The sequence below is a fragment of the Sabethes cyaneus genome, chromosome 3 (assembly GCF_943734655.1).
Source record: "Sabethes cyaneus chromosome 3, idSabCyanKW18_F2, whole genome shotgun sequence".
NCBI lineage: Eukaryota > Metazoa > Arthropoda > Insecta > Diptera > Culicidae > Sabethes > Sabethes cyaneus.
In genome coordinates, this window is record NC_071355.1 from 94,925,344 (window position 1) to 94,996,131 (window position 70,788).

The 70,788-nt window shown below is 39.4% G+C and overlaps 2 protein-coding genes across 3 annotated transcripts; both read right to left on the reverse strand.

Annotated features, from left to right (window-relative positions):
* Nucleotides 1-33,529: 33,529 nt before the first annotated feature.
* Nucleotides 33,530-48,194, reverse strand: LOC128742742 (epoxide hydrolase 4-like). Of its 2 annotated transcripts, none has more exons than XM_053839192.1 (5): nt 47,872-48,194; nt 34,709-34,807; nt 34,330-34,650; nt 33,867-34,275; nt 33,530-33,809 (listed from the first exon to the last, which is right to left on the reverse strand). In XM_053839192.1, the coding sequence occupies exons 1-5, from the start codon at nt 47,902-47,904 to the stop codon at nt 33,622-33,624; spliced, it is 1,050 nt and encodes a 349-aa protein (XP_053695167.1). In that variant the 5' UTR covers nt 47,905-48,194; the 3' UTR covers nt 33,530-33,621. The 2 variants fall into 2 exon arrangements, with proteins under 2 accessions (XP_053695167.1, XP_053695166.1); XM_053839191.1 differs by having other exon boundaries at nt 47,094-48,194.
* Nucleotides 48,195-56,435: 8,241 nt separating this feature from the next.
* On the reverse strand, nt 56,436-59,769 carry LOC128741912 (histone acetyltransferase KAT2A). Its single transcript, XM_053838033.1, has 7 exons — nt 59,150-59,769; nt 58,177-59,093; nt 57,833-58,113; nt 57,481-57,659; nt 57,148-57,419; nt 56,966-57,058; nt 56,436-56,903 (listed from the first exon to the last, which is right to left on the reverse strand). The coding sequence occupies exons 1-7, from the start codon at nt 59,621-59,623 to the stop codon at nt 56,837-56,839; spliced, it is 2,283 nt and encodes a 760-aa protein (XP_053694008.1). The 5' UTR covers nt 59,624-59,769; the 3' UTR covers nt 56,436-56,836.
* Nucleotides 59,770-70,788: the final 11,019 nt, after the last annotated feature.

The following is a 70,788-nucleotide window of genomic DNA, read 5'->3' on the forward strand; positions in this document are numbered from 1 at the left end:
TAAATTGGTTGTGAAAATCTGGTGAATACTTAAATTACATAGTGGATCGTAAAACAATGTTCAAACTATCTCTGCTCTATTTACTCTATTTACTGCTAAATTGCTATGGAATAGTAGGGAAGTGAACTGCTTGTATCCTCACCAATACAAAATATTTTTCAAATATCAAAGAACTGCACCGATTTTATTGTCCAGTCCCAGATAAACCTGGCTGAGCTTCTATCAAGCAGTTATAAATAATTGTGTAAGACAGATTATCTAGTTTGACATATTATTTAGTATCAATGGCAAGTTCATTCTTACTGCACTATTGGAAGCCATTTGTTCTGTTAACAAATACTAAAACTTAGAAAGTTTTGTAAGTTTCGCATCCTACTTTTTATTTCAGTCATATATTTCAACAGTGGTCATTCGCCTTTACAGATGCCAACAATCGCTCCCGATGAACCCTTTTCGATTGGCAACTAAATTTATTTTATCACGATTTAGTGTTTCTTGATAACCGAGCCACGGTTTTGAACTCGCGATTTTGGGGTCATTTGTGATGGCATTGAATACTTTAGATTAATCTTTTGTAAGTATCAAATCTGTTAGCAATCATCAAATGTTAATCATAGTCACATAATGCTATGTTCCACATCGTTGACGCTTATATTGAAATCGATTTTCTATCGATTCATCCCTTTGCTGGCATTCTTTAACAGTTTACTCCTACAATCGGTCCCCGAACAACTCATAAATTGCTTATCTTAAATTTAAGCAATAAATAAGTATTGTATTTTTATATATCTTATTTCTTATATTTTTTGATAAAACTAATCCATTTCTACTTTACAGTGATTTGGTATTTCCTATCACTCCTGTATTAGCGAGCAACCATCATCCTAGAGTCTAAAGGACCGAATAGCGACATCCATCTATATATTGGCAACAGTAATTATAGTACTGATTTTTAAGATGTGCTATCAGCTCAAACTTAGTTCTTTTCAGGGCCACCAAACAATTTCAAACGGTTTTTTGCAAAACCACCATTGATTCAATGAAGAATTAAATCAGAATATGTTGCTCTTCTTTTACAAATAAATACTCAAACAATGATACTCACAAATACTCAAATATGCATATGCCAGAAATGCAGTTTACATTAGTCTTTGATTTAATGATCAGACATAAAGTTATACTTCGTCGATTAAAACATGTTATCAATATAATGAGTATTATATGACACAGTCCTACGTCACCCTGTCGTACAACCCTTAGGGCTGTATACCTTGTAGTTTTTCACGATTAAGTTCCACTACCTATTAATTTTCTCTTCTTCTCCTGTGTTGGGTACTCTTACCACTGCGTCCATTATTTTGAACTATTGTGGTATGCCCCGTTTTATTATTATACTATACGCTTCAAGCTTACCTATCACTTATTGAGGAAGTGACAGGCTGGTAGCTGGAGCGAGACATGTGCCAATCAGGGATGACTAGGATGACTTATGAACCTAGTATCCTGATCGGCGACGCCAACCAGATCTCCCCTTTTTGAGATACTGCAGTCTGCGTACTATTTGTGCTCCACGATAGCAGAGCAAGTGTTCCGAAGCTAAATATAATCTTGTACGAAACTGAGATTCCGAAGATGATATTTACTCGGATAATGTCCTGTCACAAGACCGGTAAGCTTGCTGAGATCTCTCTTATTGAGACTCAGCAACTTTTGAGTAACCTAGGGGTTGATACTCGACGTTATATATTCTTTTATAGATTGTTAGAGCGATTGTACAGCCATCCTACTAGCCATAACTGTTCGGCTCTCCTTTTGTTTCAGCCCACCCTCCAGCACACAGTCAAAGATCAGGCAGAGTGAATCTCGACCTGTGACTAGAGACTTGGAGCCACATCTTCGTTTGTCGACTCACAACGAGTCGACGTGTTGAGGATAGACGAGGATCAGGACTGAACCTCTGCTAGCGCATCGTTCAAGTCCTGCTCCTCCACTACTCTCCTCTCCACCTCATTTGTTTCTTTGTTTTTCGGCAGACAGAGCTTGCACGGTAAGAAATCGTCCACTGCATCAGTGACCGGCTTGATGCAGCAAGGGCAAATTTGCTGTGGAGGGAGCCCTGGTACTCCACAGGCTCCGTTGCGGCGAGAGAATTTATAGAACCCCCTCCACCATTCATCCCTCGGCACGGGTCGCGTCACACCTTGGATTAGGGGTTTATCCATTCAAATTTTTACATAATAGCGATGGATAACAGTTATTACAACCATCTTCTTTAGGGGCTTTGGACCCTCTGCTTTGGTTCCTGGGAGTCAAGAGAACCGTCCTGCAGGCGGAAAGTTTCCATTTCAGCCTTCGCATGAGTGCCCCCTTCTCTGTCCGCATGCGACCCTAGTTTCCACCGGTTGTCCGATTTCCACTAAGGAACATATCCCGGATGGTACCACGAGGAGGTCGAGATCGGAGTTGCTGAATAAGAGGCTGCGGTGGTTCTGGAACGCATGATTCAGCCATTTACCATCCACCTATTGATTTTATATACGACAAACACGCATTGCACCTACGACTTGCAAGTTTCATCAGTGTCTGTTTTAGAACTCGAACTTAGAAAAAAATTATGATACCTATTCTGTTATAGATTTGTGCCGAAAAAATATATATTTTTTAGCTGTTTATATTATTGAAATTTTATCATAACATTAATTACGCATTGATTCTCGAATAATATAATACATATTACATATTACAGGTGTTGAAGCTAAAGTTCCCGGTAAAGGTGGTGATTGTCGGCTTTGCGGACGACATCACCTTGGAAGTCTACGGTGAATCTATCAGAGAGGTTGAGTTGACGGCTGCCCACTCTATAAGCATTGTTGAAGATTGGATGCTCTCTAGGAAACTGGACCTAGCGCATCATAAAACGAAGGTTATCGTGCTGAACAACCGCAAGTCGGTGCAGCAAGCAAATATGAGCGTTGGGGACTGCACTATTTCGTCAACACGGTCCTTAAAACTCCTGGGAGTCATGGTCGACGACAAGCTCAAGTTCGAGAGCCACGTCGACTATGCCTGTAAGAAGGCTTCCACAGCTATTTCGGCATTGTCTCGTATGATGTCTAATAGCTCTGCGGTATATGGCAGCAATGGAAGGCTATTATCCAACGTGGTCCAGTCCATACTCAGGTATGGCGGGCCGGTGTGGTCATCGGCGCACTATGGGGCAGAACCCGAAAAAGCTCGGACAAAACCTCAAAATTTTTATTTGAGATATCCTGTCAAACTTAATATTCTACGTATAGTAGACATGTAATCTATAAGAAATATGCATAAATTGTTTTAATAAATGTTTTTTCAATAGGCATTAAAGAAGCTGAAACAGAGTGTAAAAAAAAATTGGAAAATGAAAAAATAAATATCGTTTAATCATTTAGCATCTAGCTACATGCTGCTTAAAATTCTATACTTTTAAAAGACAATTCACATTAAAAGGATTATAAACTAATAGTTTAGGTGATATTAAGACAGATTTTTTACTAGTAGATTTTGTTCTGACGAAGTGTTTTAGAACAAAAAATTTGTTATTTTTGTCAATTTTCAATAGTGTGTAGAAAAAGATTTCCACTGATTTCCGCTCTGACACTACCATCAAATCAACATTCAAGGTGTTAACTAGTAATAAGCAAAAAATTAGCTGCTACTAGTTGCGATGTTCGGAGATATTCAAGTTTTGCGAATGCATGTTTCTCGACATTTTCGGCTACAAATTGGCAAATGCGCGCGCCAGTGCGAAGTTCATTCCTGCTGTACGTTGAATAGTCATGCTTGTGTATGTAAGACACAACATTATTATCGTTATCAGATACATTGGAGTCGATAAGGGGAATTTAGGACATTTTAAAGGCGATCACTTAACAGCTTTATCCCAATTAGCTCTATTCAAAGTCAAATTGACAGTAGAATATGTGCGGTTAGACTTTCAACTCAATTGAACTAGCGTCCATTTTGTTTATTTTGAGTCGTATATGTTGATACGTGTTTGCAGGATAAACAGATTGCTACTCTGTCAGTTACGTGTTATTTTTTGTGCCTTCTACCAGGCTTTGGCTGAGGCCGATGACGGCCTATCTCGCCACTCGTTTCCTTCTGCTGCGTATGACCAAACTAATTAACACCCCTATTCTGTATTTCGAACGGATGGAATTTTCGAACGAAGCTGGATGGTATTCTACAACCCGCCAGCAAAATCTAATAGGCAAAACAACTCGTTCGAAACAAACCGAACGAAATAAAAACCCGTTCGAAATACAGAATAAGAGTGTAAATAAAAAATTTCAAATATAACGGGTATCGTACTACGGAAACTTAGTATTATAAATGATCGAGAGGCATACCATAAAATATGGAAAGATGTCCGTAATTTATCTTTTGAAAATCAAAACAAATGCTAACAGAGTAAAAGAAATTTTTATCTTTGCAATGAGAAATGACTTCTAAAATCGGTTAGAACTGTTAATCCATCAAAAACACATGAATACACTAAACTAGATAGTAGGGTAAGTTAACCTATATATAACCCTCTACCTGTAATAGACCCTCGGATAAAATTTCGGCATTTATTAGCTTATCTTAGCGGACCCTCAAAATACACTAGAATTCCTTTAATTGACTCGGTTGTTATTCTATTGTAAACCACAAGGGTCCATAAAAGAAAAATGGACATTTCAATCTGTTTTATGTAAAATTTAAAGATTTGCAGCATAAATTGTTATATTTAGGCTTATTCGAAAGTTGCTAATATTGTAAGTGCCATCGGTTGGGTGTTTAGCGTTACGAGTTCAAAATAATTTATAGAAAGGTCCACAAATGGTTGATTTACCCTATACCAGAATAATATTATTAAATCCATGGTCCAAGGTCCCCAACAAGGAAAAAAAATATTATTAAATTACTCTTGATATACAGATTGTGATAATTCATACAGGAGGTCGTGCGACTACCAATTTTGACTGCGCACTGAAAAAAAGGTTTTTGGGTATTTAAAATATGTATAGCTTGATTCCAGTAAGTCCTACAATTTTAGTATGTTCAGTAACTTTACGTAACTTTACAGGACAAACAACTTTTCTGAAGTCACAATATTTCTAAAGTAATTATTTAAAAAGTTAGACTTCAACGCCATCTATAGGAATAAAAATACAACTACTTAGAATTTACAAAAAGATGTGAAATTTTATAACAAACAATATTGTTGAAGACAATAAAGCTCTACGAAGCATATGAAAGAAGTTATGAGGTTTTGTCCGAGCGTCGGGTCAATCTGCCCCACTGTGCGGCGTTAGGTACCAAAACTGTAGAGGAAACTGTAGAACATACTTTCTTCATATGCCCTCGTTTTGCGGGCGCGAGAAGCTACCTGATGGCAGTGAGCGAACAGCATACTACTCCGGATAACTTAGTATGAAGGTAGGGCGAGTAGGGTTTTAGTGGGTCGGGATCCTCACGCCCCATTAGGGGGGTCGGGATAACCAACCCCACACCCTGAGTTGTCTTCTCCGGTGTCTGATAGTACCGTATCTTCTCAGGTATATTACATATTACATTTTACATACGACATATTACATTTTATATATTACATATTACATATTACCTACATACAATTCACACTCTCCTTTTTCTGGGAGTAATCTACAGCGTGAAAATTGATAGCAGTTAGCACAACTGTGTATGTATAAATTATTAAGATATATATAAGTCTAAATGAAATCGAGCCTGACATGTTTGAAATTCAAATTCATCTTGCTCATTCACCTATCGTTTTTACCAAACTCTTCCTGCAAATCACACAAGAGACATGTTTCACCTAATTGAAATAATTTCATCCCATGGGTAGTTTCATTCCGAAGCGAGCTAGGTTATTCACAAATAGATGCTTTCAGATCCATATCTCTCAGACCGTGTGTCGCTGTTGACGCCCTGGTTGGTACAGGCCGTATAACGACAGGGAACTCAGGGCGAAGCCATCACATTTCAGCTTCACAGAATAGCACCGAGGACCGACCGTGGTTGGGTGCTGCGGCGACTGGCTGCTGGCGGGCTGTAAAGAATAATGGTCCAAAAGGGAAAGGAAGCGAGCATGAACCTTTCCATCCAAAATTAAAACATTTTCAATTTGCGTCCCATCAGTTTCCGCATCGAGCTGTGAATAAGAAAAACTTTTTCGTTATATTATTGCAGTAACGCCCAAATGCGATAACGTTTTATTTCAATTTGAACAACATTCACCGCGTCGTCGTCTCCGTACCGTATGCTCCCTTCCGATCTCGAGAAACGGCTGGTTGATAGCGAAGGAAAACGTGAACCCATTGTAGGGGTTTTAAACGAGGGGCTTTTTCATTATGTTTATTCATCGAAAATGAATTTGTATAGATTTTTTTTTTTTTGCCACCATTTTCATTCGCCACTCGTGATTGAAACCGTGACAAAAAGGAGTCAACAACAATGCCCTCTGTGAGATGCCTGGTGTGGAATACTGATATCGGATGAGGGTGAAAGTACACATTTTATTCTCGTCATGATGGAGATACTGCTGCTTTTTGTCCCGCTGCGTTAGAAACGATATTTGAAATAACATTCTTGGTCTATATCTATTTATCGTCAAATAAATGTGTTGCTTGATAGAAAAATTTAATAAACATTTAAATATTAGTATGAAATCAATAGGTATTCGATCTATGCACATTTCTATCAATTCTTTTATGTAAAGTTTTCAACTTTGTTTTACAAGTAGAATTAACCTTCCGAACATAAACATGTATGATTTCATGTAGACTTATTAACCTTATGTTCATAGCGAGTATAGGCAATTTCCTTTACTTTAAAACACATAATTCCTGAAGGGATGTCAAAAAGCTATTTATTCTTTATCTTTATTTTAAAGCCAAAACAAAGGTAAAGTCCATTGGATTTCGGATTTTGCCGCTTATCCAACTTTTCCATGAAGAAATAAACTACAAACTTTAAACAAGTTACAAAAATATATTTAGAGTGTTTTTTTATTTAGATTAAAGGAAAAAATAAAAAGAATTCAATTTCCGCTCGACAATTGTCCAATATTTATCGTTAGGACGAAAATCAACCATATTTTTTTCAAAAAAATAATAAAGTAAGAAGGGGCAAAAGTGCGATAGGGGTAAAAGTGCGATTCAATGGTTTATCAGTGCAAATTCCGAGCAAATTGATTACATTGGCATGGATGGGTGACTACTTTGATAGCTTGAATCTATCGTAAACATTTGTTGTTTACGAAGCATAGTTGGAGCGTTATGTGTAAATGTTATTTTAGAGTGGTTTTGATGTAATATTTCGTTATACGGCAAATATGATATCAACAGGAGGGTATTGTTGAAAAATTTTAGCAGCGCTTTACATCACCCACATACGTCTTTTGAAAACGCGGTGAATAGAATTTACAAAAAAAATATATTTCTCTTTTCCATAATTTAACCAAACCCCGTCAAGCGCCTAGCGGGGTAAAAACGCGATTCACGAACGGAGTAAAAGTGCGGTTCATGGACGAGGTAAAAAATGCATTGGTAATTATATACAGTTTTAGGCACTATATTGCAGATACTAGAAATGGAAGATCTGCAGAAAACTGTGTGCTCTACAGATACTGGCCGTAAGAAAACAGTGTGTTGTGACGAACTTCGACTAACTTTATTTTAATATTATAGAGAACTTATGAGGATAACTTTATTATTACGTCTGCTCGCGTCAGCAATCAGTAATGGAATGACTTTATGACTTACATGCTACAAATTAGCTAAATCTAACCGCACCTAACCACTCAGTCACACTGAGTGTGAACTTGCGTTATTGACCTGCCTCATCGACCAAAATTATATTGTAGTAAAATTATCAATGAGTTTATATCCACCACTGTTACAACGTAACACAGTGTTATCCGTTGGTGGAACAAAAAAAAACATTTGGTAAAGTTTCGATCTGACGAAGGCTGCAGTACACAAGCGGAAAATAGGAAAGTTGCAAATTATGAATATTCCTTACCGATAGAGCCGGCGTTTGAACCGGCAAAGCTGTGCGGTCGCAAGGAGCATCGCGCTTGATGTTGACTAGAGAAAAATGTTAAAAAAATTTGTGGACAATCCCTAACTGTATACAACACAATAGTGTAAAGTGTTAAAAAAATCGATGAAATTAGGCTTCGCTGCTTTGGATGGATCGTTAGATAATATGCCCAACGACTCAGCTCAGTTTGTTAGCCGATTGTTTACGAAAGCTTGGATGACAAATGGGCACTTAGCACTTTCGTGCCAATGAAACCTCCAGATCCGGATGGTATTCTACCCATTTTCTTATAGAAAATGAACGGCGCTATAATGGCCGAGCTTATCAACCTTTTTCGAGCCAGTTTCACTTTATGATATATCCCAAAGAATTGGTGCGAAATAGAGGGGTTAAAATCATGCATAAAGCTTTCAGATCAATAAATCAGACGTCAACGCTTCTTGAGTTGGTAAAGAAAACCTCAGATAACTATATCCGCGGTGACCTTTTAAAGAGCTCTCATGGGAATTAACATAGATACCAACACGGTAAATTGTTAATTGAGAAATGGCTCAAATATCAGGAAACGGCACTTTGTGTTTCCCTTGATATTGAAGGAGCTTTCGATTACACGTCGTTCGTTTCAATTATTACTGTTCTCTTTCAAAACAGAATCGATCACACTGCAATGCACTGGATGCAATCAATGCTTTCGAGCAGAGAAATCACATCATCATTGGCAAATACGTCGGTCACGATTTGGGTGGTCAAAGGAGGAGTTCCCTCCCCCTTACTTTGGTCATCTGTAGACTATTTGCAACGAAATTATCTAGCGTCTTCTATACTGAAACACTTACTTCAAGTCAAATCAACACTGCTGCTAACAATGTTATTCCTACCGGTCGCGCAATCTCATCTATTGATTTCGACGACCGTGTCGTACTCTCTGCAACTGCCAAAATGAAGCATTCGATTTCTCCCGGCCCCGACGGAATCCCTGCAACACTTATAAAACATTGTATAACCGGTTTGCGTGCACCCATCTCACATCTGTTTCGCCTATCTCTGGCCAGCGGACGTTTTCCTGAAGCATGGAAACAAGCCTATATGTTCCCAGTTTTCAAAAAGGGAGATCGAACAAAAGTCGATAACTACAGGGGAATATCAGCCTTATGTTGTATCGAAGCTGTTCGAGTTAGTAATCATCGAGCCAATCTTCTCCCATTGCCAACAAACGTTAGCCTACGAGTAGCATGGTTTCCTCCCAAAGCGATCCTGCGCTACGAATTTGCTTTGTTTCACTAGTTACGTGACTGATAGCTTCACTGAACGTTCGCAAACTGACGCAATATATACTGATCTCTCCGCTGCCTTCGACAAAGTCAACCATCGTATTACCGTCGCCAAGCTGGACCGCCTCGTATTCTGTGGGAGCTTGCTGACCTGGTTTACATCCTATCTAACAGGATGAACTCTCCGAGTAAGAATCGGCGAGGAGATCTCGGATCCATTCTCCGCCTCGTCTGAGATTGCACAAGGCAGCCATTTGGGTCCGCTGGTATTCTTGCTCTATTTTAATGATGTACATAACTTGCTTGATTGCCCGCGACTGGTGTTTGCAGACGACCTGAAGTTATTCTCGAAAATCAACAGCATCGGCGATGCTCATCTCCTCCAGAAACAATTGGACATTTTAGCGCACTGGTGTGAACTAAACCGCATGCTACTCAACCCATCAAAATGCTCAGTAGTGACGTTTACCAGGAAACTGCAGCCGCTGAACTTTGATTACAGCCTTGATTCAACCCCGATCCTACGAGTCGATCACCTGAAGGACCTTGGCGTAATACTGGACTGCCATCTCACCTATAAAAAGCACATGTCATTCATTGTGTCTAGAGCCTCTAGAATGCTCGGTCTAATTATTCGCATGACAAGAAAATTCCGAAACGTACAATGCCTTACCGCCTTATACTGCTCATAAGTGCGATCTCCTCTCGAATACTGCTCGTCGGTGTGGAATCCACATTACAACAACGCTGTATTATGGATCGAAAATATCCAACGTAGATTCGTTCGCTATGCTCTACGCCTTCTACCTTGGAGACAACCTATGCAGGTCACTCCTTATGAGGAACATTGTCAACTTCTTCAACTCTACACACTCCAGCTTCGCCGCGATACCTCTCGTGCAATGACTGTCGCAGACGTTTTAACAGCCCGTATCGACTGCCCAGACATCCTCCAGTTGATAAACGTAAACGCCCCCTCCAGAACTTCCAACACTACGTCTACCGCTCCGACGAACCAACTATGGTGCCAACAGTGCGATTATAGTTAGGCTTGCAAAAAGTTTTCAACAGAGTGTCAGCCGCTTTCGACTATCATTTGTCCCGTAACGTAATTATTTTAATATTAAGACGACTCTTTTATCATTAGGGCAACTGTGTCTGTTGATATATAGTAAATAAATAAACTGGTGGCCGACGCACAGAAAAGGATCACAAGCTAGTAGACTAAACAGTTAAACAGTGTATCTACCCAAATCCTAGAGTAGTTGAAAAAACTCAACTTAGTACGTAATGAATTAGGCACAATCACGAGACTCCTAACTGGACACTGTTCTTTATCATTTAAATATCGGCTTCTTCAGAAGTTTCCTTTGACCTCCATACCAGTATAGAGCCCAAGTCCCAAAAGGTCATTGATTGTACCAACCATGTAGGATAATTACAACAGACCGCTGTATTTTTATTGAACGTTATAGCTTATTAGTCTCCGATTTCATACGAAAACGTTATTAGCCGCTTTAGGCTGACATTTCGAGGATTCGAGGATCTATGTCTTCATTCTCGGAGCATAACGTTAACCCTCTAACGGGTAAGGCCGTCTGTAGACGGCCTTCGCTTTTGGAGCACCAGAGCCGCATACGAAATTTGTTTTGAGTTGACAATATGCAAAATGTCTTCAGAACAGATTTCTTGACATTTTGATATTAATATCATAACATTCTGACTATGCATTCGAAAGTTATCATTTTTCAAAAACAAAAATTCCGAAAAATTTCGAAAATAATTATTGCGCGAATATTTCCTTTTTTACTTTTGATGAAAAAGCACATCTAGAAGAAAATGATTGACCTTTAAATTTTTTTATGAGTAAATTTCATGCTTTATATCAATTTTGTAATGTATTTGAATTGAAAAAATATCTGAGTAGAGCGTTAGACATGAAAAACGAAAAAGAGAAATTGGACTTTTTCTAACCTGGCGCTCCTCCAGATAATTATTTTTGCGTGACAATCAAAACTTAAGGTTCTTTTGAGCGTACTCTCATGATAAAACAGTCATTATCTTGATCGCATCGTTTTTACGATGTTGCCCGTTAGAGGGTTAACAATTGTTTTCTTAGATGTTAGGTTGTAAACGTGAAAATGGTAATTTTGTTTGACCCTTTTCCACGCACATCACAACCAGATCTTCGAAACGTCAAATAAAGTTATCAGAAGAAATCCGAGACCGAAACGCCACAGCTTTTAATATCAACCTTGTAGTACATATAGTACTGAAATAGGACTCAGGATTACAACCATCTAGCTCAGTGATGGCCAACTGCGACCCGCGTGCCACATGCGGCCCTTCGAGGTAATCCGTGCGGCCCGTGGATTGATTTGAGGGGAAGTTTTTAATAATGAAATGGGCATCAATATACAGTTTAGACGTGACTCCTTTTACGCGGTGGGACGTTAAATGCTTGAGTCCGTAAACTTTGTAGAACAATTGGAGCATGCCTCCAAAGACGATCATTAAGACTGTCACAGTGGCCGTTTAACCCTACACCCATCAAATTTCTAACCGTGCAGTGGGGTAAAACTGCGCTTGATCAGAAAAACGAAGAATTTATGTTGCATAACACTATTACCACGGACTAATAGACGTAACACTTCGAACAAATTTTCTAACAAAACATCGTTTCAATGACAATCCCTTAAACTTGGAAAAAAACATTAGCATCACCTGGTGCAGTCTTCGCGCTACGCCAGAGTAAGTTGCTATAAATTTAGCAATGCTATAAATTTACTTGTATATTGTCTGACAACAGCGCCAGCGCAGGCGAGCTGCGTTCTCGCGCAGCGACTGTTGTTTGAGTCTTGGCTTAGGCCAAAACTTGAAATGATCGTTTTTATTGACGATGGAATGAAGCTTCAATGTTACGTCTGTTAGTCTGTGCTATTACTCCTATTATTCTGCTTATATCGTTCTACGACATTCTACGCCTGTAAAGGCAACTGGCTAAGTCGGGCCAGAACTTCACTGGACTTTCATATCAATGAATGAATGGCAAAATTATCTTCCGAAGACACTTCTTCTTGTAAAGTTTTCCATTCATAGTTACTCCAATGATGAAAATCTTTGTTTTTCCACAACTACAGATGCCTTGGTAAATCATCAACACACTTATTTACTTATGTGTCCATGTCCGTCGGTCCGGCAGAACAAAGGGATGAAATGCCAGATCTCCACTACCGACGGTGACCCACCATGGCTTTTATACCTGTCGCCAGGACAGCTTCTCGTCTACAGCCCAGATGCCGTTAGCTAAGCTGCGTCGCCATGAGCCTCTGGGTCTGCCTTGCGGATTCCAGTCGAGTGCTTCTCTGCAGATCCCGTTCGCTCCTTTCCTCAAGCTGTGTCCGATCCGCTTCCACCTACGGTCACGAATTTCTTTTGCTATTGGTCGTTGATGACTTTTCGACCATGAAGTTCCTCGTTGGATATCCATATGTCAGACCACCAGGCACAAACGATATAACGCAGGCTGCAATTAATAAATATCTGCAGTTTCTGCGATGTTTTGAGTTTTGAGCTGAAAATATGGGTTTTAGTATGTAAAATGACCTGGTTTGAGCGCCTGCAAAAGCAGCCCTGGCCTTCTTGATTCATGTTGCTATATCAGTCTTGGTACCACCTTTGGGTGCTGTCTGGCTACCAAGATATCGAAAAACGTCCACTTGCTAAACTTGTTTTCCCGCTACTGTGAAGTTAGTGCGATTGTTAGTGTTCACTACCATAGACTTAGTTTTTGGTCCACTACCTGTGAGATTTGCTGCTCGGGAGCTCTCGGAGAAGCCATTCAATTTGCTCTGCACATCGTTTCGACGTTGTGTGCCCAAAACAATTTCGTCGGCTAAGTTAAGGTCGCTAGGTAAGGTCCATCATTAGAGTATTCCAAGGCAATCCTCGACTTGGTCTACTGTCAATTATTCTAACTAATGTCTCGTCCATAACATGAGAAACTGCTGCGGTGATAAAATGCAGCCCTATCTCACGCTAGCAATAACTGTTATAGGGTCGGACAAGACCGAAATTCTGGGCAATAACCTCATTATAATAATCCGCTTAGAATAACACATTTAATCACATTAAGGCGAAATGAATTGATTCTGTAAATTTCAAAAACTGTTTAAAACTAAAATTTTGTTTATAAAAATATAATCTCTGTGTTCCGATTGGCAAGAAGAATGCAGTGAATACCTACATTTCTGAAAACAGAGCCTTTGTTTTGGGCCCAAAAACTGCTCCGAAATTGGGCTTTCCAACGAAAAGTTAATAAAACCGCTCATTTTCCCGAAATCAAATCGTAGCAGCATCGGATAAATCACAAAATAAATGTATATATTATATTTGATATATTTAATTACCTACACCTCAATCGCGGATTATGATTTGGCATATGACCGTTCTACACAGTAAATACTACTTTACACAATGTGGATATTTTCTTTATGTTGAGGAGATTAATATATTATTATACAAGCCAAATAAATGTATAACCGAAATCAGAAATCTTAGTCAAGCTTTATCTTGCATACAATACTGGAAAAACGGTCTTCATCATTTCACTAATTTGAATTTATTCCACTAGTAGGACTAGATAAGTGCAGCATAAAGTGTATACTTAAACATGTCTGTCACATTGTCAAGAGGTCCTCAACATGCCTCGTATAGGTGTAGATGTTCTACTTGATGCCGGTGCTAAATTCGCTCTTGAGGGTTGCTCATCTTCGGCCTACGAATGATAATGATGATGCAGGGTGCTTGTGTGCAGTGAAATTGTTCTTTTCTCGTGCTTGGTAGTGACTGTAACTATGGTATAAAATGAGAAAATCTCGGTTGGCACAATACGATGGACTCATCATTTTCGCCTTGTTTTCCCGTCACTGCACTGGAAGGGGGCGTACGAGGAGATAAAACTCAAGCAGGCAACCGAAAAGAACCGTCGCGTGCGAAAGAAAACTATGACAAAGGCTTGGCTGTCGATAGAATCCTGAACGATGCCTGAGCAGTATAGTTCAGTAAAGGTAACGACGAACGTCAAGTAATGATTCACTTAAGTGGCAGCAATTAGTGAAATTTGTTGGAACTGAAAACGATTGATTTCGCTAATAATGGCTAGTTGGTGCGATTCGCACAGATTAACATCACTATATCAATCAAAGGCGGTACTCAGACGACAGTTGAACTGATTTCACATTCTATTTCCCGTCGATTGAAATAAACAAGAGACTCGAAAATGCGACTACTAGTATATGGTTTTTACTTAATTATCTACAAAACTTCTAATTAATAAACGTAAAGAGTTTGATCTTTTTAACAAAGAAAATCAAGAGAGGTATATCTCTTGTACAATAGGTCAATCGCTTAAGGGAACATGAACTATCAAAAATTTAAAAAAAAAATCATATTTTTATTTCATATTTTGATTCTGCTTTCTTTTCCGTTTATTTTGATACCAAATTTGTAGTGATCCGACCACGGAAAGTGGCCGAAAAATGATCATACACGTAAGCGTTCCAGTGCGGCGTGGAACAACCTCGACGGAATAAAACGACGCTCCTAAAAAACCACGATTTTCAAACTTTATGTACCTTTTTCTCAGAAACTACACAACGTATTGGAAAAAACTTTTTTTGTTTTATTGGTTGTAGCTTGGCAAAGACTTTTATAACTTTTGAGGTTTGTAAACGTAGCACAGCCAGAGAAAAAAGAAAAAGAAGACAGAATTTTATTTTTTCAGCTATCTTTTCTTCTTCTTCTTCGTTTGTTCCAATACGTTGTGTAGTTTCTGAGAATAAGGTACATAAAGTTTGAAAATCGTGGTTTTTCAGGAGCGGCGTTTTATTCCGTCGAGGTTGTCTGCAGAACCAAAATCTAAAATTAAAAAAAATTGATTTCTTCAAAATTTTCAGTCATTTATGTCCCCTTAAAAAAAGCGCGTTATTAACCCTCTAACGGGTAAGACCGTCTGTAGACGGCCTTCGCTTTTGGAGCTCCAGAGGCGCATACAAAATTTGTTTTTAATTGGCAATACGCAAAATGTGTTCAGAACAGATTTCTTGACATTTTGATACTAATATCATAACATTGTGACCATGCATTCAAAAGTTATCATCTTTCAAAAACAAAAATTCCGAAAAATTCGACAGTCAATCCCAAGTAACAATTTGGGTTTTATTACACTCTTCTGATGGTATTTAAGACCAAGATAGATTGGTCCTGAAGGCCACCATAAGAGTACAATAAAACTCAGATTGTTGCTTGGGATGCCACTATAATTTTTTGATACACATTTAGATAAAATCCATAAGCAAGGTATGGAATATTTACTTGTACATGACTCAGGCCTCCCAGTGGGCCTCAAGGTATGATGCTGGCCTAATAAGCCAATCGTATGTTCGAAACCCGACTGGGAGAGGCTGCTAGAGTCAATAGGATCGTAGCAACTGACCCTACAATTGTCCTACACTCTAACAGCTGCCTGCGAAGTCTGTCGTATAAGAACAGAAGGTCAAATTTCGATAACGAAACACCTAGGCTAGCACCTAGGCTTTACTTTTTTACCCGGGAATGACGTAAATTATTATGGAAAGGGCGGAAATGTCTGAAGCGAAGAATGATTAATTCGATAAACTGCAAATATTCGATGTAAACCAAAAGTATATAGAGTTGGTGTAAACCAAAAGTATAAGTGCAATGGCAGGTGGGACTCGCACTCACGCTCTTTCGGCTGGTACTCGGATGTTTTACTCACTAAGCTACTGTCGCCCGTTATCTTAGGTGGTCTAATACCTAGTTTTGTTTCATTCTCCCTCTATCATTGCCGTATATGCACCACACACCTATGCAACGATATTATTTTTTGTACTTATATTTTTTGTTTCTATCGCATGGAGCCAGTGCCACGAAGAATTATTGGGATCGCCGCGCTAGCCCCGTAATTATCCTGTACACTAATAACCAGTTGGGTTTGTCAATAAAGAAGGGTCAAGTCTAAGAAAGACGTTCATGCCTTGCTTTGCTTTTTATAAGTGCATCGCGGAACGAACTCGACGGTCCTGTAAAACATAGTTTTTAAACTCCAAATGTCTCCTCGGCCAGAGGTCAATTATAAAATATTACGGTAAAGACGTTTATACGCAATTAATCATGTGTGGATGTATATAGGCAGGGCCTTAAATTATCACCGAATTTCAAACAAAACAAAAAATCTTTTTTCAGCATGCTTATGCAGTTTTTTATGCCTCTGAGTTTCGTATGCGCAACTGCACAGTGATTTTTACCATAGAATACAAGTTCTAAAGAAATAATCAAATAAATAAATCAAAACAAAATTATTTACTTCCCAGTTTGAGTTGAAATTTGAACTACCAGAAAGATTACTTCCGGATAATAGGAAATAATTTAATTTTCTGTTAGATGCGTCATGAAATATTTTGTTAAGCTATATTATGTTATTTTTTTTACGCCTCGGATTATTCCAAAGGTGAGAAGGTGTCGAGGATCCGTGGCGGCAATGCCCAATTTTCCAAGGGCGGTGGAGCGACCATCGAGCTGGAAACGGGCTTCATAGTGTTGGGCAAAATGCAGGATCGCGTAATGGACTGGAAAGCGATCAATGAAAGGATGTGCGTGTTGAGAATAAAAGGCCGTTTCTTCAATTACACCATCATAAACGTGCATTGTCCACACGAAGGTTGACCTGACGACGAGAATGAACTGTTCTATGCACAGCTGGAGGCAACGTACGACAGCTGCTCACGACGGGACTTCAAAACAGTCATTGGAGATATGGACGCCCAGGTCGGCAGGGAAGCAATGTATAGAGCGGTGATCGGGCCGCATATGCTGCACACCGACACGAACGAAACGGTCAGCAATTCATCATTTCTGAGCAGCTTCCTGAGGTTTGGTGGTCAGAAGCACTTTCTTTTCCCATAAAGATATCCACAAAGCTACCTGGAGATCACCTGACCAACTACGAACCAAATCGACCATATTCTCAACTATTCGATCATCTCCAACGTACCTACGAGGTGCGGATATTGACTCGGACCATTACCTAGTAGCAGTACTCGTGCGCTCCAAACTATCGACGATTTATACCTTGCGACAAAGCCGCCCTCCTCGGTTAAACATTCGGCAGCTAAACAATCCGCTAGTTGTTGAAAGCCATGCGCGCGTACTGGATGAAGCTCTGCCTTCAACTGTGGAGCTAGATGCTTCGACCCTCGAAAACGGATGAAGTAGTACGCTAGGCCGTCAATGAGGCCGCAACCGCGGTGCTAGAAGTAGAAACCTCGAGTGCACGAAATAATTGGTTTGACGGTAAATGCCAACAAGCGATAGAAAGGAAAAAAAGAGCTTGGAAAAACTATCTAAGCATTTCCACGAGAGAATTTGGTCAAGTATCGACGAGTGCGGAATGAGTTGATCACGATCCTGAGGAGGAAAAAGCGACAGAAGGAGGACAGAGATCATGAGGAGCTAGAATATCTATTCCGGGCTAATGACACGCGCAAGTTTTACGAGAAGATGAACCAAACTCATAAGGGCTACACACATAAACCTGACATGTGTAGGGACGAGGGAGGAGATCTAATAACAAACGAGCGCGAGGTAACCGACATGTGCAAGCAGTATTTCGCTATGTACCTCAACGGCGATATAGCAGCAGGAGACCCGCTCCCAATCTAGAAGAAATCCGGCAAGAAATTCGTCAGCTGAAGAATAGTAGGGCCGACTCCTGGCAGAGCTCTACAAACATGACCACTACTTACTTACTTAGGTGGCTTGCCGTCCTAAGACAAAGCCTGTTGAACAAAATTTCTCCATGTAACTCGGTTGAGGGCTACCGCTCTCCAATTCCTCGGACACCGAGTACTCTCCGCCAGATCTCGCTCCACCTGGTCTAACCATCTTGCTCGCTGCGCTCCTGGTCGTCTTGTTCCTACCGGATTTGAGGCGAACACCATCTTTGCAGGGCAGTTGTCCGGCATTCTTGCAACATGCCCTGCCCATCGCATCCGTCCAGCTTTAGCCACCTTCTGGATACTGGGTTCGCCATAGAGCTGTGCGAGTTCATGGTTCATCCTCCGCCTCCATACTCCGTTCTCCAGTACGCCGCCGAAGATCGTTCTTAGCACTCGTCGTTCGAAAACTCCGAGCACTCGCAGGTCCTCCTCGAGCATTGTCCATGTTTCGTGCCCGTAGAGAACAACCGGTCTAATAAGCGTCTTGTACAGGGTGCACTTTGTACGGGGACTTAGTCTGCTCGACCGCAATTGCTTGTGGAGCCCATAGTAAGCACGACTTCCGCTGATAATACGCCTCCGAATCTCACGGCTGGTATCATTGTCCGCCGTTACCAGTGAGCCAAGGTAGACAAATTCATCGACTACCTCAAACTCATCGCCGTCGATCAATATACTACTGCCCAAGCGGTGTCGTTCGGCCTCGGTTCCGCTGGCCAGCATGTACTTTGTTTTAGACGTATTTACCTTTAACCCAGTCTTTTCTGCTTCGCGCTTTAGTCTGGTGTACTGTTCAGCCACCGCCACAGATGTTCTGCCGATAATATCCATGTCATCGGCAAAGCAGACGAATTGACTAGATTTGTTGAATATCGTGCCCCGCGTGTTGATATCCGCTCGGTTCATAACACCTTGTAGCGCTATGTTGAACAGCAGGCATGAAAGACCATCACCTTGACGAAGCCCTCTGTGTGATTCGAATGAACTTGACAATCCACCCGAAATCCGAACACAGCACTGCGTACCATCCATCGTAGATTTAATCAGTTTGATGAGCTTCCTGGGGAAGTTGTTCTCGTCCATAATTTTCCATAGCTCTTTCCGGTCGATGGTATCATATGCGGCTTTGAAGTCAACGAATAAATGATGCGTGGGAACTCTGTATTCACGGCCCTTTTGGAGGATTTGCCGCAGTGTAAATATTTGATCCGTTGTAGACCGACCTTCGACGAAGCCGGCTTGATAAGTTCCCACAAATCTATTCGCAATTCGCAAACATGACCAAAAGCCGCTAGCAACGGCACTTCATTGGACAATCTCTAGCATTTGGGAGGAGGAGAAACTACCGGAGCAGTGGATGGAAGGTGTAGTCTGTCCCATCTACAAAAAGGGCGGCCGGCTAGATTGCTGTAATCACCGCGGCATCACGTTGGTCAACACCGCCTACAAGGTGCTCTCCCAGATTTTGTTACGTCGTCTATCCTCAATAGCAAGAGAATTCGTAGGGCAGTATCAGGCGAGATTTAATGGGAGCCCGTGCTATTACGGATCAAATTTTTACTCTCCGACAAATCCTCCAGAAATGTCGAGTGTACAACGTGCCCACGCATCAAATTTTCATAGATTTCAGGGCAGTATATGATACAGTTGAACGAGAACAGCTATGGCAGATAATGCACGAGTACGGTTTTCCGGACAGACTGACACGGCTGATCAAAGCTACTCTGAAGCGAGTGATGTGCTACATGTGCGTTTCGGGACACTGTCGAGTCGTTTCGAATCACGCAGAGCGTTGCGGCAACGGAATGGACTGTCCTGTATGTTATTCAATATCGCTATTGAAGGTGTGATCCGGCGAGCGGGCATCGAAACGAGAGGAACGATCTTCAGTAAGAGTAGCCAACTCCTAGCCTTCGTAAACGATTTCGACATCATTACTAGAAACCTTGGGACGGCGCCGGCAATGTACGCCAGACTAAAAACGGAAGCTAGGAGGATAGGATTGCAAATCAATGCGTTGAAAACCAAATATATAGTAGGAAGAGGCTCCAGAGAAAGTAACGTTTACCTCCCACGGACAGTGACTACTGACGGCGATGTACTGAAAGTGGTTGATAAGTTCGTATATTTGGGATCTCTGGTCCCCGCCGACAATAATACGAGTAAGGAGATCCAACGACGTTGGAAATCGAGCCTACTTTTCCTTTCGCAAGGCGCTTCAATCTAAGAATATACACCGCCGCACAAAGCTGACGATACACATAACGCCAATCAGACCGGTAGCCTTCTACGGATTTGAGACAGTAACTTTACTGACGGAAGACATACGTGTACTAGCCGTATTTGAACGAAAGATGTTGTGGACTATTTTCGGCGCAATTCAAACGGAAAGCGAAGAGTGGCGGAGGCGTATGAATCACGAGCTACAGGCACTACTTGTAGAGATTCCCATCGTACACTTGGCCAGAGTTGGGAGACTACGGTGGGCCGGCCACGTCGCAAAGATGCCCGACGACTGTGTAGTGAACTCCGTTCTGTTCAAGAGCCCCACCGGGACCAGGAAAAGAGGGGCCGAACGTGCTAGATGGCTCGACAAGGTTGAAGCCGACTTGCGTGTGTCGAGACGCGCAACGAATTAGCGACGAGTAGCCCAGGACCGAGTATCCATTGGAGAGGGATTCTTGATACGGCAAGAGCCTCCCCGGCTCTCAACTGCTAAAGTAAGTAAGTATTATTCCATGTAGCTTCAGCTCTGCCGTTTACCAGTGAAGTTACGTCAGCACTGCCACTGTTGAATGATGGAAACGGCAACTGCTTCTTATGCAGGGCCTTTAAATTTAATTCACTAACAACGATTTCTTTATGTGTCATGATTTGTCCCGGTTCTTCAAATTAGATTGTTCTGCATTCTACATCGTACCCGGACATATTCAATATGCGTTCACGGGATACGTAGAGTAATTTTCAAATTTCGGACGCAGTTTTCGGGCACAAAATAAACTCTGCTCTTAAAAATGTATTCATTCAAAGCCGGCGTTTAGACCGGCAAACCTATGCGGTCGCACGGAGCCTTGCGCTTGATGGTGACCAGAGAAAAATTTTTAAAATTCTAGTGGACAATCCCTGGCTGTATACAAAACAGTTGGCTTCAGAAATGTTTGCACAATTTCCATTGTGTCCTATTTCCTTTATTTGAATGCAAAGTGTGCAGTGTTAAGAAAAAATGATGAAATTAGGCCTCGCTGCTTTGGAATGAGTCGTTACATAGTGTTCAAAAGACTTGGCTCAGCACGCCAATTGTTCACGCAGACTTCTACCAAATGTGCACTTAGCTCTTTTTAATATAATATAAAAATCTTCATATTTTTTTAAGCACTTTCTGTCACCATTTCTGCTCAATGAAATATCCGTCAGTCGGCTTGCAACGTAACCAAGAATTGTGCTTCAAAATAAATTGTGTGGTGAACATTCTTTTTGGTTATGAACATTAAAAATAAATGGGAATAAATGGGAAATAAAAAATCCATTAAAAAATCGCATTCAAATGCCATATGTTACATATTGGAAAATAATACAAAACTTAGAATATTGTTTATGGCTTAAGCCATAGATATGGAAGCAATAGAATATTATACAATAAAGATACATTTCCTTAAACTACAGTGTTTTGCTATGTATCTCAATAAACTATAGTTTTTCCTACAGTTTACAATTATATCACTCAAAACAAATAGTCACTGTCTCTAATGAAAAGACTGTGTAGTGAGACATCTCTCTACAGGACATAAGCGAATGAAAAGAAAACTAATCGTGATGGCGCCAATCCGTGCAATTATGCACTTTTGTTTCTACTGCTAGGAGCCAGTCTTGTCTTCGTCCACGCACCAAGCTGAGCTCACGGTTTTTCCGAAACGTACGAAGCATAATTGCTCAGCTCAATTTGGATAACTACGGCCATACTACATGCTTGTTATTCTTACCTATGGCACGAAGCAACTGTTTAGGCTTAATTCGTTCTTCTGCCTTTCAGAAAATGACGAAACACATGATATCAACCCTTGCGCTCCACGCTGGCGAAGCAAGTCATTCTCCCTGCCTTGGACCGTTTTCCCTGGAATCCAACCGTATACAAATTTGACGATACATCCCACAATCCCAAGTCCGAGGAGCTACCACTACTTAGCATTGTTTGCTTTAGAAAATGAGCTGTTTCCAGATAATCATGTAATTTGAAGTAGCACAAAATAGGAAAGAGGCTTCTCCCATATCCACACTGACTGCAGGCCTGGTAACAAACGGCACCCAGACCAGACGCGACTGGCTTGATAGACGAAGTGCTTCAAAATGATTCTAGCTCTAGATAATCATCAGATACCCTTCACAACATGAAATTGATTTTAGGCAATTTAAAATTTGTAATTTTATAATAACATCTTTTAGCAAGATGGTCAGTTGATCGTTTTGTCTGCTCTTTTGTTTCTGCTTCGTGGTCAGACCAAACGTACATTTATCGAGTGGTTTGTTTTGAGTACACACTTCCATATATGTTTTCGGTTGAACGTTTCGTTGTATTCTCCGTTGTACGGCGCTCGTCCATACTCCAAATACCCGGCCAATTATTGGTGGATTTACCGTAACACTAATAATCACTTACTTTTATATTCTAATATGATGTCGTTTATTTGAAAAATGATTTGCAACTATTCTCTTCAAATCATCGTGCATGTCATACCAGTGTGTTGTGTGTTGTATAATTTCAGGTTGCCACTGTTGTACTAAATAATAAATATAGCACTCACCACAGCCATGATTCAGCACCAATATTGTAGCCTATTGAGGGCAGACTCATAATGGTGAACCAGACTTCAGAACGATCAGTTTGATGTCACCAGCAACCAACGCAAGAAAAGTAAGAAGCTAAACGAAAAAAAAAATCCACACTGAGTGTCGGATTTCTGTCTTTTGTCAACGAAAAATAAATCGTATTACTTTATTACCTGCAACATTGCTCTGATTATGTGACGAATGGATACAAAATAGCAGGATGTTAAAGCTGGAACCTTTGTCAAACCACAGCTACCCGAACATGATCACATTCACGTGTAAAAGATCAATGCGCGTACTACTATTTTTAGCCTTCAGGTGTGTCTATTGGCCAATGTCGATGACAGATAAATCTTATAAATCACACACAGATGTTTGAACGTTATATTTTGTATAGTATGTTATCATTGATTAGAGTGTAACATTAAAAATTTTGAATATTAAACAATGTTGATTTGCAAAACCTTATTTAATATTTGAAAAGTCGACATTTTCATCATAAATGGCAAGGAACTTTCCAATGTGGTTTCAATTGATTTCAACCGGTTAAATATGCAAGTCTGATTCAAGATATTTTTGCAAATAATGAATAAATTTCTCAGTTTTTTTTTATTTTCGCTCATTTTCCGTCGGCATCTGGTCGTCCCATGTTGTGCCAATCACCGACGCCCGACAAGATGACTCCGCGTAGGACTCTCAGCTATCGATTAATCTACAGCCCCTGGTGCCACAAAATTTGCCTCCTCGTGCAACGGAAAGTACGATCACCAGCATCGAGCAGTATTGAAAACAGACCAGCTGGGATGTAAGGCTGGCACGCTTAAAGGTGTTTCAAATATGACGTCCACAAAACTGCACGTTACAAAACTTAATTTTACTTACGTAAAAAAGGATTTTACTTCCAACAGTAGAGTAAAAGTTTGACAGTTTGGCCTGCATCAATTAAATTCTATCAAAAATAGATAAAATCCTATTATACCATACCAACTGTACAGACAACTGTTTTACGAATGCCTTACTATCTCCCTTATGGAAAGATGAACCATTTCACACACACACTTCGAAAACAATCCTGTTAATTTACGTCTTTTGACATGCATATAAATGAAACACTAGAAAGGCGTACAAAGCGTTATTAAAAAGCTAGATCGAAAACACTGTTTTTAAGGGTGTCCCTAAGAGTTTGGCTCTATAACTTCTTTCATGTAAGAGTTAGAAATCTTCAATATCTAACAAAGTTTCTTAAAAATAGTTAAGCTACAAATTTTCTGAAGATGCAAACCAATTTTAAACTTAAAATCGAAAAAATGTGTTTTGTAACTCCTTAGGGATACCCTAATTTCCAAATATCTTTTGACCACTAGAAAGTGTTTTTTGAATGAAGAAACTTTTCTAAAGCAACTATTAAGCTATGGAATTAAGGTTTCGATGCTATTACTTATGTCTCACTATTTTTGAATCTGTCCCACTGTGCGGTACGGCCCTTAAAGGAAGTAGATTTCTCTGTACTTCGTCCGTACCCACTGTAGCCTTCCAACTTTCAATGAAAATTCTAGGTATATGACGTAGCAAGCTTTGTAAAAGCGACGAGGAGGGTTTGGAGTACCGAAACGATTTTTGAGAACCGGTATTTCGGTACTGGAAGCATTAGTATCGGTAGTACCGGTACCCAAGTGTTACTAAAAATCAAAAATGTTATTTAAAGAGAAAACCGACGCAATTTATTTTTTTCATTAACTCATTTTCTTAGCTAGTACTGCAGTTAGAGAAGGTCCGAAACAATGTAATATTAGGAAGACGCTTTATTCATTTCCAAAATAAATGTATCTTTTTCAAAGTAGTTTCTTCTTGCAACTCATGCACACTTATGCCAACATTTCTTCCAATCTTTCAAACGCTTCTTTTAAACCTCTGTTAGTATGCCCTTCAGGACGCGCAGCGTATCTGTTTTGATCTCGTTCGAGGTCTCGAAACAGTTATCTCTAAGTAGTAATTCAAGTTTCGGGAACAGGAGAAAGTCGCACGGTGCTAAATCTGGCGTATACGTTGATGTTGGTCGAGTTTTTATCCAAAATGACGTGTACGAGGTGTGATGTGTGCACTGATACATTTCCGTGATGCAGAAACTAATCCTTAACTGTCTCTTGACCTTCCTTGAATCGCTTATACAATAGGACATCACAAGAACTATTGTTCTATGTTTCTTTTTCTTCTTCTTCAGCAGCATAGAGCCGGGGTGGCTCGGGCTGTTTCAAGCACTCGTCTCCATTCAACTCGGTCTTGGGCCACTAGTCGCCAATTTCCTAGTCGTCTCAGAAGTCGCAAATCGCTTTCGACCTGGTCGAGCCATCGTGCTCGTTGGGCCCCCCTGTTCCTGGTACCGGTAGCGTTGTTGAAGAGGACTATTTTCGTCGCACTGTCGTCTGGAATCCTTACGACGTGTCCGGCCCACCGTAGCCTGCTAACTTTCGCTGGATGTACGATGGGAGTCTCCCAAAACAGTACCTGTAGCTCGTGATTCATACGCCTCCGCCACTCTCCGCTTTCAGTTTGTACTCCGCCAAATATCGGCCGCAGCACTTCCCGCTCGAACACGGCAAGGGCGCGTATGTGCTCCGTGAGCAGTGTCACAACTTCAAGTCCATAAAGAACTACCGCTATAATAAGAGTTTTGTACATTGTTTAGCGTTTTACGAAGGGCAAAGTAGGCCCGATTTTTCGCTTGGATGCGCCGCTGGATCTCCTTACTAGTGTTGTTGTCCGCGGTCACCAGCGATCCCAAATACACGAGCTCCTCTACCACTTCTAGTTCGTCGCCGTCAACGGTTACCGTCCGTGGGAGGCGCGCGTTTGTTTCCTTTGAGCCTCTTCCTTTCATGTATTTGGTCTTCGACGCATTTATTTTTAGCCCAATTCTCCTAGCCGTCGCAAAGTTCCTGGCAATGATATCGAAGTCATCTGCAAAGCCTAGAAGTTGGCTACCCTTGGTAAAAATCGTGCCTCCCATTTCGATGCCCGCTCGTCGGATCACCCCCTCAAGAGCGATGTTGAACAGCATGCAGGATAAACCGTCACCTTGTCTCAACCCTCGCCGCGTCTCGAAGGGACTCGAGAGTGTCCCAGAGATGCGTACGAAACACATCACTCGATCCAATGTAGCTCTGATCAGTCGCGTCAGTTTGTCCGGAAAACCGTTGTTCTATGTTTACCTACCTAAAAACAATCACTAATCACATTTTATTCGTGGTGAAGTTACTCTGTTATGCTTATTTTTCATAACTTATGCCTAATTTTGATAAAAAACAAGCTTTTCCTATACCTCTCCATAGCATCTTACTACCATTCTTCCGTGAGCCCGGGATAGTGATTTTGTTACCGTACGAGAGCCAGGAGTTGAATATGTTTGCCAGGAGTTTGAATATGTTGAATTCGAAGAAATTAAATTTCGCAACATGAACGCGGTAAATAAAAACAATAGGGGTATTCACGTAGTACTTGCTATAAACGGTGTATTCCGTGTAAATGCCGCTATTCGCATAACAGTCCTAGTTTCTATGGAGATGGAACTGATATGTGATTAGCGGCAGTATAAATACGCAATACGCCGTATACGTAACATAGCAAGCGCTACGTGAATACCCCTAATGTTTACCAACTATTTATTGGTTCAGCTGTCAAACGTTATATTGCATTTAGCGATAACTACAAAAGAAACTGAGATGTATGAGAGAGTACTGTTGCTATGCTAAGTAAATTTATTGTTGCGAAAAATTGGGCTGTTTCCAATATGTACAATATGCGTTACAAAATAACGACATTCAACAGTGAAACATTGATAGTTTTAAACATACTCTCACGTATGGCACATGATAAAACGCTAGTGCCAACTTCTGTTCTTTTTTATCAGAAACTAGAGGTGGTGTCCTATTTAAAAGTTTTACGTACAACAGGCATACAATCATTTCCGAAGGCTTCTTGCAACATTTCAAACCTCTGCAAATTCTTCGCTCTGGTAAATTAGTCTTAAAATGTTAAAAATTACCGCATAGCAAAAAGTAACACAACAAACTGCTCTGTATTATAGACAGTAATGTTGTGCTTGTCTTCTTAAAAGACATAAATATCAAAAAATAGTCGTACCATTGTAAAAATCATAATGGTAACGCATGTAAATCGGTTGGTTCAAAATTATGGAGTTAGTAATGGCACTTTTTGACTGCAGTAGTATTGCCAAAATATGACTTAAAAATGCACCGAACACTCCATCAGAGAAAGAATCATTTCTAAAATTGCTAACGACTGCAAACACCCTCTCGGAATCTACCGATTTCGGGCGAACGATACACAGGGTGTCAAAAAGCATTGCCAAATATTTGCCTTTTAATCCTTCAGTTTTGAAAGAACGGAATTGATTTTGCTTTTGGAATCTAGGCGGAAGTTATTGAATTTGTCAAAACGAGAGCTGCCTTGAACTGTTGTATTCAATCTCTTCATCACTTTTTTCTCATTGTTTGAACGATCCTTGAACTGCTGTATTCAATCTCTTCATCACTTTTTTCTCGTTATTTGAACGGTCACCTGAACCAGTCCAGAAGAAAATTACTGTATGGAATTGACCAAAATAAATATTAATGATATAGCATTTGTTTAATAAACCAAACTGCGGAGTGCGATATTTTCGTATATTCATTTGGAGAATTTCGTTGAGCATTTCTCTATCGCATGCTGGCATTACCCGTCAAACCAGTCATTTCGTGCATTCAGGATTGCGGCCTTGTTGACGACCGAGCTTATCTTGCTCCATCCGTCCTCGAGGGTTGAAGCACTTACCTCCAAGAGGAAGGTAGAGCTTCATCCAGTAGGCGCGCGTAGTTCGCGGCAACTCGCGGGTTGTCCAATTTCCGAGAGTTTAACCCATGAGATCGGTTTTCTAACGAGGTATATACCGATCACCGGTCTATACATCGCTTCCCTGAAGACCTGGGCGTTCACACTCTGATTGAGATATTGTTGTCCCGTGGCGAACAGCTATTGTTCGTTGCTACCAGCTGCGCATAGAACGCATCGTCATCAGTCATCAGTTCTATCTTCGGCAATGTGTGGGCAATGCACGTTTATGTGGCAATAGTTAAAGAAACGGCCTTTTATCCTCAACGTAAGCATCTGGTTCATCGCCTTCCGGTGCATTCCATGATCCTGCATACTGCCCATCACTAAAAAGTTCTTTCCCAGCTTATTGGTCATCGCACCGCTCGCTATCACGCCTTCTCGCCAGTGCTACAGATCTCCAGCAGAGTCACAATCCTGAACTTTCGGAGTTCCAGTTATCCCAGCAGCACCCCATCGCCACCCACGAAATTCAGCGATCTGGGGTTCCAGGTCACAAGCATCAATTCCATGCCCTGATTTTGTCATTATTGTTCATAATAAGTTTGTTACGACAGATTGCCTTACTAGAGCCACGTTACCGAGTCTCGTCATGGGGCTGCGGCTGCCATCTTAGCCTTAGTATCGAGACAACACATTTCTTAATTCAGCCGCTCCGGATCAAACGCAGTCATGAGCCGCTCCTAACCTGGAGTACAGTTTATAATAAACAACGAAGATTGTATCGAAACAAAAACAAACTTCGCAAAGCCCTTCAAAATAATATAAACTGGCCAAGACAAGGCCCGAATATCCGTAAGGATTGTGTTGTTTTCTATACAACACAATGGATATAGATGGATCGAAAATGAACAACTCTAAGAGGGCGAGCATCACAGGTCCTGGATTAAATATTTTAATACCAATTGGACGATGGCATACTGTGTTCTAGAAGATATACTAACATATGTATTTTTTCTGGCCGCCAAACAGCGTTTAAAGCACTGTAGTTGAAATCTAGTATGGAACCAATTTGATCGCCCTTAGGTTTATTGAAAAAGTTCACAACTAAAGTATATCACTGTTAAATATTGTATTAACTGAATGTTCATCGACCTACGCCACTCTCCGCTTTCCGTTCGTACTCCCCCAAAAATAGTTCGCAACATCTTTCGTTCAAATGCGGCAAGTGCACGTATGTCTTCCGTAACCAAAATTACAGTCTTAAGTCCATAGAGGGCTACCGGTCTGATTAGCGTTTTGTATATTGTTAGCTTTGTGCGGCGGCGTATGATCCTCAATCGAAGCGTCTTGCGGAGCGAAAAGTAGGCTCGACTTCCAGCATAAAAGCGTCGGTGAATCTCCTTACTCGTATTATTGTCGGTGGTTACCAGAGATCCCAAATATATGAACACATCAACCGCTTCCTGTTCATCGCCGTCAATGGTCAATAGCCCTAGGAGGAGAACAATGTTTTATCTGGAGTCTCTTCCTACCATATATTTGGTTTTCGATGCATTAATTTGTAGCCCAATCCTCCTAGCCTCCGTTTTCAGTCTAGCGTAGATTAGCTTCGTCGTTCCAAGGTTACTAGTGATGATGTCGAGGTCATCTACAAAGGCCAGAAGTTGACTACTTCTACTGAGAATCGTTCCTCTCGTTTCGATCATAGCTTCAATAGCGATTTTGAATAACAAAGGCAGTCCATCCCCTTGCTGCGTCTGCGAGATTTAAAAGGACTCATCTATCTGCGCGATTCGAAAGAACTCGAGAATACCCCCGAAACACACACGTAACACTACACTCGCTCCAGGGTAGCTTTGATCAGGCACGCCAGTTTGCCTGGAAACCCGTACTCGTGCATTATCTGCCATAACTGTTCGCGCTCGACTGTATCGTATGCTGCCCTGAGATCCACGAAAATGTAATGCGTGGATTACGTGTTCTCGCTTGTAGGCATTTCTAGGTTAACTTCCATTCCGTCTCCTTCTGTTATATCGCCATTGAGATGCGCAACAAAGAACTGCTTCCACCTGGCGACCACCTTCCATTCGTTTGTAACAAGATTTTCCTCCTCGTCCCTACACATATCAGGCTTCGGTGTATATTCTTACGAGATTTATTAGATTAGAAGTTCTATAATTTGCGTGTCTCATTAGTCCATAATAGTTGTCTAGGTCTTCACGATCTCTGCACTCCTTCTGGTGCTTTTTCCTTTTCAAGATCGTGGTCAACTTATTTCGCGCTCGTCGATACTTGTCCAAATTCTCCCTCATGGCAATGCATAGATAGTTTTTAAAAAAAAAATCTTCTCATCACTTGTTGGTATTACCCATCAAACCAATCATTTTGTGCGCTAGAGGTTTCGCTGGTCACGCAGAAAAAATAATTTACGTGTGGGAGTCTAAGAAGGTGGAATTTCCGTAATATTATAGGTTTTTTACCATTATCTGGCATATGTTCGTAGCGTGCCGTATTTTCTTGGAATAACACGTGTTTATATCCTGCATAGAAAAATAAACCCTAGATTAACTGATCAGTTAAGGTCGTGGTCGAAAACATCATATTTCAAATAATGTACTTAGTTTTATATTTGAGTTCTAACCAGACGACATCAGGATGTGTGAGGAGGCCATATTTTTCATATGCCCTAATTTGCTATTTTGTGTGAACTAAATTTGATTAAACTAACTTTCGAACCAAATGTGTTCTACACACGCAAAACACCTAGGCATTGAATCGTTTACCAATTATTATTTCAGAGTATTTTCCCACATACGTCGTATGCACATATAGGAAAACTTTTTCGATGATTCATTTATACTCGTTTCATAAGTTCTCGTTTGCTCGTGATTAAGTATCATTATTGCAAGAGTTGTACTAGCCATAATCACGGACTCGTCAGGAAAAGAGCCCGCAGGCACTGAAATGTCGCTACCCTCATCAGTTCTCCCAGCAGGGAAGGCAACGTCAATATGGCGTAATTCTATATCGTATCACATTTTACTTATTCAACGCAGCCACAATACTTCTGCGTCGATATGAAATGTATGAATATTAATAATCCCCCAGATTTGATTTCAACGCCATTGTAGAGCCATGTAATACCTTTCGTACGATGTCCGTAATGATACGTTATGTGCCTGGCCGCCACCACCCAGGAGCTACTGCGCTTTCAATACGCACACGTACATAAATGAAGGAGAACCCTACACAAAACATGCCGTCCTCGTGCGCCATACCAAAGCTTGTACATCAATTTACAGCCCCTATACGTTTTGGGCGGAGTTTTATCTTCTTCCATTTTTATATATGATGCAATCATCTCAGAGAGAATGTATGCTTGGATTCCATCTATACTTTAGCATAGTTTTGTATAGGTACAGTAGTTTCTTTTTCATCCACTGGTGGCACTTTGGCGCTAATGTTGTAATAGAGAACCCAATGCATAAACCATGCGATTTTTTATATTCTGCAACTTACATATGGACTAATGGCATAGCGACGAAAACAGTTCCAGCAGAGCATGTGCAACTGATTGTGAATTTCAAACGTTTATTAAGAAAGAAAGAAGTGAAACTGCAATAAATTCTAGAATAATCGGATTCTTTACAAGTATACTCAACAAGTATGTGAAGGCCATAAACACAGACTAACAGACGTAACAATTCGAAAAAAAAATTCTAACGAACCATCGATTCAATGAATATCCTAAAATCTCGTAAAAACGCTAGCATCTAATGCTGCAATCTTCGCGCTACGCAAAGTGGCTCGATATAAACTTAGCTGTGCTATAAATTTAGTCGTATATTATCTGATAGCAGCACCATAATAGATGAACGGCGTTCTCGCGTAGCAATTATGGTTTGAGTCTCGGCTAGAGTAGAAATATGAAATGGTCATTTTTATTGCCGATGGATTGAATCTCCAATGATGGCATGATGCTAATTCGGTGCATTTTGTCCCCAAGGACATGAACTTACCGAACCGTTTTCATTACATCGGATTGAAACCTATTTAGCCATAATAAAGTGAAAACTCTGAAAGACTTGAAGGGAAAGTAAAATATGCAAGGACATGCTAAGGAACTGTACAAACTCTTATGGAGGATGTTAAGCGAAAGTGTCGAGTACTTTGTAACAAAAATTTGACAAAATCGTGGCTTAAAAGCGGGGGTGCTTCAATTGATTGTGAGGAGATCTAACTAGCAACAATCCTGGGACTTTTACGTTTTATCCCAATGGAACAATCTTGGTTCAAATTTCAGAAAGTCGATACCACATGTTTCGGTACCCCGTCGTATATGGGACTAATGCTTATTGTTGCTTAAACAAAGGAGAAGAACTTACTAACTATATTTGTTATTTGTTATTATTTGTTATTTATTTGTATATATTCATCGGACAAACAGTCTACAGGAATACTTATAAACTAGGATATCACATAATAATTTGTTACACGGTCACGAAAAACGCTAGCACTAACATTGAAGTCAAACAAATGGTAACACTGGTTAAATAAAAAACACATCGCTCGAATGGGTTCATTTTGTGCATAATCCGTTCTGTACTGCTGAAGTCTCGTGCAATCCCGGCGTCGAAAGGGTCGTGGTGCTGCATTTATGTTTATTCTGGAGAGAATCCACGACGCGTCGATTTCCTCCAACAACAGTTTGCCGACAAAGACCGTCCTCTGAACGTTTCTTCGCTTTTGGAGGGTATCCTTTCCCAGAAGTCTGCATACGGCGGTAGCTCATTTGGATTTCGCCAAGGAAGAAGTCTTAAAGCGTATCTGATGAATCTCGATTGAACTTTTTCAATTCTGTGTACCCAAATGCTACGGAATGGACTTCAAACGATAGCTGCTGTTTCCAACACCGATCGAACTAAGCTGAAGTACAAGGTGCGCAGGCAGTATGGGGCGTGAAATTCAGCTGAGATACGGAAGATGAACCCGAGGTTCCGTCGAGATTTAGCAACGATATGAATATAATGCTCCCGGAAGCTTAGTTCTGAGTCTATCAAAACCCCGAGGTCACATATAACATTTGATCTTTGTATTTCTTCGTTTCCTATTCTATAACTACATAGTGACAACGTGATTACAGAACATTTCGTCACACTGATAGGCATAACATTGCGTTGGCACCAGTCGTGAAACTTGTCAACCCTTTTTTGCAACAATTGACAGTCTGCAAGAGCACTGATTGTCCAGAAAATTTTAAGATCGTCAGCATATAAAAGTTTGCAATCTCTCGGTAACACTTGGCAGACGTCATTAAAGAATACGATAAACAACAATGGTCCTAAATTGCTGCCTTGTGGGACACCTGAGGGATTATGAAATTCATCTGATTCCGTTGATCCCAATTTGACGTAAGTCGGCGATTGGTCAGATACGACTCGAACCAGCGAACTAGATTTGATAACACACCACCCAGACGATTGAGTTTGGCAAGCAGAATATGGTGGTATATCGCATCTGTGTATTACCGTGTATGGAAATAAAGTATAAATCTTTTTAAATTACTTTTGCGGGATAACTAGATTTGAAACAGGATATTTAAAAATATTCAAACCATTATCATTATCATCTTCGCATTTCCTGCTTCAAAAAAATGTACCAAATGAAATTAATTTAATAATAAGAGTACAAAATCATTACAATAAAACACAGTACACACTCCATCGCGTATATTTTGTCAAAAAAGAATACACCTTTTAAAATGCACACACCAATCCACAAGAAAACGCAGTTCGAAAGACGTTAAGTATGTTTCAGCTCTTTATCATAAAGTTGGGCACACTGTTTAAGCCAGTCGCAAATGTGTATCCATCCCTCAAGTTGCTGCCCAATTTTACTGTGTTGTTCGCTACCGCTCCGAATCCTCCAAAGACTCTTCCTACCAGCCCACGTGTCGGTGTCGGATTAGCATTTTCTGATGATCGCACCAGCATACGCTTGCCTAAAGCAGTAATTTTTTAGAAAATTTCGAATGTTACTGTTATACTATCTGATTTACCTATCAAAAATTTCAGCAATGTACTATTAAACTCCGAGGACATTTCCTGGTGCGGTGCCCTACCTGATTGTTCAATGATTTTGATAATAAAATTTTCACAGAAATCGGAACTTTTAACCACAGATTCCAGTTTATAGAATCTATCATCATTGCCGGTTATGATCAAGCAAGGACACTGTAAAGTTTCGCCTTCTTTTACGCGATAAAAGCAAAAATTACGATAATAGTGCAGAGGGCCTCTCCAATCGTCGGTTTGGCTAAACATGTACTTGTATGCCTCCATCATATTATTTATCACAGTTCCATTCGTTTCAGTCATGCACATCTTCTCTTTTGCAATATGAGGGTAACATTTCTTTAACATTCGTTCTGCATTATGCTTCATCTCCATTTCTGGAAGGTATGGTAACTAAAACATATTCAAGTTATTATTTTGTATTTTGCAAAAACTGCCATAACCTACCTGTACAAATTCAAGCCACCTTCGGTTGAATGGAGAACTAGTTGGAAGGCTTTCCCACAGCAAATTAGGATGCGGTGTTGAAACACTGACAAACTTCTCCACCATTTCGGGATTGGTATGAGCGAAAATCCATCCAATTGTGGCGCCTAGATCGTGTCCAACTATGAAAACACTTTTTGCGCTGATAGCTATTAGAAACTTTCGTAAATCTTCGCACACCTTGCGTGGAGTATAGTCAAACCGCCACAGCGGTTTGTCAGAATCATTGAATCCCTTCAGATCTAGAGCTATCACGTGAAAGTACTGTGACAATTCAGAAATCTGTAAAAAGAGTTGAAGCTTAGAGACCAATTAGTTCAAAATAAGTTCATGTACTTACCTGGTACCGCCACCCTAGCCAACAATCGGGAAACCCGTGAAGAAGCAAAACTGTCGAATTACTGCGGTTCCCTGCTTCCACATAGTGAAACTTCGTTTTCTGAAAGTGTTGCATATAGATAAAATTAGAATATAGTTAATAAACGAAATTCTTTATTATAAGTAAACTATGACAAATTTTTTCTAAATTTTACTGAAATTATAAGCTTATAAAAACGCGGTAGACATTTGATAGGCATTATTAGAACAAAGGTTTGCTTCCCAGTTGGCCTCGGGATACTGTACTAGTCTAACAAGCTAGTCGTCGTATGTCGACGAATCTCGAATGGGAGAGGTTATTAGAGTCAATAGGATCGTAGCACTAGCCCCGCAATTATCCTGTACTCTAACAGCTGGCTATCGAATAAGAATAGAATGCCATGTTTCGAAAACGGAATTTGGCAGCTCAGACTAATAGACGTAATACTGGAGCTTCATTCCATCGCCAACAAAGACGACCATGCTAGCGCATTTCGTGAGACTTAGCATTATCATTGAAACGATGGTTTGTTAGAAAATTTGTTCAAAGTCTCTGGTAGCACCTAGGACCTTTTTACCGGAACAAAGGCTTCGCTAACTATGCACACTCGTAATGGAATTTCTGGACTACCCAGTCGTGAGTTGGCTGAAATATTCTGGAAAGGGAGGAAGTTTCTGATACGAAGAATGATTAATTGGATGAACATGAAAATTTCGATATAAACCAAAAATATATCATGGTAGGTGGGACTCGCACCCACACTCTTTCGGATAGTACCCGAATATTTTATTCATTAAACTACTGCCGCCCGTTATATCAGATAGTCTAATATTTAATTTAGTTTTATTCTCCCAATTCTATCATTCCCCGTATACGCGTCACACATTTCCCGTGCAACGATATTATTTTTGTATGACTGCTTTTTGTTTCTACCGCCGAGAAGATAGATTGTTATCTACTCAGTCATTGTGATAGAAACAATGCAGCACGTTGCTGACGGGCGCACGGCAAGTCTCGTGATTAAAACCACCACCGGCATGTTTTTACCTTTGTTATACTATAACAAAGGTTTAGGAATTGGTCGAAAAACACGAAACCGAACCGAGGGCCGAGTCACTTATGCCAATCGATACGGTTCGACGAACTGAGCTGTGTGTGTGTGTGCTTAATTTTCTACCGCCTATTTCTCGGAGGTGTCTGAACCGATTTGTTCGCTATTACTTTTGTTTGAAAGGTATTATTGGTCTAGTATATATATCACTATTGAATTGTTTCGTGGTTCGACGTTTCGTTTAAAAGTTATAAGCAAAAATAATAAGCAAAGTAATAAGCAAAATTACGTGACACGATTTTCTCCGGAACCACACAACAGATTTCAACGATCCTAGTACCAAGTGAAAGCTCTTATTAACACTAAATTTTTCGGGAAGTTTTATTGGAAACAAACAAGTAGCTTAAAAGTTATGCTTAAAAAACCTGTTTTGACAAGGTAATAATTATCGCCTGTTTCTCAGAAATAGCCAAACCACTTTATGCGCTATTAGTCTCATTTGAAAGGTAATATTGTCTAATAGATCTCTTGATTTGTTTAATTTGAAACGTTTAATTTGAAAGTTATGAGCAATTTATCGTATTGGTTACGACTGTGAATGGTATTTGGGTTGACAATTCGGCTTTTGCAGTCTCAAAATAATATCAAAACGATGGTTTGTTGTAAATCCGACGTTTCGGCCGAAAAAGCCCGAAACCAACGGCCGAAACGTCCGATTTACAACAAACCGTCATTTTGATATTATTTTGAGACTGCAAAAGCCGAATTGCCAACCCAAGTTATGAGCAATCGTATGCAACACATTAAAATTTACAATAATTGATAACGATTTCATCTAACATAATTTATCTAGTTACAATTATTTTGGCATCAAATTAGAGGTTTGAGTGCTGCAAATTTATCTGCAAAATTTTAGAAGAATTGTTTATGCCGGTCGAAAGATGTAACACGGTTACCCGCGCGCACAATAGCTCAAAACCAAAAAAACGTGCGCACTAGAGTTTTGACTGGGAAAACTTGGTTTTAGGTTTATCGAACCTTTGGAAGAGTTTTTTGGAATAGATAGCTTTATCGTATGGTAGAATTTAAATTTTGATTAATCCCCCTAAAATTGAAATAAAAAAATTATTTTTCTTCTGTTTCAATATAACACATTGCTGTGTTCTGTAAAGTTTTAGAGCATATTAATACAAGAAATTTTGCTGAAGATCGTAACCTTCTATTTCTTCAGCGAAGATGGAAAAATCTTTATATGAATTTGAAAAATTATTTTTTTCTATTTTAGCTCTGTAATTGTTTTATTACTTGTTCATGTATTACAAAGTTGTACAAATAGTAAAAATACACAACTTGGCTGAATGTAGTATACCTCTATGTTTGCTTGTTTAGGAGCTGTAGAACTTTGATTATAAAAAATACCCTAATTTGGACCCCGATGATTACCAACAGACGGATACATTTAAAATATTTTACATTTACTGATAGTTTTGAAGAAACAAGAGAAAATTCCAGTTGGGGCCAATTGCGGTACACCTCACATGCTGCTTGCTTCGTCTCTGTGATGTCCGTTTTTGCTGATCTTTTTTCCCAACAATTTATAGTATTAATGCATTGAATAATTTTAACATTTTGCTCATAACAAGTTTATTGAAGAATATACGTTAGTTAAACAACGATTTGTAACTTTATAACAAAATGGCATTCAAAAACTTACACGTGTTGTACAAAACACAACAGCGTGAGTAACCAAAGGTTAATGAAAATTGATGAAATTTATTCAAGAAAATTTTATTGATGTGAATCAAGTAGAATGGTATTAGGGTAGACGCTCCATTAGTCGCGTAGCTAAGCACAATGTAATTTCTAGAAATATATCAAGAAATATTGAGCTATATGCAGGCTTGGCATACACTTTTCGCTTTGATTTTGCTCTTTTGATTACTGCTCCTCAGCCAAGCAGAATTTGAAAAAGTAGTGTATGGGGCACAGGGGCGGACTGGCCCACCGGGCAACCGGGCAAATGCCCGGTGGGCCCCAGTCAAAATTTCGTCGTTACATAAAACGAGATTTTCCAAAATTTTTATTTCGGTTAAACTCTTTCTACGACTCACGAATGTTCAATTGCTGGGTTCCCATGATTTATGAAATCAACCGATTTGATAATTGAAAATTCAGCTTCAAATGGGACTGTTGGGGCCCCGAACTTTAAACCAAAATTTCTCTTTCAATTAAACTTTTTCTACGACTCACGAATGTTCGATCGCTGGGGCCCCATGATTTATGAAATCAACCGATTTGATGATTTAAAATTCAGCTTCAAATGGGACTGTTGGGGCCCCGAACTTTAAACCAAAATTTCTCTTTCAATCAAACTTTTTCTACGACTCACGAATGTTCGTTCGCTGGGGCCCCATAATTCATGAATTGATGATTTAAAATTCAGCTTAAAATGGAACTATTGGGGCCCCGAACTTTAAACCAAAATTTCTCTTTCAATTAAACTTTTTCTATGACTCACGAATGTTCGATTGCTGGGGCCCCATAATTCATGAAATCAACCGATTTGATGATTTAAAATTCAGCTTCAAATGGGACTGTTGGGGCCACGAACTTTAAACCAAAATTTCTCTTTCAATTGAACTTTTTCTACGACTCACGAATGTTCAATTGCTGGGGCTCCGTGATTCATGAAATCATATAAGTTGAGCTGTTGGGGTCCAAGCTCCGAAAATATTACCAGCTTCAATTCTGAGTATTTAAAAGTAGAATTAGTATTTCATCCGCAGTTATTTGACTACTTATAAATATCGAACTGTCGGCTTAAGCTCCATACTTAGTTTACTTCAGTGGCGACGGTCCGTTAGCGATCCTGCGCCGAATGAATTATGGTCCTCCAGTACTCAATCCTGGGCTACCTTCCTTCAAACCCCTCGAACACCAGCTAAACGTGCATCATCCTCGATAGCGCACATCTATCAGTGCGATGTCTACTCCAAAGCCTACGGCCTCTTCTTGATTCTATGCTTAAAATAATTTTGGTTACTCTTTCGTCGGGCATTCTAGACACATGACCAACCCAGCGCAGACTGTCCCCAAGCATTCGTCGATCAGCTTCTTTTAGCGTCTATGATTCATGTCCGTAAAGAGCCACCGAGAGGATTAGTGTTCTCTAGAGCGTCAGTTTATGCGAATTTGCAAGCTACGGGACTTCAGCTACAAAATGTAATGCCTGCGTAAAGGCTAATTCGCAGCTGCAATTACTCGTTTTATTTTGCGACTTACATCGTTGTCATGTATCACGAGCATACCAAAATATATTCAGCTCCTCTTCGACATCAACACCATTTGGATTTCCGCGCCATGTACTTCGTTTTGGCGGTGTTAATGGTAAGTCCCAATTTTCAATAAATGACCTATAGGCTTCTTTCGCTGCTCTACTTTTGATTTCGGTGATATCGACGTCATCCGCAAAATCAAGAAGCACGTGAGGTCTCATCTGCTATTCTGACTCATAATTTTTACTCATCCAGCGTCACACGAATCAACGTAACTAGTTCTGTGGGAAAACCATGTCCTAGCGTTAACTGTCACAGCTCATTTCGTTTTACTGAATCGTATGCCGCCTTGAAATCCATAAAAATATGATGAATCTGCAAGTTGTACTCCCGGAACTCGTCAGTTACTAGACGCAGGGTAAATACCTGATCCATCGTGAAGCGACCCTCATGAAAACCAGCTTGAAACTCGCCGACGAAGAACTCAGCTAACGAACTCAGCCTTACACGATAGGGAGAGCACCTTATAGGCAAAATTGAGCAACGTAATGTCTCGATAGTCTATACTCTCAAGTCGATGTCCGTTTTTAAAATTATGGGAAATGAGGCCAATCAACCACTCCTCCGATATTTATTTTCCTCTCATATTCGGTTCCCGACAATGAGGTGGCGAATTGTTTCGTACAGCTGCTCGCTCCTCGCTATTAGAAGTTCAGCCAGGATACCATCCTTTACAGCACCCTTACCGTTTTTCAGCTCACTGATTGCTCTTTTGACCTCCTCCTGTGTTGATGGCTCCACAGTTTGGCCGTCGCTCAAAATTCTTATCCTGTACCTGCTGATCTTCGTGTTTACTTCTCTATTCAACAGCGTCTGGAAATACTTTTCCACCTGGCTGCTACCGTCAGGTTGCAGGTTGCCAGCACTATCATTGCACATCACAGGCATGGCAAAATTCTTGCACCTGACCGTTTTGTGGAAACTCCGAGTGTCGTTGCTGGCGAACCTCTCCTCTGGACTGGCGAGCATGTGCTCTTCGTACTGACATTTTTAGACGGTTCTTTCTTCCGCAGCTCTACCAGGACGAACCAAAAAGATTCGCGCAGAGTCTCGGGCATTCCTCACATTGGAATCGTGTGAAGAAATTCTGCAGAGGATTCGCACAGTATACCTTGCTTATAGAAGCAGAATTCTTATAGGAGAATCCAAGAGTTTAATCCCAGGGATAGCTATAACTCGGCACGGGAATCGCCTGCACTATGAACTGTTTTGTTCTGATGTGAAGACGCAGTAAGCTAGTCATATATATTGAACTGTTGACATCCTATCATTTATAAAATCAGCTTATTTGATTCTTGCAATTTTGCATGTCATTAGCCCTATAACTTAAAATCTGCAGAAATATAAATGGGTGATAGATGAGGAAAACGTTGCATTGCTGGCAAAGATGCACAGTGGCACTTATCAGAATGTGGAAAGTTCTCTTCCGGGTTTGCTGAAGCACGGTCAGTAAAGAATCAAATATTCACGCTGCGGCAGATCCTCCAAAAAGTTCATGAATACAGAATTCTACGCACAATTATTTCATTGATTTCAAAGTTGCGTATGATACCATCGACCGTAAAATCATGGCCATTCTAACATCGCAGTGGACTTTATCAACGTGATGGTCCCTCATGTGGGCTGTTCAACATGCCGTTACAGGATGTTATGAAAGGAGCAACACACAGGCACAATCTTCAGCAAATCTAGTTAGTTCGTCTGCTTTGCCAATGAAATGGATATTGTCGATAGAACAACATCTGTGGTGGTGGCTGAAAAAACTAAAACTCAAAGTAGCGAAGATTGGGTTGAAGAAAAATGCGTCCAAACTAAAGTACCGTGAACCGCTAATATGACGCACACGCTAAAAGCTGGTAACTCGGTCCTAATAACGACTGAGTGTGTTATGTTTCGAGCATCGAGCCGCTATGCTGCCCGTTCTCCCGATACTCGACACTCGACAGTGCCTGAGTCGAGTCAAGTTGCACGGGGCCCCTAATCTCAAAGGCCCGGTGGGCCCTTTGGCTCCCAGTCCGCCCCTGATGGGGCATTTGTAGAGCTAGTAATGATCTATAATATTGCTGAAGAAAGTGAAGTTTTATCTTTAGTATTTACGGCGCTGTAGCGCAGCAATGTCGTTGGTAGCAAAAAGAGCGCTCTTTTTGCTACCAAGAGGGTAGCAGCCTTATAGCGCAATAAATACAAAATGCACAGTAATGCTCACTTCAGCAATATTCTAGATAATAACAAATTCTACAAACGCCCCATACATCACTTTTTCAAATTTGGCTTGGCTGAGATGCAGTAATCAAAAGAGCAAAATCGAAGCGAAAAGTGTATGCCAAGCCTGGCTATATGCTTCAATTAATACTTGTAGGATATAAAGTTATCAAACACAAGATATTTGTCACAAGTCAAGACAATTGCATTCGTTTATTTTGTTAGATTATAGTCACTTTAACAGCTTATGTCATTCGTGACTTCTGCGGAGTTGGGATTTGAACCCAGGTCCTCGGCGTGAATGCTGACCACTACGCCGGGACTGACCCACTTGCATTCATTGTACGTGAATTTTCCGATTCAATTATATTGTACAAATAGTTGCGCTAATGTTCCCTTAATTAAGTTTGGTGTTCCTTTAATTGTGTCATTCTGTATACATTGTTAGGTTGCTAGGTGAAAAAACATTGTAGCGCAACTATAGGATCTATCAAAATTTATAAGTGCTCCTATTTTGTTCAAATTTTGTAAACTTATTCAATTTCCAAAAATTTGATGTAAACCAACGCACTATGCAGCGTTAACCAATACCTAGATGAATTATGTTCCGAAGGCGTGTTGATTTCTATCTTAAATTGTAAGTAAGACCGTATCACAAAGGTTCCTTTCACCACTAGGTGGATTAAATCAGGTTTTTCTTTTATATTTACTCGCCACGCTCTTTTCGCGTCGATTTTGCTCTTTTAATTACTGCACCTCAGCCAAGCAGAATTTGAAAAAGTGATATATGGGGCATTTGTAGAATTAGTTATTATTTGTAATATGGTTGCTTTATCTTTTCTATTTATGGCGCTAAAAGGCTGCTACCCCGTTGGTAGCAAAAAGAGCGCTCTCTATAGCGCCACATATGTATACAAAAGATAAAACATTTCTTTCTTCAGCAATATTGTAGACAATTGCTTGCTGTAGAAATGTCCCATACACCACTTTTTTTCAAATTCTGCTTGGCTAAGGAGCAGTAACCGAAAGAACACAATCGAAGAAAAAAGAGCGTGCCAAGCCTGTTTACTCATATATAACCATACGCGGTCATGATTTAAACTATTTTGAAAATGGAGTAGGTGTTCGATACGAAGAATGATTAATTAAAAAAACTGGAGGTTTACTGCCTTGGGTCATTCGTGACTTATGCGGGATTGGGATTTGACCTGGGTTCTCGGCGTAAGAGGCGTGAATGCTAACCACTACACCCGGCCTGACTCCTAGTCACTATTTAAATTCTACTAAAAGGTGGTAGAAAAACTATGACATCACTGTGCATCCCAAGGAGAAGAACGTGGTAAATGCCTTCGAGTTAAAACCGATTGAGAAATAGTTCACTGAAAAGGTCAAACTGGAGAAAAATGGCGAAACCTCAAGCGACGAGGAGTTCAAGCGAAAATAAAATTTGGCCGTGGAATTAGCTACGGTAGAAGTAAGACAATGGACAACAATGGACTTGAGTAAAAAACGCAGTATTGTATACCCAATATTATTGAAAATGAAAACTCGCAATAGTGCGTTGTTCATGCACTTTCTCTTTCTTTTATATTATATTGCTTTGATGCAGGACTATGCGAATTGCGGTTGACGAATGACTGGTTTTAAGTTGCACTACAGTTCCCGCTTGATGAACCCTAGCTTTTCAGCTACCGAATCCCTACCTCCTCGTGGCACTAATTAAGTTGCGAGCGGGAACCAACAGGAACATCGGGTTTTCTTCTTTGAAGGTGGAGGCACCCCAAGTGGGATTGAAATGGGGAACGCAAATGAGGAGCGTGTAATATAGCTCTAGCCATCCCAAGCCCCTACCTAGTGCCTCCACGTGGCCATACCTGGTAATGCTTATTGAGTAACCAAGCTAGGAGGTGCGATGCTGGGTGGTTCCCGGCTGCCGAATCTCAAAACTGCAGTTTTGGGCAGACGGCGGAACCATACGGCCTTGATAATAGGTAAGCCTTAATATATGTTATTTTAATTATTTTTTTCGTTTTAGCTTACGAAGCATCTCCTGTTATATAGTAAAAACTTTGGCCAAAACGAGTTTTAATACTGCACATAGATACCAGCTGAAAAAATGAAATTAATCATTAGTAGCACTTATGGAATCTCAAAGGACGCAAATCTATTCCATTCGAAGGACTGCTGGAGAGATTGTTCTATTTTTGCCCATATATACCACATTTCATCCTAATATCATATTATTAATAGTATTATTATTGATATCATATATGTGGCTGGATGATGGAGTGGATTCCCAACCTGAATCTTTAAGGTCTGAAGCAAATATGGCAGTTCTCAATTCTCACAAACAAATCATCACGTTGGTTAAAGTTGGTACAGCGAAATTGATTATTACATGGAAGGATCCTAATGCTGGAAGGCAACTCTTACAACCCCGGAATGCGCACAAGTGTCTTTGCATGTGGGTCCGCCCAATCCCTTTTGGCCCTTCTGTAACAGCATTACTGTGAAATTCATTTGATAATCAAATTTGGATCTACCGTAATTCTACCCACATACACTGGCAAGTCCTTGAAATGATGGTGGCTTTTCCCTATTACTATTACTACTACTATTACTTGAAGGGAGAGGCACCCCAAAGCGGCATCGTAGCACGGCAGAAGGTATATTGGAGGGGCATGATGACACGTACATACAGAAAAGGCCATGCCATCTACTAAAGCTGCGATAAAAGAAACGTTTTAGGCACAGCTTCCAATGCGATAAGCGAGATGCAGAGTGGGGGGGTGATCAGGTGGGGGGCGATCTATCAACGAATGTGCAGATTGAGAATTAAGAACCGGATCTTCAACATTAGCATCTTCAACCAGCATAGCTTCTTACCTTACCTTACAAGTAAGACTGATAATAAAGACGAATTTCACGCGCAGTTGGAGCATAATCGGGACTAAAATGCTCAGATTGGCCAGGAGGAGAGATTCAAACTGGCGATTTCACGATTTAGCGCACTCCAGTAAACGAATGGAAACGACCTAAGACGACCTAATATCGACTTCATTGCCTTAAAGAGCATAACAATACGGAAGTAGGTCTTCCAGCATAACCTCCGCCGTCGATACACCTATGAAACATATTGCCTTAGATTACCCTATTCTTAGTTCCATAATTATAGCAATACAAATGTCAAACAGTTCTCTCTTGATCACAATTATTATATAGAAATTATAAAACTACTTCCGGTAGAATTATTATATAAACCCTGTAAATACTAGGTTAAGCTCTCTTTTATATTCGACTCTTCAATAAACAACATTAAGTAAAGCAGTCTTATTCCTTCACATACACAATAGTTTGGCGACGAGGAAAAAAAGCTCGTTGGCACGTGTTTCAAATTCGTTGTAAAATTTAATGCGCGGTCGTAAGGTTATGTCTGTGAAATCCGCGGATAATTACTCAACAATCGGAAAGTATAGTGAAAAGTGGAGGAATGATCGGAAGTATCGAACCATATGTCCCTGGCCCCTGGCGAGTGCTTCGAAGAGTACAAAGAGCGTCTAGAACTCTTTTTCGAGTTTAACTGATGTAGTGGAAAGCAAGCGTGTCGCTATGCTTATTACTCTCATCGGGCCGGAAACCTATAAAATTCTAAAATCGTTAGTGATTCCTGCACAACCCAAAACGAAAATATTTGAGGAGTTAGTGAACGCATTGACTAATCACTTCGCACCAACGGTCAACGTAATTGCGGAACGATACAAATTTCATCAATGTGTACAATCGTCATCGGAGTCCATCGCAGAATTTATAGTCGAATTAAAGGCGCATGCAAAATCTTGTCATTTTGGAGGTTTTTTGGATAATGCCAGGCAAGACAGATTCGTGGTCGGAATTCAAAGTTCAGGATTACGTGCTGTTCTGCTAAAGGAAAAGGATCTAAAGTTTCAGTCAGCGTGTGATTTGGCACTGAATTACGAGATGGCCGAGTCAGGAAACTCAACACTGCAGCATCCAGCTCAACAAAGTTTCGAGGTTTCGAGGTTAGGGCTCAAGCAACCACGTGTCAAGAAAAACAAGAATCTTCAAGCTGCCAAGATGGAAGTGAATAAAACGTGTCATCTCTGTGGTAAAAACCACGAACCGAGAGATTGTCCTGCACGAAACTGGGAATGTTTCGCAACCTAGAGATCATCTAACTGGACGGGGTTACAAATCGACCACGTTTTGGTAGTTGGTCGGCACTTCTTAAGTCGAGTGTTAGCAGATATTGGATGAGAAGATCGCAGAGCGGGTAAGCATACTGCGTATAGAGTTACTCGTCAGAATGTGGTGTAATATAGATAAAACCGGAGGTACCCTCTTCCTGAAAAAAGCAAACTTTACATCAATAGACCGTCAAGATTTAAGATTTAGAAGCGACTACCATAGGAGTGGACGCATGGATTTAACTACCGTAGCTACAAGATTGTCGCCTTTCTGAACTGTGAGAACTTACAGAAGCTCTTTCAGAAGTGTCGCAAATTCCGAGTCCTCACGCTTCACTTCGAAGCCACATATGATAATGTAAAACGGCAAAAGCTATAGAAAATTATGTACGAAAACAAACGGCTTTCTGGGTAAGCTGACCAGATTTATCATGACTACGTTGGATGGGATTCAGTGCTGTTTAAGAATTTCGGATGGACTGTCGGATCTATTTGAATCTCGCAAGGTACTTCTACTAGATGATAGTCTTTCCTGCCTGCTCTTCAGCATTGCGCTAGAAGGTGTTGTATAGCGAGCAGCGATGAACATACGGGGCACCATTTTTAATAAATCCGGTAAATTTTGGCCTAATTTTTTAATAGGTCCTATCGGCGAAACGTAAACAAACCACGTAAGAGTTATTCTTTGCGACACTAGCAGAGGAAAATTAACTATCATATAATTTTTTTACGACTGGTTGATGGCACTTATGCTCTAGGGGGCGGAGAAGTTGGGTTAGGAAGGACTAAGCCCTCCCTAGAAGAGATGCATAGACTTCATAGACAACATGAAAGTTACAGTTCCGCTTCACAGCAATCACATTCTTGACTATCATATGTTTAGCATTGACAATTTTTGACACCAATTAGAAGTTAAACAAACTGTGAACTTTCGCAAAAATATGAAATAATAATTCCCTTGGCTGTAGCAACGTTCAAACGAGAAAAGCAGCGCGCAAATCAATCCAATCAGAGTTGAATTTGGCAGCGAAACCTATATGATAGTACAACCTTTCATTCGCTATCAACCTTGTGCAACTCGATTGAATCATCTTCGAGTGAAGAGTGATTTCAAAACTCAGTGTTCTGTGCATCAAAGCAATTATAAACTTTCAAATGTAAGCTGTTTTTGTTAAAAATTTAACAGTTTTTCATATTTTTACAATATTTAATTTACAGTATTTAATTTGGCCTCGATCTTTGACTTCTTGTTCAACTAAGGCTGTATTTCGCAATTCGGATTGTTCGAGGTAAATATTTTTTTTTTCGAGATCGTTTTTGCTCGCGCCTATTTTCCTTACAAAATTTCTAATAAATCAGGGTAGCAAAGAAATATACCATAATCACATCAACTCATAACCACACTGCACTATCACTAGACACTGCGGCTGATTCACATGCAAAGACAACGACACCGGCACATGTTCCGTCATATGCACCAAAGAATAAGCTCAGAAGCCGTTATCAGATTAAAGGTTCAAGTGTTCCTCCTCGTGCTGTGCCATGTCGTTCATACGAGCACCAGATATATTTACCTCAAGTTTAACATATGAGTGCCGTCCCATCTTGGTTTCAGTCATAAAGTTCGGCTGCTTGCTCGGAAACTCGACCTGCTCAATGGCCTTCCGCATGATGGTGGTTTTGTTCACTTTACATTTAATGCACTCAAACAGCCATTTTACCAAAAGAATCAGGTTTGCTATCAAGCAACGCAGATAGAGCTTCACAATTTCTTTCTTCGGGATCGTTTCCAACACATCGTATCGCATGACTTGTGACATCTTTAATATCACTAAACTCTGGAGTATTCTGAATAAACTAATATGATTCTTTTTCTAAACTTTTACACTTTTTGGCATCCCATAGTTGAACTGGCTACTGCACTCCCATGGCGCCTATTATGTGCTCCGTAATCGCACTGGTACGACCTGTTTACAGTTGCACTTGAACGAGACTGTCTGTAGTCCTGTCCTGTTCCACATCAGGAGGTATGCTGACGTATAGTATTAAAAACAAACCATAGGACGATTAAAACCGCAGTATCACTTTTTACTATCAGCTTGTTTAAGAACGCCTTTTAACATTTGCCCTTTTTGCCGCTTTAGTCCAACGCAAATTCAATTCACAGGCTTTCCTTCTATTCCAGCATCAGTTTAATTACTTAATGATGATTCGATTTTTTGCCACTGCTTGCTATATTCGGTACTGTCTTTTAAGTTGCACTCTGTTTTGAGGTGTACTTTTACCCATTTCACCATGATTAGACGCACACAATAACAGAATAACATAGAACACCACAAGCTAGATACATACCGAATCTATGTCGTAGTGAATATGCTGCAGCATAAAACTATGTTAGTTACATCATTTGCTTTTACGAATTATGCTTCCCCCGTCATACTCAGCAATGGGGTGCAAAGTCTAACTCAATGTGACGTCGGTGGTGGATTTCCATGCACGTTATCAACACGTGACCTAACATCAGTGTGGATCTTACCGTTACGTTTGTGGGCACATATTACACAGTAGGTACATATGTTATGAGACTTTCTTTTTAGATGAATGGAATAATAAAATCTTGAAATGTCTTTTTATATCCGGCAAAATATATACATATACACTAGTTCTAAGAGTTTCAGGCAAAAATTCAGGTTTATTCCAATATAAATGATGTTACCGCGATGAGCAGCATTTAGAAACTACTGGATTTAAGCTGATACCATGCCAATACGTTGAATGTAATCTAATCGCAAGTTTAATCAAACTAACAGTAGTGTACTTTATTCATATACGTTCATTTGAATCAAACTGTCAAGAATTGTACGTAAGCGTGCGTCTTTTCTGATTCGCCTTTGTAAACAGGCATCAGAATATGCGATTTACAGTCCAAGATAGATTGTCATGCGGGAATGAATAAAACAGATTGCTTTCATTAAATTGGCCATTTAAAACCATTTGGAATTGAAATACTATATCAAAAGTCAATTATATACATAATTGTTTCTACACAATGTTTCTCGTATTTTTTGGGGTCCCTTGAAATTTTATTTCTATTCGGAAAGTTTAAGTCCCGGTTCTTTTATTTGACGCTAAGGATGCCCCTTTCTGAGTTATGGATGTCCCAAAAAATGGTAATTTTATATACTAGTATTTCTTTAAAGATTCATAACTTTTGCAACACCAGTTTTAATGATTTCAATGCAGGGATACCTCTATATAAGACAACCTCGTTATAAATCAACCTCGATATAAGATAATTCGATATAAGACAATTTTTACCTCGATATACCGTGAACGTACCATATTCTGCGCAGTTAAGACATTTTTATGATTCTTCCGCTATTCTAAGTATTCTAGATTTAAATTAACAACGTGAATAGCAGCAACGAGTAGTGCTACAGTATATAATATCTGGTAAAAAATATAGGAATTATAAGTCGACCAACAATTGAGCATATTTTTCGTTTTGTAAACTTATCCACGGTGCCTAATTCTGCGCACTTTCTTGCCCATATTCCTAATTCTGCGCATGTTTGCTCCTAATTCTGCGCACCTAAAAAGTGAAAATAGATACTCCTGCCATGCTGTTTATGTCTTTATACACTGAAAGCACACCAAAAAATCCGGCATTAGCCATTACCATAATTAAATCCATGATCCGGCCTTCTAGTGCTGTCCGGGTGGCAAAGGAATATTGTTATTATTTTGATTGCTTCATTTTAAATATTTTATTCGCGATAACGTGAAGGGCGAATTGATTCGGGTTTTCTGCATGCTGAACATTACTCATTAGACTAATACTAAAAAATTGTGTTCTCATATAGAAACCACTTCCCCACTCTCTGACAGCCCCATGAGGTTGGACATTAAAAAAAATAGAAGACATGGTTTCATGAATTGGCGCTCGTAGGTTCGGACCCCGAGACAAAGCACAGGATTTCAATCAATGCAAGTTAAAGATTCTAGTTGAATTTTCATGCCTCTATACCTCAGCCATTTGGGCGAGATTGCGTATTCTTTCGCGTTTTTTTTTCGTAGGATACATTACTGCGCAGAATTTGGAACATGAATAAAATATCTGTGCCTAAATCTGCGCATTATTGCATCGCATTTTTCTAAGGAAAGCAATGCATGCAATCACTCTTTTTGTCTAAAACACGACTAAAACTAATTATTCTTTCTAATTATGCTGGGTAATTTGATCATTGCAAAGAATTTCGATCACAAAATTGTTAATTTTCTAGAAGGACAATCTTGGCGTTGGTGCTAACGACGATGTTTTCTGCCATATCCCATATGAAATACTTTCAGTTTCACGTTAAATTATTTCGCTCTCAAATATTATGGCCCGTTTATGAATAATGGCGTAATATTCAACAGACATTTATAAAAAAAATAACGCAATAATCATAGTAAGGCACAATGTTAAAAAATACTTATATAAAGAAAAATGCGCAGAATAAGAATCTGTGCAGAATTAGGAGCGGTCACGGTAACACAAATCCCTTTAATCTAATCCAAAAATTGTTTGAAAAAATCATGTTTCGATATAAGACAGTTTCGATATAAGACAGTTTCGATATAAGACAACTTTATGAAAAAATTAATTGTCTTATATCGAGGTATCCCTGTACCAAATTAGAGGTATTCTAATGAGCATTTCTTACGAAAAATATATAAGGGGAAGTCCCCTAGCGCCGGACAGCTCCCAATACCGGACACTTCTGACTTTCATAGTTCAAATGGTACATCTCATTAGCTACTATAATAAAAACAATAAAAAAGGACAAAAAATTAACATGTGTGATTTTATAGGTCAGAATCATTCATGAAAACAGAGATTTGTTTGTTTTTATCTACCGCCGATCAAATTGTAATGTTTTGGCTAATTTTCGGATCAGCATTACAGTACCATTCGGTTGCATAAAATTTCGTTTTTCATGTATAATATATCTTTCATTAAATATTTTCCAAGCTCCAAAGTTCATTTTTCCACAAAGATATTCAATTCGTTAAAAAATATAAATTGTACTCAGTGGTTCCCGTCACCCGGTACGGGACACTGAGCCGTCCCCCAATATCGGACAGCAAAATTTGCTCAGTTCAGTCAAATTCTTGAATGAAATCAAGATTTTGCAAAAAAATGAGATTGAAAAGAAAGAAAACATCACCTATACAGAACAGGTTATCTTATATATGAAAAAACTACAAGGTATACAGCCCTAAGGATTGTACAAAAGGGTGACGTGGGACTATATCAGATCATTAGATAAGAGACTAATGTAAACTGTATTTCTGGCATATGTATGTTTATAAGAATCTGTTAGTGCCATTGTTTAAGTGAATTTTTAAAAAAGAAGAACGAAATATTCAGATTCAATTCTTCATTAAATGCAATGGTGACTTTGAATATACGTGGACGGGGGTTCATAAGTACAACGCCTGCAACCATTGAGACATCGAGATTTCTTTTAAAAATCACTTGTGTGCAACATAAAGGTTGAAATAGTAATGAATGACCAGCCCACTGATTATTGTATTAAATATGATTATGCATAGCTTGACATGTTTCAATAATCTAACTTTAACACGCTTGTGGCCTTTAAAAGGGCCATTGGTTACAAATAACATTAAAGCCAAAGCACGTTCACCGCAAATATGATGCGCCATTCGAATGTCCTTCTCTTTTGATATGAGCGGCAACAGACACGTAAGTTAGTGGCGTCGATTCACTGTTTTGTGGTCCGAGAAGGTTAAACTAGTTTACTTTCACAGCTTACCGCTTGTTACATAGCAGAAAATATGGCACATACGCAAAATATTCTGTTTTATTTGTATGATAATCCTTATAAATTCCTGCCTCCAAAAACCTCCCATGCTAAATTTGGTTTCTTTTGGTTGATTAGTTCTCGAGTTATGAGGAAATTTATGATTCATTTGTATGGGAGCCTTCCCTTTTAAAGAGGGGAGGGGTCTCAATTCACCATAGAAAAAATTCTTGCTTTCTGAAACCCCCACATGCCAAATTTGGTTCCATTTGCTTGATTAGTTCTAGAGTTATGAGGAAATTCGTATTTCACTTCTATAGGTGCCCCCCTTCTTAGAAGGGGAAGGGGTAAGTACACCATAGACAAAAATCCTGCCTTCTGAAACCCCCACATGCCAAGTTTGGTTCCATTTGCTTGATTAGTTCTCGAGTTTTGAAAAAATTTGTTTTTCTTTTGTATGGGAGCCCCCCTCTTACGCCCTCCTTAAAATTGCTTTCTTACCCCTCCATAAAGTTGCTGATCATTTTATCTATCCATATGAATTACTCAGTTTCTCCAAGTAGTTTAGTAGTTATTAACATTTTCGTTTTCATAAAGTCCTACCCAGTCCCAGTATAGTAAACAAAGACGTAGTCCTACGTCAAAAACAAGGAAACCAGTGATCAATTTTTTGAAGAAAACAAAAGGGCTTCGATGTAGTGCGTTAAAAACTATTGATTTTTATGCAAAGCAATTTTTCAAACATCTTTAGATAACAAGTTTGCAAGCAATAAGAGATTTTAACATGTATTTCTCAGAACTACCCTGCCCTGAACTGCCCTGAATTGGTTTATTTTATGATTTCTATTAGGTAAGTGTCCGGCACTGGGAGACACAATTTTTAAGTAATGATTTTTATCGATTTCTCGTTTGGCTTCTAAAATGGTTCATTGTGATGCAAGTACGTGTACCTATACTCTTCCAGTTAATAAAAGCTGATGTAATGCTAAATGTTGATTTTATGTATGTCAAAATCCTTAGGTGTCCGGTTTTAGGGAACTTTCCCCTAATGCTAAAACTAAAGACTTTAATAATTGCAAACGAAAATATTAAAAATAGATGTTTGTTTGTACGCATTTATTTAAATACTAGCTGACCCGATAAACTTCGTATTGCCACAAATTAACCAGTGTTGTACATAAATCATGAATCTCGGATGATCTTTGTCACTATCTCGAGTTTTGCAAGCCCCCCAGTGGGCGGCGCTTCCGACGGCGGGTCACCGGCAACACTCGCGACCGGCTCGTCCTGAATGATCTAGTGTTACTATAGATAGTTTTTGTGGTCTTGTTATTGATTAATGTTTTATGGAAGAGTCTCGAATTTCTCGAGTTGGATTAGTTTTTGAGTTTCGCAAAAATTTCTGTTTTATTTGTATGAGAGTCCATATCCCCCTACCACCTAAATTTGGTTCCATTTGCTTGATTAGTACTCAAATTATAAGGAAATTTGTATTTCATTTGTATGGGAGCCCACCCTCTTAAAAGGGAAAGGGGTCGTAATACACCACAGAAAAAAAATTCTGCCATCTAAAACTCTCACATGCCAAATTTGGTTCCATTTGCTTGATTAGTTCTAAAGTTATGAGCAAATTTGTATTTCGTTTGAATGGGAGCCCCCCCCCCCCCCTCCTAAAAAGGTAAGAAGTTCTAATTCATAATGGGAAAAATGGTTGCCTCCAAAAACACCCACATGCCAAATATGGTTCCATTTGCTTGATTAGTTCTCGAATTATGAGGAAATTTGTATTTCATTTGTGTAGAAGCCCCCCTCTTGAAGTGTGGAAGGATCCTAATTCACCGTAGAAAATATTTTTGCCTCCAAAAACCTCCACATGCCGAGTTTGGTTCTATTTGCTTGATTAGTTCTCGAGTTATGGGGAAATTTGTATTTCATTTGTATTGGAGCCCCCCCCTCCTAATGTGGGAAGAGGTCCTAATTCATCACAGAAAAAATTCTTGCCTCCAAAAACACCAACACGCCAAATTTGGTTCCATTTGCTTGCTTAGTTCTCGAGTTATGAGGAAATTTGTATTTCATTTGTACAGGAGCCCCTCCTCTTAAAGTGGGGAGGGGTCCTAATTCACCATAGAAAATTTTCTTGCTCTCGAAAACCTTCACATGCCAAATTTGGTTCCATTTGCTTGATTAGTTCTCGAGTTATGAGGAAATTTGTATGGAAGCCCCCCCTCTTAAAGGGGAGAGGAGTTATAATTCCTCTTATAAAGAGGGGAGGGGTCTCAATTCACCATAGAATAAATTCTTGTCACCAAAAAAAACACCCACATGCCAAATGTTGTTCTATTTGCTTGATTAGTTCTCGAGTTAGGAGGAAATTTGTATTTCATTTGTACAGGAGCCCCCCCTCTTAGAGTGGGGAGGGGTCCTAATTCACCGTAGAAAATTTTCCTGCCCTCGAAAACATTCACATGCCAAATTTGGTTCCATTTGCTTGATTAGTTCTCGAGTTATGAGGAAATTTGTATTTCATTTGTATAGGAGCCCCCCCTCCTAAAGTGGGGAGAGGTTCTTATTCATCATAGAAAAAATTCTTGCCCCCACAAACACCTACATGCCAAATTTGGTTCCATTTGCTGGATTAGCTCTCGAGTTATAAGGAAATTTGTATTTCGTTTGTATAGGAGCCCCCCCCCCACTTAAAGTGGGGAGGGGTCCCAATTCATCATAGAAAAAAATTTTGTCTCCAAAAACACACACATGCCAAATTTGGTTCCATTTGCTTGATTAGTTCTCGAGTTATGAGGAAATTGGTATTTCATTTGTACAGGAGCCCCCCCTCTTAAAGTGAGGAGGGGTCCTAATTCAACATAGAAAATTTTCTTGCCCTCGAAAACCTTCACATGCCAAATTTGGTTCCATTTGCTTGATTAGTTCTCGAGTTATGAGGAAATTTGTATGGAAACCCCCCTCTTAAAGGGGAGAGGAGTTATAATTCCCCTTATAAAAAGGGGAAGGGTCTCAAATTACCCTAGAATAAATTCTTGTCACCGAAAACACCCACATGCCAAATTTGGTTCTATTTGCTTGATTAGTTCTCGAGTTATGCAGAAATTTGTGTTTCATTTGTATGGGAGCCCCCCCCCCCTCTTAGTGGGGGGAGGGGTCTCTAACCATCACTAAAACCTTTCCTGGCCCCAAAAACCTCTACATGCAAATTTTCACGCCGATTGGTTCAGTAGTTTTTGATTCTATAAGGAACACAGGACAGACAGACAGACAGACAGACAGAAATCCTTCTTTATAGGTATAGATTGTGTAAACCTGAGATACCACCATTTTCTATATTTTTAGAAAAGATGAGAAGTTTTCAAACGGCATATAAAACAAATCAAAACTATGTAATTGTTGCTGTAAAACAATTTTGTAAAGAATTTAACGGGAAATGAGCAGTCATTAACTGTTCGTCGAAAAGCCTAAGCTCGGAAACAGTTTTTGGGCACAAAAAAGGCGATATTGGGCGATCGATATTGCGCTGTGATAACGATCGATGTCAAAAATGCCTCCAATAGCGCCAGCTGGGAGGCCATCACCGCATCACTGCACAAAATGAGAGTCCCTGGCTACCTGTGCAAGATCCTGAAGTGCTATTTCCAAAACAGAGTGCTAGTCTACGAGACTGATACGGGGCAGAGATCGGTGAACATTACGGTGGGAGTTCCTCAAGGTTCCATCCTCGCTAACGCTGAAGCTAACCAAAGGGGCAATGATCGTTGGTTTTGCGGACGACATAGTACTGTCGGTAGCAAGAGAGATGCTGGAAGAGGCTAGAATGCTGGTCACTGAGACGATCGGAATGATAGAAAATTAGATGCAGGGAGTGAAGTTGGTCAGTATCCGTAAAGCGGGACAGCGAGCGGAAATTACAGTAGGAGCGTATGCCATAGTCTCGAAGCGAGCAGTTAACCCTCTAACGGGTATGTAGACGGCCTTCGCTTTTGGAACTTCAGAGCCATATACGAAATTTGTCTTGAATTGACAATATGTGAAATATGTTCAGAACAGAATTCCTGACATATTGATACTAATATCACAACATTCTGACCATGCGTTCTAAAGTTACCATCTTTAAAAAACAAGAATTCTGAAAAATTTCGAAAAAAATTATGGTGCGAATATTCCCTTTTTACGTTTGAAGAAAAAGGACATCTAGAACAAAATGTTCGATCTCAAATTTTTCCTATGAGTAATTTACACGTTTTTTTTTGCAATTTTGTGATATATTTGAACTGAAAAAATATTTGGGTAGAGCGTTAGGCATGAAAAACTAAAAAGAGAATTTGGACTATTTCATACCTAGCGGTCCTCCAGATAAATATTTTCCCATAAAAATCAACACTCGAGCTTCTTTTGAGTGTACTTTCATGATAAAACAATCATTTGCTCGATCACATCGTATTTACGATGTTGCCCATTAGTGAGTTAAACACCTCGCCACGGCGAGTCGAGTCACCTAGGTAACAAACCCCTGACAAAGCATGTCACCTAGGCGACAAAGCGAGTCACCTGATTCGCGGCGACTCCAAATAGCCACGTCACTCATAATCCAGAAAGATTTTGTGAGCCACTTCCTATACAGGTTCGTTGCGCGAGTGTTAACCACGGTGTTCTATTTTTCATTCTGGTTCAGAGCCAGCCGAATTAGTACACGTGTAGTCCAAATCGTGTCGTTGTTTTTTGCACAAAGGCAAAACAAACCGAAAAATTCGCGTTTATTGACACATTCCGAATAGAAATGTTAGGTTAGGCTTCAATTGGTTAATAACCATCTTGGTATTCTCTGGTTCTTTAGTGCCGCATTCCTACCGCTACCATCGTTTCGCTTGGTAGTCTGATGCTTCTTGAACGTTCTGATCACTTGGGATACTACAGTCGAATGTGCGAGCTCAAACAAATGAGTAGGGCAATATTCATAAATAGTTTTTAGTGATAGCTGTAACTCAAACGCGGAAGAACTGACAAATCTGTCAAGTTGTAGGAAATTCAACGTACAAAGCAAAGCAAAGCCCAGGTACTACATTCCGCTTTCGAAACTTGACATTCTGTTTTCTTTATTCGACAGGCTCTGCTATTGTATACGTCTCTTAGCAGAAATATAACTACATTTTGACAAAATATGTACAACAGATTATTTTATTCATATTGCATAGAAAGTACCAGAGCATTATTGAATATATTTGAGCATATTTATAATTAAACCTTTCGCTATACATTGACATTAACGCAATTTATGCCAGTTAATCAGTTAGTTCCAGTTCTGTTACTAGACCAATTCTTCTTTGCTCAACACTCTGTTCCACAATCGATTCGCGTGAAAACGAAGGAACAGCTTTGGTCTTCATGCCGTAACCTGGCTTAGGCATAATTTCAATTGTGTTTTGGTGTATTTTTTCGTCAGCGTCGTCGTCTTCGTCATCAGAATCTTTCATCAACTCCAATCGCATAGGCGAACATCATTTATCCCACAAACCAATTTCCTTCATCTTGGTTTGAAAATATCGTTCAAGTGTATTGGCACAACTGCAATTAATCAAGTTAGTTAACCTTTGAATATCAAAAAATTACAAAAAACCAGCAGTTACCGATAATATTCAGTCTCTGGTGAGTTGTATAATCGACAATTTGTAAAAATACGCGCCATATCTGCCATGAACAGTCTTCGTGCAACGTAATACCTGGAATGATTACAATATATGTTATAAATTTAAAATTTAAGAAAAACTGAGACATATAAATCAAATTCATGTTCTACTTGACACCATACTTGTTCTTTAATCGCTCCCCCATCGTTTTCAGATCCATCGGATATTTAATGTGATCATAATAATCCGGAACTTCAACTGGATTGACCGGTTTCAAGAAAGGCCAAGCTGCCGAGTGCTGCCGCACTGATTGCAATACACCGTTGAGGGCGTTTGCCAGTTTATCAGGATCAGCTGATTCCTCGAGTGGTCTGGATGTACGCTGAGCTCGGAATTGAGGTCTCCATCCAACTTCGCGTAATCCAGGAATTGATTCAATGGGAATACTTCGTAACTGAAATGCAATTTGAAAAATTATATTGATAGAGAAAATAGATTAATCGATAATACTCTACCCCTTCTTTAAAGCAGGTTAGACCAGGATGTACTTTCTGAACTTCCTGTTGACGTTGAGCTATCAACTCTTTTACAATTTCCTTTTGCTTGCGTATTACCGAACTGAACTGGGTGTAAATGAGGCTAGGATGCAGCTCACAGTGCATCAACGTGGCTCCCTCATACTCTTTTATATACCCTAAAAATTTTGCAATCAAAACAACAGATGATATACAAATCAAAACAAAACAAACACTTCAAAACGAAAAACCAAAGCAAACTGCACAATTCGTGCACTGCTCATACTGCAGTAAAATTTTTGCTTTATGAAATGGCTTATTTCCAAAAATATGCGATTCAAACGAACTTTACCTGCATACACATGTCTAGCCACCTTTATGTCTTTGGAAAATCCTTGCTTTTTGAAATACCCTATAGCAAACTCATCAGCATAGGTGAGAAAATGTTTGATTCCTCTCTGAGTACTGTAATCCTTTAAATGATTCATCAGATGTGTCCCATAACCTTTCACCTGCTCGCTACTAGTGACCGCACAGAAAACTATTTCAGTAAATCCTTGTGAAGCAAACGTACGGAAACAAATGCCTCCTATCGGTCGACCATCTTTTATAAGTGCCAAAGTCTTGTGTTTACTGAAATATTATGCATTTTATGTTAGTGATAAGTATAGATAAGTAATGAAAAGCGATTCATACGGATCAAAAACCAGCTGACTGATGTACTCCCGAGGCATACCAGGTAATTGATGAGCGAACACACTATGTAAACCCAACAGCCAAAGCATTGACTCCTTGGTAACTGGTTTGGTTAACGAATTACCAACTACATGAAATTCAATTTCACGACGATTTTCTTCCGCTTTCGCAGCCTCATCACGTGGAGCATTAGGCGGAAATACTACTTCGGCACGGCTTGTGTAGTTGGAGTCATTTATTCGCTTCAATGCTCGCACTACTACTTCATCTGGTAAATCTTCACAGTCTGAGTCCCGTTTATATCGCTTCAGATCATTTGCTTTCTTGTTGCTGCTCGAAATGGCTGCTTCATGCTGACGTTTACTTTTCTGTAGCATTAATGATGCCGTTGGTTTAAAGTTTGGATCCCATATCTGGGATTCTTCACTGACAACTTCATGTTTCAAAGCCTCCAAAAACTTCGGCAATTGAGCCAGCATGCTACGTTTCTCCGGGGGCATCCTGTCTCTTTCAGTTTTACACTTAGTCAACAGCTGTTGATAGACATACTGATAAACTGCTTTAAGTAAAGTACGTCCGAACACGATCGAAGTTTCAAAATGCCGCAAGGAACTACAAAATGCTGGAACGTGACAAAACACTAACCAACGAGTGTAATTGATTTTGTAGTTCGAAGCATCCTCGTGGCTTAAATCTTTTCGAGCACTTGGTGCCTCGAAATTCCAATGATTTAAGCAATGCAAAAAAGTCTTTGCAACCTCAGTCATTGTTTCCGCTTCTCCTTGGTTCAAATGGCTATATTTATGATGTACAAAATTCGCAACTGCTTTTGAAATAGAGGGATGTTCGAACGGAGGATCGCCCAGCGGACCTCTAATAACTGCTTGTGCTCTTGTTAGAATGCATTGCCTCAATAGCTAAAATAAAATTGAAATTAATAGAAATAGAGCATCTTCATTCTTTCAATACCTACTCGAAATAAGTAAGCGTAAACCTTTTTCGTATCCGTATCAGTTTCCCGCAACATACTCATATAAAGATTTTCTACGTCCACAATGGCACCAAGCAGCTCGTTAATCTGATCATCGCTTATATCTCCTAAATGTGTAATATGCATATCCAGTGTATGCTTACAATTGGGATTCCGACACTCTTCTTTAAAGCTAGGGCAATAATCAACCTCTACGTCCTTATGACGATTTTCCTCTGGTGTCTTCCAGCCAGTACATCGACAGTCCGTTCCTTGGCATGCCGAATACATCGACAATTTTGTCAGTTTTTGATTACGCGGCAACTGATACACCCGTTGCTTGCGTTGCAGTATCCGTTCGATACTATCCTGTCGAGTTGTTTCTTGCGTTCCGCTCCCATTAGAGTTCGCATTTTGCTGACGCTCATCTTGCTTCTCGCTTTTTATCTCAGCTGAATGTTTACTGTGTTCATTCATGGCTATCAACTAAAATTAAACTTTTTGACTACTTTTGCGCGGTTGCTAGAAAGAATTAGAAATGAAATTAAAGTACTGCAAAGCCACTAAATGCACAACAGAATAATTTGCGTTGTAAGATTTAGTTTTTTTAATAATTTAGTTTTCACGTACTACGATAACGATTCGCTGCGTACACGAAGGAAAAAAGAATAATATACAATTACAATGTACATACAAGACTAATCGTCTCGTCACGTCATTCTGTCAACGCGGAACGGAACAAAACGTCAAAACCAAGGGGCTTCCAACAACTATAATTACAACGCACCTTTGATAAAAGCACACTGAGGCAAATTTCCATATGCTCTTTATATGTGATGAAACTGCAGCACAGAGAACAGATTAAATATTGCGGCGGTTATGAAAAATCCGCATGCAGCGGCAGTGATAACGCGCTCAGGAGATAACCGCCAGATAAACGCAATACTAAAATTATAGGTTTTATGGTTTGCAGTTCTACAAAATAACAGTTTTGTAGCATAGTAGGTTTTGACGAAAAACAAGTAGCTGGCAGGCAGCCATGTTTTCGATGCCAACATGTTAGCGTTAGCGTAAACGAGAAATCATATATTCGCCGCTCTTCACACAAGTTAGCTCTTCAGCTGTCAGTGGGGCCCACGACTCCTGAGCCCGCCTGGTGTTAGCTCTCGTCAACGCAAAGCAAATGAGATAAAGGTGCCAGTTAGCTGACGAAAAACAATTGATTTAGTAAATTTTCAACCCTTTATAAGGCCGTGGCAATTATTTTGCCACCAACGAAAAATATTTGTTTTGCGTCTATAATGACATCAATATAATTATAGAAGCAAAATAAAAAATTTTTGTTGGTGGCAATATAGTTGCCACTGCCTTATAAAGGGTTAAATTGCAGAAATCTTTTCTGCGGTGATCTTTTGATGGTTTGGTTCAACAGTCAAGATAACCGCGATGTGAGGATTTTTCTTGCAATCTGCAATAACAGGCTCGAAGAAAGTAATCGATTTTTTGTGTGTAAAATCTGCCGGTTGCGCCCTCCAGAAATAGTTTACCAAACGCATAAAAAAAATATGCATGATAGGGTAACCAACCTATTTTGGACCCCATCAGCAGCTGTACATAATTTAGACACTTACAGCAAAATCAAATGGAAGTGTCCAAATTATGTACAGCTGTTGATGAGGTCCAAAATACGTTGGTTACCCTATACCTTTATCAATATTACTTTGTGCTGGAGTTACATAGCAGCGATGGCAGCGACATCAAGTTTTAGTTTGCCACTTGCTGCTCGAGTGGTGCTCCATCGAAGAATTACTGGTTGATTATCATAAAAACCTTTTACACTTTTTTTGTCAATTACCTGTTAGTCTGTTCTCTGTGTATATGACTTAGAAATTATATTTATGTTTGAACTGCCATAAAAATTATGTTTTATATCCAATAGTCGAAAATTATGAGCTCTTGTACATATATTTTTAATGGGGCCATAAATATTGTTCATGACGATACAAATGATTTTTATGTGCCTCACACATATGAAGATAGAACTAACAGAAGGGCGAATGTCGCAAGCGTAAACAAACCGAGTGAGAGTTGATTTTTCTATGCTGGCCCAGCAAAAAATAACTCTCACTCGTTTTGTTTACATTTGCGACATTCGCCCTTTTGTTAATTCTATGTAGATATGTTAATTGTCAGACCAAATTGCAAAAAATTATGCACACTCCCTCCACAATTATGGATCATTTTTGTATTTCAAGCTAAATAACTCGGTTAAACAAACTGTTTGAAGGTGTGAAGCATTTTACAACAAAATATACCACATTATCTAGTATTCGTGATCGTCTTTACTTTACCTAACGGGACTGTGATCTTCACTAGCAGTAAAATAAAACACGAGCTGTCTGGAAACAACCATCCGCCAGCGTCGGTGGCTGCTAGAGCTAGTGTGCTCTGAATTGATTGCTATTTATTATTCGCCTCCCAAGTAACAAATTCAATTTTAAGATGCACTTGAAGAGGTTTCCAGCATTTGCTCCTTAAAACCGAATATAAAACTTGCAATTCTACAAATCTGCGATAAAACAACCATAAAACCCTTACAAATCTGGGAAGGCCCACACTAAAGAAGGTTCTCAAGAATATTTCTAAATGTCCTTTTAAAACTTGTAATTCTTATCGATATGTATTTATAGTGAGTTCCAAGAGTCGGCTGAAACTAAAAGAAAACCACCACAAGTGTTGATGATTTTATGGTTGTCGCCTCAAAGAACACTTGCAAGACATCATACACTTTTCACAGTCTAAATTTTTTTAAATTGACTAAAAGCTATAAGAGAAAAAGCATTCACAGACATTGCTTTTCCAAAATGGATATAAATGAAAATTGAAAATAAAAGCAGCTGCTTTGTTGTCAATCAATGAGAAATTTTTCATGTCACGCTCAGTTTGTCGATGTTTTGTGACATGAAAGTTAGAAAATTTTAACGCGCCGGTTATTTTCGCTAGATTATTAAAAAATTTAATTAATAAAAAAAATTCAATAACTTCATGAAGAAGTTGACAGCTACCAAATTTTTAACAAATTGCGGCAAAAAGTCTTTTAAGTGTCCGAACATTTATTTAAAAAGATAAGATCACTTATGGTATTGCATAACAACATATTTATAAACGCCCATATGCAATTGGCTAGAATTTCAAAACTAATCAAAACAGTCCTGTTCGCCATTTTTGACGTAGGACTACGTCTTTGTTTACTATACTGGGACTGGGTAGCACTTTGTGAAAACGAAAATAGAATTGTAACGTTTGAATGAAAGATTTCAAATGCTAATAACTACTAAACTACAGAACGCTAACTGAACAATTTATATGTCGTTGGATAGATAAAATGACCAGCAATTTATTAGGGGGGTAAGAGAACAATTTTAAGGAGGGCGTAAGAGGGGGGGCTCCTATACAAATGCAACACAAATTTCTTCAAAACTCGAAAACTAATCAAGCAAATGGAACCAAATTTGGCATATGGGGGTTTCAGAGACCAAATTTTTTTCTATGGTGAATTGAGACCCCTCCCCTCTTTAGGAAGGGGGTGCACCCATACAAATAATATACAAATTTCCTCATAGCTCGAAAACTAATGAAGCAGAAGGAACCAAATTTGGTATGTGGGGGTTTTTGGAAGTAAGAATTTTTTCTATGGTCTACTACTACTACTTCTACTTCTACTTCTACTTCTAAGAGGGGGGGCTTCCATGCAAATAAAATACTAATTTCCTCATAAATCTCGAACTAATCAAGCAAATGGAATCTAATTTGGCATCTGGGGGTTTTGGAGGTAAGTATTTTTTCTATAATGAATTAGGACCTTTGCCTTTTTTATGAAGGGGGGATCCCATACAAATGAAATACAAATTTCCTCATAACTCTAGATCTCATCAAGCAAATGAAACCCAATTTGGCATGTGGGGATTTTTGGAGGCATAAATTTATTTTATGATGGTTTGAGTCCTCTCACCCCTGTGGTAAGAAGATAAGGACTCTCGTACAAATAAAACAGAAATTTTTGCGTGTGTGCCATATTTTCTGCTATGTAACAAGCGGTAAGACGTGAAAGTAAACTAGTAAAACCTTCTCGTAGCAAAAGACAGTAAAACGACGCCGCTAACCTACGTGCCTGTTGCCATTCATGTCAAAAGAGAAGCTTATTCGATTGGCACGTCATATTTGCGATGAACGTGCTTTGGCTTTAAAATTATTTGTAACCAATGACCCTTTTAAAGGCCACAAGCGTTAAAGTAAGATTATTGAAACATGTCAAGCTACGCATAATCATATGTAATACAATAATCTGTCGGCTGGCCATTCATTACTATTTCAACCTTTATAATGCACTCAAGTGGTTTTTAAAAGAAATGTCTATGTCTCGATGGTTGCAGGCGTTGTACTTATGAATCACGTATTTTCAAAGCCACCATTGCATTCAATGAAGAATTTAATCTGAATATTTGGCTCTTCTCTTTAAACATTCACTTAAACAATGGGGGCTCTGTAGCCGCAAGGTTACCGAGTCTGCTTTGACAAGCGAATGGTCATGGGTTCGAATCTTAGTAGAATCAGGCCATTCGATGTCAAAGTGACTTTAGCATGGGTTTATTCTCAGGCCCCTCATCGCCCTTCCTTCATGCTGAGTTCTATATTATCCCGATATGGCCTATTGACAGTGCAAAAATGAGACCCTTATAGTAAAAATGCACTGGTTTTTGCTACGCCAGGGATGACTATAATTGGGGACTGCGCGCTGTCATGTGGAACGAGGTGGGTAAAGTAGAGTAAAGCATTGAAAGAAGGGTACCCAATTACACACAAGCACGCATAAAAAATTCAATAAGCATACCGCTCAATCAATAGCGACTATAGCCAAAATAAATGCAGTGCGGGTTATACAACAAACACCCGGGCGATATCACAATAGATCTAACCATACTGGTCGCAGTGATGAGTCCATACAGAAAAAAAAAAAAAAAACAATGGCACTCACATATTGTTATAAACGTACATATGCCAGAAATGCAGTTAACATTAGTCTTTGATCTAATGATCTGACATAGTCCTACGTCACCCTTTCGTACAACCCATAGGGCTGTATACCTTGTAGTTTTTCAATGGTTTTATCTAAATCAACCGGAAAGCGCTTATTAGACTAACATTTCTTGCACAAGACAAAGAAACATTTCCTAAGAGGTCGATAAGTTCATTTTTTCAATGATTTTATCACAGAGAACAGACATCCAAGCTAGAACAAATTTTTCATAATTTTCTGTGTAAAAATTCAAACGAAAAACCGTTAAAATTACAACAGTTATCAAACGCCGCCTAGCCTACGAATCGCCAAACTAAATTGACTGTCACTCACCGTCAAGTATTTCCGTCAATGAGAGATAACACTTGAAATAACTAGAGTGACTATATACAGAGTGGCGCCAAGTCATCCCAAATGTATGCAATGCGACTTATCCTAGGTTTTTCTTTCTCTTTCCTGCATACGCGTTGGATAGGTTGTCTGCTCGATTGGAATGACACTGACAGATAATTATCATTCCAATTTTGACATTGTCGCCACTCTGTATATAGTCACTCTAGAAATAACTATCGATATTACGGGGCTATTTATCGATGATTTGACGGATACTATTTCGAACAAAACTAGTCAAACATCAACAGTAATATTAATGATAATTAGCATAACAACACGATAACATCAAAAGGAGACGGAATTTTGCCACGTGTGTGTCACAAATCGCAATTCATTTCTAACAATGAAGTTTGACGATACTATCGATACCACACTAGTTTCGATAGTATCAACAAACCTTTGTACCATTCCCATCGTTCGGTTTGTTTACTGATGAGCTTTTGATGTTTTTTTGGTTTTTGCATAAGCAAAAAAGGGAAAAAAATATATAGATCATTTTGCGATGACGTCATTTTGCCGTCAAATGACACCACTTGGTGGTTTGTTTACATGTTTTTTGTCACATCCACCGGTTTCGATTTGAAATTTCGTGAAGGATTACTGCATCAGGTGCTTTAAAATGCATGTAAGGTGCTTTCTCTTAAATAAAAACTATAATTTTTTATCATTATCTGCCGGACAAAGATAGAAAACTCAATTCAAAATTTAACACCATGTAAACAAACCACCAAGTGCTGTCAAAAAAGTGTGGTTAGGAGCTCCCGTGTAATGATCTATTGGATTTCAGTTTTGACAGATGCTTGCGGATGGGTTCGCCATCAAACGAATCGCCAAACTAACAAATGTGAAGGGTAACTTCGGGTAACTTTAACGTGAACGAGGGGTTATTTCGAAATGGCCGTTACAAAAATTTACACAGGTTGGGTGTGCCAGCCTGGATGTCTGTTCTCTGTTGTTTTATCTAAATCAACCCGAAAGCGCTTATTAGACTAACATTTCTTGCACAAGACAAAGAAACATTTTCCAAGAGGTCGATAAGTTCATCTATACTGTATTCATAAGTTCATCTATATTGTATTCTTTAAGAAGACAAGTTGTGCTTGAACAAGAATTGTTTGAATTACTTAAGGGGACCAAGTTTTTTGCAAGATAATCATTTTCGTATAAACAAAGAAAACGTCAACAAAGTGTCAATGTAAGATGTGCTTTGTGCTGGTGGTTCACCTACTTATATTGAGTTTAATATTTTTTAAGTACAGCAGTCATTATTATTACCCATATAAATTGATTTTAAAAATTAAAATAGGGCTGCACGGTAGTTCCATGCGTCAAGTTTAATCTGCAAAATTTTTTATATGCTTTGTCGTTACAACCGTCTTTAAAAAAATATGCTTCAACCCCTTCGAACATTTTCCCAACACCGCACAGTGGTTTAAAATGCGTAAAACGCGAACCTCAGCATTTTCGAAGGGAAAACGTGATAAAAAGCTACACTCTTATTAGCAAAGTTGTTGTATATCATTAAAGCCAACTTTTGACAGGAATAAATTTTTGATTAATCCACCCTAAAGGGAGATAAAAAATTTATTTTTTTAATTATTCGAAAAAACAAAATATGTTCTTCAGCAAACTTGTAGAAAATAAAATTTAGAGAAATTTTGCCGAAGATACTTTGGCTCTTTGACAATTTTCGAGAGACGATTTTGCCCCGAAGGAACTAAGGGATACTAATGAATTTACCAGGATGTGAAAGGCAAAATGTTACCCTTTCATATGTTTATCATCTTTTCTACCACTATTGACCACTTTCCGAGATATTGTGGAATGAAAAAGCACTATTTTTCATCAAAAAAGTCATAAAACCTGCATAAAACTTCAAGATATTATTATGACACTTTCAGCAAAATGGTGTGTTTTTAAAATATAAGCAACTTTCTAGAACATAGTGGGCCTTCAAAATATCATCAAAAAGAGTAAAGTGTATTTTTTTAGTTTTAAGGTGTTGATCATACAAAACATGCTGTAGACCGTTTGTTTAAAGAGATAGAGCTAAAGTATCTTCGACAAAATTTCTCTAAATTTTATTTTCTACAAGTTTGCTGAAGAACATATTTTGTTTTTTCGAATAATTAAAAAAATAAATTTTTTATCTCCCTTTAGGGTGGATTAATCAAAAATTTATTCCTGTCAAAAGTTGGCTTTAATGATATACAACAACTTTGCTAATAAGAGTGTAGCTTTTTATCACGTTTTCCCTTCGAAAATGCTGAGGTTCGCGTTTTACGCATTTTAAACCACTGTGCACCGGCTAATGACCTCTATATTCAGTTTAAAAAATACAAACAACGCTACAAACCGGCACCGGCACCGCCTCCGCCAGAATACACTCGAACCATATTTTCTAATAACATACAAATCTACCATTGATGCATCATCACCGGCATAGTCCTTCCTCAGCTCATTTGGAAATCTTCATTGTTTTTTTATTTCGCCGATTTTTCATATGAAATCTTGCTAAAGTTTCGATTGAAAGATCCATATTTGTTCAATTTTCTCCCGGTTCAGATGCCCATTTTGACAGATCAGTTGTTTACGCTCGAATGTTCTTTCTTCAGAGTATGATTTCTCTTACAAGAATATACGGTTTTAAGACGGTTTTATGGTAGCATTGTTAAGACAAACCAATCTTGCAGAAGAATGTCATAAATTTTTGTCAAAACTATTGCTAGGTTTTAAGGAGCGTCGTTTTTGAGCAGAAATCAAGTATCTTTTAAAACCACTTATAAGGTGAATTACACTTATTGATATGATATTTCAGTTTTATGCGTGTTTCTTCAAGTCTCCTTCAATCATACTTCAGAAATGTTAATCAAATAAGATAACATTCACTTGAGGAAAAACATTATAAAACCTTATAGATTTTGCAATGCTCTGATAAAACTACTATAAGAAATGCATAAGACCAATTTGCTATTGGATTGTTACAGCACCTGCACCAAAACCGAAGGTTTTACACTGCGATGTACAAAACGAAAATGATTCTAGATCTTAGCAAGAAGGTAAAAAATTTAACTGGTGCAGAGTAGCCGAAATCTCTTAGACTGACTATCACTTCAACTGGCGCAGAGTGGCCGGAATAACGTAACTGGACCGTGTGTCTCTACATAATGGCGCGGAGTGGCCGGAATAACGTATCTGGACCTGGTGTCCTCACAACATGAAGCCGAGTGGCTGGATCATCAAAAACGAATTGGTGCTGGATGGCCGGATTATGACAACTGGTCCGGGCGTTATCACAAAATTGCGCTGCGTGGTCGGATTATAACAACTGGATGTGGCCCTCACAAATTGGCGCTGATTGGCCGGATTATTACGGTTGCACTCAGCGTCCTCACAAATTGGCGCAGTAGCCGAATGTTACAACTGGATCTGGTGTCCACACAAATTGGCGCTTGGTGTCCGGATTATTACACATCAATTTTTCTACGATGTACCGATGAAACGAAATGGATGAACGTCAAATATCAACGGGTTAGTTTCCTTCTGGCAAACGACCCAGACGAAATTTCTAACCGCAAACTGAGCACTTGCTGGACTGGATACATTCTCGGATGCTGCAAGCTTCGGTGCTGTACAGCCCTCCTACGACAAGCTGAATCCAAGAACCGGGGATTCAGAAGCTGAATGTATCTTGCTAAGCGGCGGTGATTCGCCCACACCGCATAGCTCCGCTCGGGGATTTGTTGCTAAGCGCCTGCGAAGTCACCCTCACCGGCCTAGTTGAAGCGTCGTGAATGAAATCCTATTTCGACTATCGATATGCCGTACTTTCACAAGTACGAGTACAGCAGGGTTCAGCGACATCGTGCCACTATTTGGATGCCAAATGTACTACTCTCCAGTAGCAATGTAGCAACACGGTCTATGGACTTGATGTCCCGTGAGTAAACTGTTATTGTGTTAGTCACTATTCCTCTACCGACAATATCACGTGTTCCAGCGAACCGATAGCACGATCGATAAAACTGAAGTCCCGTTGGTAAAACGTTGTTAGCGCCAGGGCTAATCCTGGTCACGGTACCAATTTTCGTGATCGTCGTCAGGGTAGGCCGGTTACTAACGGGCTGGCTTCTTCACACAGTAAAATAAAACACTGGATTGTCTGACGGCAACCATCCGCCAGCGGCGGTGGCTGCTAGTACACTGAATATGATTGCTATTTATTGATCGCCTTTTATACCCTTGTATTTCTTCCACGTTCAGAACAATAGGGTAATCAACCTATTTTGGACCCCATCAGCAGCTGTACATAATTTGGACACTTCCATTTGATTTTGCTGTAAGTGTCCAAATTATATCCAGCTTTTTACGAGCCATAATGGCGTACGTGTTTATAATATTTGAACAGCATTTTTGACATTTCCCTAATACATCGCACGTTTTCTTTCCGCGCGTTCACGATAAAACTAAAGGAATGTACGGAAAGAAAACGTGCGCTGTATTAGAGAAATGTCAAAAATGCTGTTCTATACGAACACGTCCGCCATTATGGCTTGTAAAAAGCTGGATAAGTAACGACTCACAGTACTCTGGTTAAGTGATATTATCAACTCTTCTAATATTATAAAATATAAAATATTAATTTTAAATACTAAAAAACTAAAAGTTGCTAACCAATTTTATCTATGACTTAATTATACACAAGATCATGAAGTGTTAACCGTGTCCGTGATAAGTAAAGTCTACAACTTAAAACATGGACTTACAATCACTTCTTCCTTTTGTTCCTGTGTTAGTATCGGCGGCTCAAACTCGTTTAACCGCGGGTCAACGTACAATGCTGCAAGAAAAGCCGGATTGTCGAACCACATGTATGTTCTATTGAGAAGTGCCCCAAGCAATTCATTTCCCAAGGCATCGTCCAAATTTTATCATTATATTCCCGCTACAGCTTTGCAGACAAGAGTCCTTGTATTACCTTTTTCAGTCCCTCGATGCAGGCGACCATCAAGTAGGCGGAGCCCCATCGAGTTTCCCAATCTAGTATGGGCATATTAATTGTTTTACTATTTTTAAATGTCGCTGAGTACGGTTGTGTTCTCAACGTCTTCACAAGTTTTCGCACCTTAATTAAGAAGTTTGAAACAGCTCTCATCTTTATAACATCATACACGGATAACTGAATATCATGAGCAGCACATTGTATACCATTAAGATGTGGCTGTAAAACTACGGGCAGATCGTTCGTTGGAAGGGAGTCCGGGTTAACGGGAGAATTTGTATCGTCAGTGAAATTCAGATAATCATCCTCGCCTAAATCCTCGACCTGGTCCGCTTCTCTGCAATAAATTTATTCATAAAATAATCGATGAGTACTATAAACTCAAAATAATCCACACGTCCTTTCCACGTGAAAAATCACGTAAATTTCTCTACAGGGATTTACGTGACTTTCAGCTGATTGTTATTGGAAAAAATAATAACATCTATCTGATTTTCACGTTAACGCATTAGTATGCGTGCGAACTACCTGAAAATCACGTAAATAGTACAGGAAAAGCTGGATGGAAAATATTCACATAACTTTTCAGGTAACTTCAACGTGAAATATATTTTGAGTGTATGTTAGTGAAATCTATACCTATAAAAACGGATTTCTGTCTGTCCGTATGTTCCTTATAGAATCGAACACTACTGAACCGATCGGCATGAAAATTTGCGTGTAGGGGTTTTTGGGGCTAGGGAAGGTCTCGATGCCAAAAGAACCCTCCCCTCACTAAGAGGGGGGCTCCCATACAAATCTATACCTATAAAAATGGATTTCTGTCTGTCTGCCCGAACCCGCTTACGAAAAATTCGGATGCCTGGCAGAAATCGAACAGAATCAATATGGCGCCGGGAGAATTTGACATTCAGAACCGGTTCGTCCTCTTCGTTTTTCGCTCTACTCTCTTTATGCCATAACAAGTGACAAGAGATGACACGCGCTGCTCCTTACAGTTTCCGATTCTAGGTAAGAAAATCTCAAATTTATATCTGCAAACTTCAGTTTTTGTTCGTATAGCCACACTAAACAAATCAAACAATCTGCATCTATAACTAATCACAAAAATGTTTGTTTTGTTTAGTGTGATACATTTACAACCAGACCTTTTTTTCAGAAAATTGTTTA

Bases quoted from the DNA above. Each gene is read 5' to 3' on its own strand.
- LOC128742742 (XM_053839191.1), bottom strand. From the start codon at position 47,339: ATGTCACAAGTCATGCGATACGATGTGTTGGAAACGATCCCGAAGAAA. The intron at 34,808-47,093 runs GTAAATATATCT...CAACACTTTCAG, and splicing joins ACTCATATGTTAAACTTGAG to AAAACGAAGTTTCACTATGT. The intron at 34,651-34,708 runs GTAAGTACATGA...CTCTTTTTACAG, and splicing joins GGCTAGGGTGGCGGTACCAG to ATTTCTGAATTGTCACAGTA.
- LOC128741912 (XM_053838033.1), bottom strand. From the start codon at position 59,623: ATGAATGAACACAGTAAACATTCAGCTGAGATAAAAAGCGAGAAGCAA. The intron at 58,114-58,176 runs GTATGAATCGCT...ATAATATTTCAG, and splicing joins AGTCAGCTGGTTTTTGATCC to TAAACACAAGACTTTGGCAC. The intron at 57,420-57,480 runs GTAGAGTATTAT...ATTGCATTTCAG, and splicing joins TAACCTGCTTTAAAGAAGGG to TTACGAAGTATTCCCATTGA.